Source organism: Amaranthus tricolor, chromosome 16, assembly GCF_026212465.1.
Source record: "Amaranthus tricolor cultivar Red isolate AtriRed21 chromosome 16, ASM2621246v1, whole genome shotgun sequence".
NCBI classification, from domain to species: domain Eukaryota; kingdom Viridiplantae; phylum Streptophyta; class Magnoliopsida; order Caryophyllales; family Amaranthaceae; genus Amaranthus; species Amaranthus tricolor.
In genome coordinates, this window is record NC_080062.1 from 20,054,423 (window position 1) to 20,122,974 (window position 68,552).

At 33.3% G+C, this 68,552-nt stretch overlaps 3 protein-coding genes across 8 annotated transcripts; 2 read left to right on the forward strand and 1 right to left on the reverse strand.

Annotated features, from left to right (window-relative positions):
* The first annotated feature begins 14,588 nt into the window (after nucleotides 1-14,588).
* On the forward strand, nucleotides 14,589-29,737 carry LOC130803258 (two-component response regulator-like PRR73). Of its 6 annotated transcripts, XM_057667456.1 has the most exons (11): nucleotides 14,592-14,742; nucleotides 14,909-14,959; nucleotides 15,533-15,623; nucleotides 15,719-16,047; nucleotides 21,852-22,013; nucleotides 22,164-22,297; nucleotides 22,853-23,014; nucleotides 27,280-27,454; nucleotides 27,524-27,971; nucleotides 28,036-28,741; nucleotides 29,203-29,737. In XM_057667456.1, the coding sequence occupies exons 3-11, from the start codon at nucleotides 15,595-15,597 to the stop codon at nucleotides 29,305-29,307; spliced, it is 2,250 nt and encodes a 749-aa protein (XP_057523439.1). In that variant the 5' UTR covers nucleotides 14,592-14,742; nucleotides 14,909-14,959; nucleotides 15,533-15,594; the 3' UTR covers nucleotides 29,308-29,737. The 6 variants fall into 6 exon arrangements, with proteins under 6 accessions (XP_057523437.1, XP_057523441.1, XP_057523438.1 ...); XM_057667454.1 differs by having other exon boundaries at nucleotides 14,589-14,742; nucleotides 15,533-16,047; XM_057667458.1 differs by having other exon boundaries at nucleotides 14,589-14,742; nucleotides 15,533-16,047; nucleotides 27,524-27,944.
* Nucleotides 29,738-33,661: 3,924 nt separating this feature from the next.
* On the reverse strand, nucleotides 33,662-46,715 carry LOC130802695 (probable adenylate kinase 6, chloroplastic). The gene is made up of 4 exons (XM_057666721.1): nucleotides 46,212-46,715; nucleotides 42,587-42,727; nucleotides 34,762-35,034; nucleotides 33,662-34,116 (listed from the first exon to the last, which is right to left on the reverse strand). Exons 1-4 carry the CDS (start codon nucleotides 46,548-46,550, stop codon nucleotides 33,973-33,975), a joined length of 897 nt encoding a protein of 298 aa, XP_057522704.1. The 5' UTR covers nucleotides 46,551-46,715; the 3' UTR covers nucleotides 33,662-33,972.
* Nucleotides 46,716-63,590: 16,875 nt separating this feature from the next.
* LOC130802925 (uncharacterized) lies at nucleotides 63,591-65,098 on the forward strand. The gene is made up of 2 exons (XM_057667044.1): nucleotides 63,591-64,126; nucleotides 64,925-65,098. Exons 1-2 carry the CDS (start codon nucleotides 63,674-63,676, stop codon nucleotides 65,096-65,098), a joined length of 627 nt encoding a protein of 208 aa, XP_057523027.1. The 5' UTR covers nucleotides 63,591-63,673.
* Nucleotides 65,099-68,552: the final 3,454 nt, after the last annotated feature.

Consider the following 68,552-nt stretch of genomic DNA (forward strand, 5'->3'; position numbering starts at 1 on the left):
AAAACTTAGGAGACAATGTAGATTACTCTGGTAGATTTGTTACGGATAAGGAATTTGATTCCGTAGATGAATTACATAGTTGGGCCGATGAGATAGCAATTACAATTGGTTTTCAATTTACACGTGCTTCTTATAAACAAAAAGAAGGACGTTCTAGAGTTAGTTTGTATTTAAGATGTCACCGCTATAGTAATATTAGGGGTGATTTGCATAACCTAGATAATGCTGCCCGACCTGGTTCTAAAAGTAGAACACGTCGGTATAAATTTATGATTGTAGCAAGTAGTCGTAAACCAAGAGAAAGACCTTGAACGGTGAGGGTGTGTCCTGGGGAAAAAAGTAGACATAACCACCGATTTTTAGTGTACAGAGATGGTCATGTAAGGGTAAATAGGTTGAATGTAAATATTCAGCAGCACATACGACAGCTTAGTGCAAACGGCATGCAACCTGCCTTTATCATGACTTCAATTAGAGCCAAAATTTCCTGGTTTTTTTACTAGTATGAATCAAATATACAATATTAGACAGTCAATTAGAAGAGAAGAGATGGAGGGTAGGACTCCCCTTCAACACTGTCTTTATATGGCCACAGAGCATAATTACGTAGTTTGGACAGACTTGGATAGTGAAGGGGATTTGAGCAGATTATTAGTTGCAAATCCTACCTCAATCCAAATGATATGTACGTGGTCGTATGTTGTGTTGATAGATACAACATACAAAACAAACAAACAAAAGTGGCCACTGTGTGAAGTAATCGGAATGACGCCAGCCAATCACAACTTCTTGGTTGCGTTCTGTTTGATGCGAGATGAGGCGGTTGTGTCATATTCGTTGGTGTTACAGGGATTGAGAGATATTTTTGGCACAGCTCAGACTTCTAGCGTCATTGTCACTTGATCGAGATGAGGGTTTATCTGCAGGTATTTGTGACGTCTTTCTAGGTAAAAAGGTTTTGTTGATTAATTATTTTCGTTCTCTTTATTGAATAATTCATAATTACGTTCAATCGTTGTGTTTAATGTAGATGTGCGGCATTTGTTATGCATATGGCATATTGCCAACGATGTTGAGAACATGGTGGACAAGTTGTGTGGCCGGAAAAGAAATCAACAAGGGAAGGTATTCAGGAAAAGTAGATGGAACCCCTTGGTTGAAAGTTCTACACTCGACGAATTTGAAGAGAGATGGCAATCGATTGTGACTACTTAGTTGGTTAGGAACAGAAAGGTCGTGAGATACTTGGCTGGAACATGGAATCCACTTAAAGAGAAGTTTTTGCGTGCATGGACGAATGACTGTTTACACATGGGTAACCAGACTACCAGTAGAGTTGAAAGCCAACACTCGTCTTTCAAGTATTATCTTAGTAGCGGTAATAACTCATTTGATACCTTGTTTAAAAGGTCACACATACAGATAACAAACCAGCGAGCCAGGATCCGACAAGCGCTACAAGAATCCATGAATTATGTTTCAAGATCGTTGCGACATCATTTCTTTAGACCTTTATATCGCCATGTATCTATTTTTTCCTTGGAGCAGTTGCGGCTTGAGCATAACCGTATGTTAGATTTGAGTGATTATGTACTTAACAAATGCGGTTGTGTACTTCAACGCACCCATGGATTGTCGTGTGCTTGTTATTTATATATGTCGATCGGTTCACAAGGTGCTTTGTATTTGGATGAAATTCATCCATTCTGGAGTACTTTAACGTACACAGAGGTAGGAGATGACACCAACAAAGAAGCACGACACATAAACGCCGATGACAAAGAGTACTTTCAATCGTTGGTCGATGAAGTCTTAAAAGCTGATCCGGCTGTTCTACGACGCTTGTCTCAGGTACTTGAACATGAATTACACCCTGATGGAGCCGATATACCTGAGCCTTACGCAAGTCCACCTAAAAAGGGAAGACCAACCACAAGAAAAACCCTTAGAAGAAATAAAAGCGCATTTGAATATGGTAGATCATCTTCTCGTGGTCGAGGGTCTAGATCTTCATTCCGCGGGAGATCCAGTGGTAGATCTAGTGGTTAGGAAACACAATCCTAAGTTGGAATTAAGTTTAGTTTCAACTTATCCGGTACATGACTCTCCTTGCCGTTATTTAAATTAGTTTGCTACAGCTTAATCTTACTAACCATATTTTCAATAATTGCAGATGATCCAGTAGGTCGTGATTTTTCACTGTTTCCATGACCCAATCACATCCCGCACATTCTCCCTCCTTACTTGTTTGATTGGATTGATGTTATAGGTGATGGTAATTGTAGTTTTAGAGCTATTACCGTCACAGAGTTGGGAGGCGAGGAGGCATGGCCTCTTTTAAGACGTGCAATGTGCATGGAAATGTAAATGAACAGAGACCAATACGTAAGTGTGTATCTATTGGAGGAGGCGTTAGACAATGCTATATTCAAAATTGGTTCACACAGCAATGGATCTGCTCCTTATATTCACTGGATGGAAGCACCGATGACATTGTACTGTGCAACAACATTTCTTAACATCGGCATTGCTTATTATGGTTTTGCTGACGGTAATCCGATGTACAATTGTTTGGTTCTTCCGTTAAGGAAAGCAGCGGGTGTGCATAGTGTAAATAAAGTTATACATAAGTTAGGTGAATAGAAATCATTTTGTTCAACTATTAATGAACGACGATTCATCTCCACTGTCGCCAGTCCAGCAATCATGGAGAGAAGCAGTTGACAATTCTTCGAGACATATAGAAACACATTTTAGTAACAGGATTTTGCTTTGGAATAGACTATAAGGGCCACAACCACCACAGTGTAATAACACCGCTGAAGATGCTGTAAATTTAGATAGTTTATAGTGTAACACATTGTGTACATCGTTATTTAGTTTAACTACACATGTAGATGGGATTCAATTTGTAGATAGTCCATAGTGATACTGTACAACATTATTTAGTTTAACTACATCTGTAGATGAGATTCAATACGTGGATGGAATTCAATATGTATAGAATTGATGTAAATTAATAAAAGCATTGATGTAAATTAATTTAACTATAATGTAAAAAGCATTGATGTAATAAATATGACCATTGATGTAAATTAATTTTCAATTACAAAGACCAACAGTCTATGAAGGGCCATGCCCCTTAAAAGCTTGCCAGTCGGCAAATAAATCTCTAATATCAGAAACGTATACATCTAAAGCATGTATTTCCCGATGGGTCATTTCCGCAACAGGAGGCAGTCTCACCATTGGAGCGACTCGACTCGGCCATTCATTTAGAAACTGTAAAAAAAAAAGGGTGTGAATAAGATATTAAACAGCATCTAAATAACACAAACACATAATAAAAAACAAATAAATTAAAAAAAAACTAACTTATTCCGCACTGTTTTAAACTGTACCAAAACCGGCACTCGGTCCTTCGCCGGGGAGGACGTATGAGTGAAAGGACACTTTGAACCAGTCAACGTAATTAGGATCAGCCTCTGATGGAACAGATGCCCGACGAAGTGCCAGATCACCAAGGCGGCCACATTAGGGGAACCTACTCCATGCCTCCGTGTAAATAGGCGGAGAAGCAAAGTTCACGGAATAGGTACTGTGTGCCGGTCGTACAACCTGGGTTGGTCTGATAGGAGGGGGGGAATAGCCTGCACAAAGCCGACTTGTCGCATTGTCCTCTCCGGTAAATACACCTCGACGATATCAAAGCAAGTGATACCCCCGATGTAGGTGGTGCGTGGGTGCTCATTTAGCAATGCCCTTGGAAAAGTCATTTACGGAGTCCGATGTTGGTTATCAGGCGCGTATCTATGGCCCCCCAGGCTGGGGCGATGTGACCAACCAGTCCGTTCTAGCAGACTGTGAGCGCCTGCTCCCCCGTGACGGCTCATCATCAACGTGACAACGTTTGGCATGCTCAGATGCACCTGCAGAATTACGGGCGGCACGTGTGAATTTACCGTCGACTCTGCGGACAACAGTCCAATCCACTGGGCGACTAATAGCGCCTTGGTAATCAACATCATCATCATCATCATCAGTAGAAACCCCCCAACTACTCTGGATGCTAGCCTGGTCATCAAACCGAGTGCTCACATGGTGCAGCGTACTCAACCGTTGGGCGTCACTGTGTCTGGCAACCTCTTCTTGCCTAGCCCTTCTAGCAGAACCCGTTACCCCCCTCTCATGAGGGTCCCCTCTGAGTAGGGTAGGCCTAAAAATATTCCCGCTTAACAAGTGTCTAAAAAAACCCTTTCCTTTCCCTTGACTACCAGTCATTTACTACAAATTTGATAATTTAATTAACTATTAATAATAAATAAAAATAATCAAACGTTACGTTATGTTGGACCTCTTGAGTTTTGATGATGACTACACTTTATTTAAACAAATATGTTTTTAGAGATTGTGTGCAGGTCAATATCCGATCTTGACAATGATCATTGATAGTACCTATGACTTAATCTATGGAAATGTACGTGTCAAAAGGATCCAAAGGATATTAGAAGAAGTATATCGCTTAGGATGTCAAATGTAGACAGGAGGTCTACTGTTCCTAAGTTTGATAATCTAACAAAACTGGAAATTAGAGACAGCACACTGTTCCTGGATTGAAGTCAGCTTAATAAACGTCCACTGAAATTCTGTTTTTAATTATATTTTCAATTTTTAGTTGATGTATTAATTAAAGTTAATTTGTTGCATTAATAAATTATTAATGTTTAATTGGCAAAGTATTTTCCAAAAATATCTAACGTTTTTATAATCCTTTATTTAGGGTCTATATTTAGTGAATAAATTGACTAAATATAGGAACAACAGTCGATATTAAGGAAGACTTAGCTATTGTTAGAATAACCGTCCCCAAATTTGGTAAATAAGTAACTATCCCTAATATTAGTAATTAGGCAACCGTCCCTATTATTGGCAAAGTATAACCGTGTCTATAATTAGTTTAAGTACCCGTGGTTATTATTGGAAAAAGGAAACTGCAATTAATTTTAGTATATGGGAGCTGCTATTATCAGTAAAAGGGAACAGTAGCTGATCTGCCTATTGTTAGTATAAGGGAACAGCGGTTATTATTAGGATGACCGTGGGCTTGAATTTGTCAAGATAAATACCTATTTTCAGATATCAACCGTAGGATGAACTTGGATCTTAAGATCCACATTATTCTACTTATTATTTTGGATAAGGAAATAGTGGTTGGTTTCTTCCTTTTTATTAGGGAATCTAGTTCTATAAATAGTGATCTAATTCGGCTGTTCCTAAGTGTATCCAACGTATGAGCTTTGTTATTTTCATGCGATTATTTTTAGAAATTTACAAGAAACATTTTGTTTTAAAAACGCCAATTAATTTTATAATATTTTCTTGTGCAATTTATTGATTTTATTTTAGAGAATTTTATCCTTTTTGTAAGGGTTTTTGAGAGAGAAATTGTAACTAGACATGGGTGAGTCTAGGGGGTATTAGATAGCTTTTAGTGAAGCTAGGGAAGTGTTTAGCTTTTAGTGAAGCTAAGAGCGTTGCTTTGAGTGAAGCAATTGGAGAGAGAAGTTTGGCCTTGTTGATGCGCTTCGAGTGAAGTAAGGTGTTTAATGTAATTGTAACGAGTTGCCTTAAACATAGTGAAGAGTTTAGAAATCCCGGGGGGTCGTGGTTTTTCCTTCTAATTAGGCCTAGAAGGTTTCCACGTAAAAAATCGTGTTGTCTCTTTCGCTACTTCGCTCTAAAACTTGTAACAGGGCAAAAACACTTAAACTTGTAACAACAACAATTCACCCCCCCTCTTGTTACTGTTCCCATCTCTAACTCAGTCTACACATTAAATTAACCACATGAACAAAAAACAATAATTAATTAATATATTAAACTACTCATTATCAACAAATATAATTTAACAAAATATTAATTATTATTATTGTAATTAATTTTCTAAATTAACAATAATCATGATAATAATAAAAATAGCAATAATAATAATCATAACAATAATAACAAAAACAATAATAATAATAATAATCATAACACTAATACAAAAACAATATTTAAAAATAACATTAAAGAAAAATTTATTAACAATAACAATAATAACAACAACATCACCAACAAAAATAATAAAAATAATATTTAAAGAAAAATAAATAGTTAATAATAATAATAATAATAATAATAATAATAATAATAATAATAATAATAATAATAATAATAATAATAATAATCACAATAATAAATAAAATAAAATAATAATAATAATAATAATAATAATAATAATAATAATAATAATAATAATAATAATAATAATAATAATATCAATATTTAAAAAAAATTAAAAACAATAATAATAATAACATCAACAACAACAACAACAACAACAATAATAATAATAATAATAATAATAATAATAATAATAATAATAATAATAATAATATCAATATTTAAAAAAAAATTAAAAACAATAATAATAATAACATCAACAACAACAACAACAACAACAACAACAATAATAATAATAATAATAATAATAATAATAATAATAATAATAATAATAATAATAATAATAATAATAATAATAAGTATATTAGTTTTTAAAAAAAAGGAAAAAAAATAAAAATTTGGTGAGTCGCATTAAATGCGCGACTCAATCGCACGTTTTGTGCGACTGAGCCGCGGCCGAGTCGCGTGCGACTCAATTTTTTTTTCCTTTTTTTTAAAAAAGAAAACTACGATTTGAATAAAAAATTACCTTGATTATTTGTTTGCGGATTGAATTTCTTAGCTTTTGCTCCAAAAATTTTATGTTGTAATTTTGTTTTTTAAGTGTGATAAAGGTGTTATTTAGTAAGGTTAGAGTATATGTAAGAAATTTTAAGTCCACGAGTAAAATCGTAATTTTATTAGGAGGATAGAGATAAAATGAAAATAGTGGAGATATTTATAAATTGTGAAACATAACTTACACTAGTGAGGTTTTAAAAATTTCCATGCATGGAAAAAAAATTTCCACTCAACATGAGGAAATTTTGTATTGATGTAGAGCTGTCTCTAAAATTTTTAAGGCCCTGAAGAAAATTTTAAAATAGGCCTTTAAAAAATTAAATATTATTTATAATAATTATTAATTAAAAAAATTATAATGAAATTTACAATAATAAAGGATTTTGAACTATTAACAAAAAATACTTGATTATCAACCACAATAAATTTTGGGTGAATAATCAAATATTAGAGCAACATAATTTCAACCAAAATTTCAAATTTCTCAAGATTGATAAGTGGTGACTACTAAAATCTATTCTTCTTGATAACAAAAGAGAATAGAAAGTAAAAATAAAAAAAAATAAAAAAAAAAAAAGAGAGAAAGAGAGAAACAAAGGAAGAATAAAAATGTTGGAGTAAAAGGTAGAAGATGAAGAACGCTACAATAGTTAATCAATTCACCAAATTACTAAGATAAAAAAACGATTAATTTGTTATTTCTGAAACCGAAAAGTAATGGAGAATGGAAGTTCAAGAATTTTTGGGATGAAGAGTTGAACTTTGAGACTTTGGGGAAAATAATGGGAAAGAAATCAGAGAAAGAATTTAAGTCTTTGACCCTAAAAGTCTAGACTCGACCCTAATTTTAAGGGTTTGGATCTATTTATTTTTAGACCCTATAATTTTAGATTAGATCTGGGTCCATGATCTTAGGGTTCGGGTTCGGGTCCACACGTTTGAGACCCACATTTGATCCAGATTTGACCCATCGACCCATTTACATCTTTTATTTTTAAATTATATATTTGGTATCATGTCTATTTACTTGTTTGATTTGGAATTTCGTTATATTTTTTAACATTAAGTGATTTTAAACTTTATCGGTTTATTTAATTTGAAATATGGTTGTTGTATTTATAATTGTAAAATTAAAAGACTTAATAAAATATTTTGGTATAAGAACTTCTATGTTGCAAAGTTTTATATATTTATTTGCTCAATTAGTATAAAGTATTACAAGATCCTTATTATTCAAAAGAATTTAAATAATTTCATGCGAATGGTCGAAAATTGTATAAAATATAATTTTAAAAGAAATTTAGGAAAAAAAATTATTTTGGACCCAGATCTAGATCCTAGACCCGTCAGACCTTAAGAGTCTGGGTCCGGGTCCATAAGTCTAAGACCCTATGGATCTGGATCCGAGTCTGAGTCCATGAAAAATATTAGCTTCTGAATTTGGGTTTAGCTCGATCCGACCCAAATCCAACCCATGCCCATTCCTATTAATGGAAGATGAAAATTCAAGAATTTTTGAGCCTCTCAAAAATGGGGGCCGAGCTTCTACTCATGAGGCTCCGATGATTGGGTCGGGCTTGTATTAATGAAGAAGTTGTGAAAATCAATTACATTTTGACAAGTGTCCTAAAAATATATACATTATTAAATAGTTTTTTTTTTATTTATACATATATTAAAAATTAAAATATAAATACACTAATAGTCCTAAAATTTTATGCTCTATAATTAAACACCCATTTTTTCATACTTATGCTTTAAATTTTTTTAGTATTTTCTAATTTTTCATAAATTAGCATTTTAAAAGTAGTGAGAAAACTTTTTTATTTTCTCATTGATAGAATAGAATTAACCACAAAAAGGTGATATAGATAAGAGGAATAATAACAAAAGCTACTACTTTTCTATCCTCTTTCATCATCTACTTGTATATATACTAACCATTTCCAACATATCTTAAAGTGAAGTTCATGAAGTTGGTTGATATCCACAAATTCACACAACATATTCCTCAACTCAACTCTAGTAAGTGTTTCTTTTAGCTTTTCTATTTTTAAATTACTTGCTTGCATTCTAAATAATACATCACTTCTGATTTCTGACATTCCAAACATATGACCACAATGACAGACTAATATTATTTATTAATACATTCCACTGTTTTGCCACATAAAACATTGTGTTCAAATACATTTTATTGTACTGCTTGTTTATGACATTATATATATATATATATTGATCATTTTGTTTTTTAATCTGTAATTTGTCCTTTTAACTTATTCATCATTTTGTTTTTCTCATTTATCACTAGTAAAGACTTTTTTATCATTTTGTTTTTAAGATTAAGTTTCTTAATTGCAAATTATCTCTCCAACTATGGAACAAGATTACTCTTCTTAGATGAACTAACAAACAAGTCACCACTTGATAGGGAAAAAGTATAAGTAATATCAAAATGGAGGCCTTTTCAATGGCTTGGATAGAAGTACATACTATCAAAAACTTGTGCTTCAAGATATGAAACTATTTATGTTTTATTTCATACCACCACATTAACTTTCATATACTTCAAGAAAACTAAGTTAAGTTTAAAATGCCATATACATAATTAGCCTCACAACATTCACATACATCATTTTGAGCAATTATTTGAAAAAACAGTGGAACAACTCTATGGGCTCAACTCTATGGGCTTATCATGAGAGATCAAAAGTAGTACAAGGAAAACCAATTTACATCACTATCAAAGAAAGGTGTTCTTAAATGGGTTCTATAATCAACTTCTCTTATGCAGATTGGCTTCAACAAATTTACATTCACTTCCTTAACTATTCCTCATCTGCTGTAATCATCTGAATCTATATCAAAAGTTTTTGGTATATTCCCACATTACCAAAAATAGTGCAATCTTCCATAAAGTTGGTGGAAATCTCTCTTTTTCTATAAAGGACATTAATTATATGTGATGTTATATTGTTATAGTAAGGGTAAAATGGTAAAAAAAAATGACAAAAATAAAAATGGGACATAATCGATGAATTGACCCAATAAGAAAATGTCCCTAATCAATGCATAGGAGGGAGTATTAAAAGAAAGTTAGTGGAAAAAAAATAGAAAAACCACAACTAATAAAAACGTGGAAAACATGTAAAGACCATAAATAATATAAAAATTAGAGCTGTTCAAAACAAACCCGACCCGAAAATCCGACACGGAATCGAAAATTATCCGACCCGAAAAATGTACATTTTTTAGGTTTACCGAACCGCAATTACCCGAACCGAAACTTCACTCGAACCGTTTGATAACCGAAAAGGGCAAAATCGAACTCGAATTGCAACCGAATTTTATAACCGACATATAAACCTTAACCGATGTTACGCGAACTGAACAGTTATCGACCCGAGTCAAATCCAACCCGAATTATGCACGTGACCGAATGCAACCTGACTAAAACCGATTAAGATCGAACTGTTTTTAACCCGAACTGATACAAACCCGAATCGATTATTAATCGAAGTGTTTTTAACTCGAACTGATACAAACCCGAATCGATTATTAATCGAACTGTTTTTAACCCGAACTGATACAAACCCGAATCGATTATTAATCGAACTGTTTTTAACCCGAACTGATACCAACCCGAACCGATTGTTAATCGAACTGTTACAAATCCGAATCAATTTTTCACCTAATTTTAGCAAATTAGGTCCAATTTCAGTTTTCTAATTATGATTTTTTGAATATTTGAAAACTAATTTCTAATATTGAAAGATTGTAAACAAGATTATATATAAATATTTTAGCAAATCAATTATAAACCAATAAGATTCCACCAATTCTTCAAGCTTTAAGCCCCAAAAATTTACATTCATCACTTATACATCCACCAAATATAAATATACAAATATTAAGTTTTTAACCCCAAAAATTTACATCCATCACTTATACATCCACCAAATTAACATATACAAATATCAAGTTTTTTACTCCAAAAATTTACATCCATCACTTATACATCCATCTAATGTAAATATACAAATATCAAGTTTTTAACCCCAAAAATTAACATTCAATCAGCAACTATATATAGTTATATATCCACCATAAAATCTCTCACGTACTGCTACTTTGCTTGTGGTACCATATTTCAATCTTGAACAAAAACAAACAAAAAAAGTATTGAAAGAAAGTAATTCATTCTTATAAGAAAGATACAAAAAAGAAATGCCAATATGTATCACATGTCGGGTGAGATCATTGTAATGCCTCTCAAGGTCAACAAACACCGCATGTTCAGCAAGCTACCAACATGAATCATAGCTAAGGAAACATTTCTAATTGCCTAATCTCAAGTAAACAAGGCTATTAAAAAGTTGCCCATAAGACTAAGACTCATGGATAACATTCACCCAACCTAACGATTATCAAGTTTCCATGTGACATGTAAGGTTAAATTACTTGTGTCCAGATTTCGTGTTTCAATTTGAGCCACAATCAGATCCATAAGAACCAACATCTTTTGCATGGCAACAATCAAGTGAATCAACCATAACTGAGTACATAAAGTACACGAAACACGAGTTATAATAGAATGATAATTAACTAACATTTATTTAAAAAGTAAAATACGTACTAGATTCTGAAGACGAGGATCCACTTGGACCCTGATCTCCCTTAGCATGCGATTCTGCATCGGGAACTAAGTCACTGCCAACAACTAATCCTACTTCATCAGATTCTTCTTCATATCCAAACAACCAATTACGAGTTAAAATCAAGGCTTCAACATGTCTTGATAAAAGGGATGCTCTCCATCTATTCAAAATTCTTCCTCCCATAGAAAAAGTTGATTCGGATGCAACTGTGGTTATTGGAATAGCCAATATGTCTTTAGCTATTTTAGACATAATTGGGTATGTAGTTTGTTGGTCTTTCCAATACAACAAAATATCAAATTTCGAATCACCATGCATGTGCAAAGGTGATTCAAGGTATTTTTCCACTTCCGATAAAATATTTGAAGAAAAAAGTAGTTCTTGAGAATTTTCAAAACTCTGTAAACAAACAATAAAACATATGAAACTTATTAATAGTAATAATAATAAATATATTGTTAAAAGGAGTTTAAAATTAAATAATACATACCTCATAGCCATCAGAATCACGAGAGCATGAACCAACTGATGCGACATTTTCAGAAGTAGAAGCTTGATGAGTTTTAGTCGATAAAGTAATTGTAGACTTGTAATCATTGAAAGATTGACAAGTCCATAGCGAACCCTCACAATTTGTTAATAAACCTCATCCTCAGATTGATAAACCTTTCTAAAATGATGTTTTAGAAATGGAATCTTATGCCTAGGGTCAAACACCGCAGCAATAGACAAAATTAAAGAGGACTCGCCCCAATATTTATCTAACTTCTCAAACATCTCATTTCCCATCCCTCTAATGCAGGTATCCTCACTTTCACAAGCACGTCGTAGGTGGTATTTTGCCTTACAAACTTGTTCAAAATACAGATTTGCAGTGGGATAATCTGACCCAGAAAAAAGATTGGTCATTTCATAGAAAGGTTGAAGAATAGAAGCCATGTTTTCAACAGATTCCCACTCACGATCAGTGAGCTTTAAGGTGTAGTCAGGCTCAGTACTACCAAAGCGATTCACCGCAACTCTATAGTCAAGAGCTCGCTTCAACATTAAGTATGTAGAGTTCCATCTTGTTACAACATCCAACCACAATTTCAGCGAAGAAGGTTTTTTCAACTGAGATACAAAATCTCTAAACCTAATCATCCTTGCCTCGGATGAATCAATGTACTTGACATTATCACGCACAAGTTTGACAGCAGGACCAATTGCTTTTAATCCATCTTTAACAATCAAATTTAAAATGTGGGCCGCACAACGAATATGAAAATGTGCACCATCACATGGAAAAGACGAATGGCCATTTAAACATTCTTGTAACAAGGGGATCAATTGTTACGATCGATTATTAATAGGCTAATAGCCTATAAATTACTTTAGAGTATTCAATATCAGTATTCAGTAATACTAATAACTAATAAGTAATAGCATTGAGTTAACTCTAAATAATAATTTGTAACTGTAACTATAACTCTATAAGATAGTTTGTATTAGTTTCATTCACTCCAATAGGTCTAGTTCCGAACATTATTAAGTTTTAAATTAAATACGATGAATTATTAGCGTAATAGATTTATTATTTTAAAGTATTCAAGGTCACTAATAAGTATAAATACATAATATCATATAAAATGGTTATGATTACTTGATTAATCTAATTGACTTTATTATATATAATAAGTTTCAATTATCAAACTTAGAAATACAATCGATTATTAGTGTAATAGAGTAATGTATATTCTAATAGCCTATGAGATAGTTTAGATTATTCTTATTATTCATTCAAACAAATCGAGTTTCGATTATCGAGTTTTAATACTTAATCAATTATCAAAAGTAGCAACATGATGCATTATTAAATAATAGTCATATATATATATATATATATATATATATATATAAATATAAATATATATATATATATATATATATATATATATATATATATATATATATATATATATATATATATATATATATATATATTATAAACTAATTGAAATAAATTGATCTGCCATAAAATGAGCATACATCAATTAAAAACCCGACTATTAACTTATTTCGATATTGACCCGATCGATAGTTGTTCGTAACCGATAACTACTCGAAAAATAAAGCTCGAACCCGATTTGTGCCCGAAAAACCGAACTAATGTAAGACCGATGATAACCCGAGCTCGATTGACACACGACTCGAATTTCAACCGATAACAAACCGGTTTGAACCCGATAATGCGAACAACCGTTGTTAAACCGACCCGTAACCAACCGATCTGACCCGAGTATGACCCGTTGTTGTATACAACCGAAAATTTACTGATTCGAAAACCAACCGAGCCGAATTACACCCGTCCGAAACCGACCCGATGACCCGAATGAACACCTCTAATAAAAATATTAAAATAAAATTAGTGAAAGATATATGGGGACTATAAATATTATAAAAATATTAAAGTGATATAAATAATATTATTTTTGTCCAAAACTTGTAATACAAATATAAAAATTCTTAATGGCACAACAAATAAAACACCTCAAATTGATAAATAAAAACTTTTTTGAGAAACAAAAGGAATAACATTTATAATATTAAAACATAATTTTTTATATTTTTTTACATTAATATTTATTTTTAATCCATATTAATAACAGTTAATTATATAATTTAGGGGTTCGGATGCGCACCACAACTAGTTTCCAACATGGCCTCACTCATCCATGTAGAAATCGCAATTGGCAAATGCAGATTTTTATTGAGGTGACGTGGGGGTGGGGCCCATGAAAGGCGGCAAGGGATAAATTAATCATAAATCGCAAGAAAGCATTTATAATTACTTTTGCTTTTCTTTTTATTTTATTATTACCAAAAAAAAAACCAAACCTTTAACTCTCCCCACAGCATCCAACGTGTCAACAAATTTGATTTACTGAGATCAATTTAGATCTCGTTTACTCTATTCTCCGTAGAGCTTTGGATCTCAATTTCCACTTCAGCAGAATCATCTTACGTGTTATCCTACCTGTCCTTCTCAGTTGCCCCTCTCTCCTCCACGTCATCATTTTTCTTTTTCTCTTCTAAATTTTAATGTAGTAATATTCTAACTAAATTCTTTACCTATATCTTCTGATCTGTTCCTTCACCCACATAGAACCAAATTCATTTTTAGATTTTATATCATAATAAAAAAAATAATAATAATAAAAAAACTTTTCATATCTATTGAAAGCTGAATTTGGGCCAAAAAATATTCAAGATTTAAGCTTTGGATAATTCTTGAGCTCCACTATAGTTCCAAAAACCAGTAAAAGCTCCATCTTTAAGTTTTATTTTAATTTATATTTATCTGAAACTGAAATAAAGTTGAACAACCCTAATTTGGTTTATGAATTTTCAACTAATCCGAGTTTGAATTGTTAGTTTGATTTTTGAATCTTTATTTTTGTTGTTGTTTTGATGTTTTTTCACAGCTTTAGGTATAAAAATTCATGCTGAGCTCTTCATCACTAAATTTTTAGATGGTAAGTTTGTTATTTCTTTGTTTCTTTTTCTTCCTTTTGTTTTAGATTGTGAAAATAGTATAATATGGGTAGTTTTCTTTTTAAAGGTTAGATCTTTTATATTTGAAATCAAAGGTTATATCTTTTAGTAATCTGAAACTTGCATAACATATTAACATGTAAATTTACTGATTTTTTTGGGTTTCTGTTTTGAATTGCTTTTTGTTGGTTTTCCCCTTGTTTGTCAATAATTTGCTTTTTATCATCCTCATTATACCCTGTATATCCTGCTCAAGCTACATACCACCCTCTTATCAAAGAAGATGACTTTATATAAGTGGGTGATTGGGAAACTAGTTAGGTTTTGATTTCGGTTTATTTTGATTCATTTACTAAATTTGGGGTTGATTCTTATTGATATGATAGCTTGGGGAAGCTAATTAGTGATCGTCTCCAGAGAGACAGTTTCTCTGAGAGACGTCTCTGAGGCCCAACCCATTAAAGCTAATGATTCATTTGTTAGTTTTAGTATGTTTTTTTTGTTGTTAAGTGTGTGTATGATGATATTAACTTTTCTTTTCCCTATCAAAATAGGGTTAATTGAAGGGTTTCATCTCTCCTGTATTTTGAAGGCATTTTCACTTCAAAGATGCAAGATGCAGAGATTGTTTAGTAGACATGATGGGTATAAGTTCCATGATAAATTCATTTTCTTTATAGTAATTGATTATTTTGAATCTGATTAATGAGGTTAGTTCAAAAAAGTGACAATGGGCCTAGTGTTACCAAGGGGACAGCAGAACTTAATAAACATATAGAGGCTGAGAAACGAGGAGGCAGGGGCGGTGTTGCAGGTGAAGGTCAGTGGCTTTCGGAGGAGGATGAATTGAGAATTATTGAAGATGGCGAGGATGCAAACAGCAGGCGTTCTCTGAGTTCTGTTCAGCTTCCGGTTGAGGCTCATGGGCCTCATCCACAAGTACAATCCCAAGCACGAGTATGTTGGGATAGGTTTCTTCCTGCTGGATCTCCTAAGGTTTTACTTGTCGAAAATGATGACTCAACATGTCATATTGTTACTGCTTTGCTACGGAACTGTAGCTATGAAGGTGAGTTTATTCCGACAAATTCATGGGCATTGGCTGAATCGGTACTTGATTTGTTTGATCCATTTTGAGATTCATTTGATTGACTTAGATGATATTCTTTGAAACTTCATGCTTGTTGCTTATTCTTTTTGTTATTCATTATTTTAATTGATGATTTGTGAGGAAGATTGGGAGTCCATGTGTAGCATACTCCCTAAAAGCGACTCATTTATGGAAAATATTTACTCTTGTGGTTTGCATTGCCTTCTTCTGTAAATTTCTGTCCAACAAATTTGAGGGAAATCCACTAATGGAGGTGGAGAGGGAAAAGAGAAGAGGGAAGAGATATCTGTCCAACAAATTCAGCAGAAGATGTATATTTCCTTTGTTTCATATTTTTAGCTTTTTAATTTAGGTTCATTCAATTCTTTTTTTTTTTAATTTTATTTTTATCCTTAAGAATGAAATTGAGGAGTATTTCAGAGATGCTTGTTAGATTCAACTCTTCAAGTATTGGTTCAAGTGTCCAACTCTAAAGTTCCCATGATTTTGGTCCAAAACAGTGTCGAAATATTCTAGGTTCTAACATGACTATTTAAGGGATTATGAAGATTTCAAGTAGCTCAAATGGGAACTATATGAATTGTTATTGAGAAAGGGGATGACTAGAGCGGACATGTATTTAGACCGAAGGAAAAGACCCAGTCTAAATATAGGAACAGGAATGCTTAGTTTGATTTATTATTATGGTTATTGTCAGATGCTACCAACCATCATAGATCACTTCTTTGATATTGTTAGTTCCATGCTTTGTAAGCTGAATCCTGCTACCTTTAGGATAAGGTAATATGGCCTTGTATTTGTAACATGGGAGTAGTAGTCACCTATTCTGTTTCTTCTATCATCCACTTTAAATGTGATACCACAACAACAATGCTAGAGCCTTAATCCCAAAAAAGAACCAATATATTAGTTCCAATAGTACTTCTCTTGGTACCTTGTCGTATGCTTTTTTCAAGTTAATAAAAACCATATGCAAGTATCTTTTTCTAGCCTTATAGTAATCCATCATTTGTCTTTTAAGATGGATTGCTTTCGTTATAGATATCCCTAGCATAAATCCGAATCGGTTCTCTGATATAGAGGTACATTTCTGCATACGTATTTGTGTCCACTCATTCCCATATCTTTATAGTATGGCTCATAATTTTTATTCTTCGACAGTTAGAGCAATCTTGGACATCTCCTTTGTTCTTGTAAATAGGCACTAGAGTACTTCTTCTCCAATCATTAGGCTTTTTGTTTTTCCCCTAATTTATTGTTGAATAGATTAGTATAAGCAGGTCACGCCAATCATCCCTAGGCATCTCCATACCTTAATATGTATACCATATGGCTTAAACGCTTTCTTTAGCTTTATTTCCTTCAAAGTCACATCCATCTCTAAGTTTTGTATTTTTCGCTTAAATTTATTTATTTTCATCTAAAGGAACGATTGTTGTGTCCCCCTACAGCATGTCCTTGTCCTCCATAAAATAGCTCATCAAAATACTCCCTCCATCGATCCTTAATGTTCTCGTCCATAACTAGAATATTCAGTCCTTATCCTTAATACATGTTACTAAACCTATGTCTTATATTATTTCTTGTCTCCTCTTTGCTATTCTATATATATATATATATATTATTCTCCTTTAAAATCTAGTTTGTCAAATAGCTCCTTTAAAGACTTTAATTTCGCCTCGCACCTTTTGTTTTGGTTTTGATTTTCTTATTCTTCGCTAAGCTTCGAATGATGCAAGTTTTCATCTTTGTCCATGTATCCTCTGCATTCGAAGTCATCTTTCTATCTGCTTCTTTGATAACTTTCTTGACAAAACTTTAGTACTATCCGCTTATAATCTCCACCATTTGATCCTATTCTAGTTTGAAAAGTAACCAGATGACTATCTCTTTTCTTAAACCATGTGTTAGCAACCCACAAATCATATAAGAGTGCAAAATCTAAAATACTAGTTCTATAGCTAAAATTTCCATAAACATTTTTGTAGCCACTACGACATACCCCTATGTGCCAATTCAAAGCACCTTCAATATAGAGCTTCTCATTCATTGGTATATTTTGCACCATATCATCGAGATCCTCCCATAATTTCCTTTTAATTGATTCTTCTATTTCCAATTGTGGTGCGTTGGCAATTATGTCATCCAAAATCTCTTTACCATATACAATTTCCACTCTTATAATCGTTTCGTTTTTCTTGCTCTACTACATCCTTAGATGTTCGTTCATCCATAAAGACATCAACTCCATTTTGATTTCTATCTTGTCCTGAACACCACAGCTTATATTTCTGCCTTCACCTACTATCATTTTGGCCCTATTTCAGACCCATTTTGTCTCCTGTAGACATATACTGTTAATTTTTCTAATTTTCATGATATCCATCAGTAAACTGGTTAAGCTAACAATATTCCAAAATCTCGTTTATAATCTAAGATCCTTGTTTTTCCTTAACCTCATATGATTAAACCTTATGTGCCCTTTCTCATTTGACACCACACTCGGGTCATGTGGCGCCTCGTTTCTGGACGACGTCCTAGTATAGGTAACCTGCCCTTTCTCATTTGACACCACACTCAAGCAATATGGCGCATCACTTCTGGATGACGACCTAGCAACCTTTGTATACTTTTCACTACACCAAGGCCTATTAAGTGCAGCGCGTCGTTGAGTAGGGGATGTACCCCATGGAATTGATTTTTGGTTCACGTTCATATGATGTGACTAAGATAGACTGATTTTATTGTCACTAACTTACTGCTCACTCTCCTTCATCTGGGCATGGGACCGATAATAAGCGACAAGCACTCACGGACGGAGTTCACTCTTTAATGTGATGGTGTTATAAAAAGAGACCAAAGTGTTTTTGTGTTTCTAGTGTAGTTGTTGGCAATAAGGTAAAAGGAAATAAGTATTATTTCAAGAGTGATATTGTAGTGGTGGGTATTTATATTAAAAATCATTTTTGTCCTTTTGTTTTGCCGTAAACTAAGCCTTGAAATATAATGGAGCCACAAATTTATAGCTAATTGGTTTTGGAGTATAATGAGCTATACTAAAATAGTTATTAAAATTAAATTATGTCCTTATTTATATGAAGTTGTACGTGATGTTTGGAATCAAGGGTCAACGGAAACTAACCACTTTGTAATTGTGAGGGCAAAATTGCGTACATGTAATCGTCTAAACATAGCAGGGAGCCACTTAGCAGCACTGGTCTAATGTCTTGCAATTGGCTCCCTCAAGTTGGTTGACTTCACCCCTAAACCAATAATATGTATTCTTTAAAGGGGTTTATATTGTAATGGCTTAAGTTTTGTAACAATCTAAACTTATCTCATCTTTTTCTAATGAGGTCTTTGACATTATTTATAAAATGTGAAATAGTCACAAAACATTCTAATTTTATCTCATGTTTTTCCAAAGAAGTCTTTTCATCTTTAGTGATGCAACTTACCAATTTGAATATTGCATATGTTGGTACTTCTGTTTACAAGATTATATATATTTTTTTAACTTCTAATTGATGTATTATCTGACTGAGCATGCCTTGATTTTCATTTATTTTGTAAACTATGCATGTAACACACATAATTCATCAATATTGATCATGAAAAGAATGTAAATGAGGGAAAAATATTGACCAAGGCTATGTCGATATGGGTTGTTCTTTTGTTGAATGTTATAATAAAGAGCATAAGAGTCTTGGTTAGGGCACGCTGTTTTTATCAAATGTTCCACGTTTTGATGTTTAAGGGAAGGCCATGGTTAGTGAGAGTTTTTAACATTTTCACAGGTGTTCTCTTATCGGTTATATGGGTTTCGTGTACTTAAATCAAATAAAATGCTTTTTTTTAGGTATCTTCTAGACACAAAGTGTAGGAAAATTATTGTCTTTTTCACATTCAAACATGGAACAAAATCTCGTCGTTATGTTATTTAACGGTTGCTATCTAACATGTTAGTGATTTGCCGCGACGTTAATCCCGGTAGCGCATTAACTTTTTGATATTTAACCGTTACAATGTTATTTGTCGAGAAAAGCTTAGAGAAAAATTTCTTCTGACATCAAATGTAGAAAATATTATTCTGACATTTCCCTTTTCGGGTTTTAGGGTAAGCTAAGGGAAGGGGATTCACTAGCAATAACCGAACCTAGGTTCCGCCTGGGGAAAGTGGCTCTAACTGAGACAAGACTCCATTTTCAACATCTCCCTATTAAAATATCATTACCCATTGACTTTGATTGTTATAGATCATTTAAAGTATGGGTATATATAATTTTGATCATGTATAAAATAATTAACTAATTAATTAATTAATTAATTAATTATCCACTAAAAGTACCTCATATACAATTTATCTATGGGTATACTATTGCATAATAATAGTAGTTCATCAAAAATACAACTATTAACTCAAAATTCTATTTATGTGATTTTCGTTTAAAACTTCACTAAGTGTCGAGCTCGACTCACTTTAATACAAATCACCAAGTTTTTTAGTTCATCATTCAGGCCAAGTGAGCGCTGACCAACCCAAATAACCTTCAACTAGCCTAAATGAGCGTTGACCATTATTAATCACCTTTGACTTTTGTTGACCATCCCCAATCACCTTTGACTTATTACCAATGTGTACCCTTGTTTTTTAGCACTATAATGTCGTTATTACGGGTAATAACGATATTTTTTTCAAAAAACGTCGCAATTAACCTTATGGGGTAACTTTTTCGGAAATCCAATCGAAACAAGTACTTCTTCACCTATTTTCCGGCATGTAGAATGAAAAAGATATCTAATGTCATATTTATTCCATTAGGTTAATCACAACGTCCTTTTTTCAAAAAATATCATTTTGCTATGTAAAAAGGACGTTAAGTATCTTTTTCGGTCTATGTGCCGGAAAATAGGCGAATAAGTACTTGTTTCAGCTAGATTCCCGAAAGAGTTACCCCATAAGATTAATCGCGACGTTTGTTTTTTGAAAAAATATCGTTATGATGGGTGAAAACGACATTAAAGTGCTTAAACACAAGGTTAGGCTCCGATAATTAGTAATGATCAATGGTCATTTAGGCTGGTCAAAGGTGATTAGGGTTGGTCAATGGTTACTTGGCCTGAATGGTATAGACTTTGATACTTTGGTTGCTGTAATTTGCAAAAGCCCTAAACTTGAGGGCTGTAATTCGCAAATTATTGTTATTATTATTATTTCTTATTATTATTATTATTATTATTATTATTATTATTGTTGTTGTTGTTGTTGTTGTTGTTGTTGTTGTTGTTGTTGTTGTTGTTGTTGTTGTTGTTGTTGTTGTTGTTGTTGTTGTTGTTGTTGTTGATATTGTTAATGCGGCCTTATTTTTGCACTATGATTCTTATTCTTATTCGTATGGTATTATTATTATTGTTATTGTTATTGTTATTGTTAGTGTTAGTGTTAGTGTTTTTGTTACCGCGATTGCTATTGCTATTGTTGTTGTTATTTAATGCTCTAGTTCTTGTTATTATGTGAAATTTGATAGATGTTACTCTAAATTGTTATGGCCTACTATTCTCTTCTGTTTACTTTGTTGCCCAAGTTTTAGCATGTCAGTGATCAAATACCATATCATCACTTTTTTTTATTATTTACAATCCACGGGGACAAACATAAAGGTCATTGTTTCATTATACAAGAGTTGAGTTTAAAATAAGTACTCCTGTTTTGTACTCCTTCATTTCATCAATTGGTGAACTCATGATTTTGCCATTTGTAGTTGTAGCGGTATCAAATGGTATTGAAGCATGGAAAATCTTGGAAGACTTGAACAATCAGATTGACCTAGTCTTGACTGAAGTAGTCATGCCTGGACTATCTGGTATTGGTCTTCTGTCCAAGATAATGAGTCACAAAAGCTGCCAAAATGTTCCTGTGATTAGTGAGTTCTCGTTTCTTTTGGTATTTAGAGCATGTTATGTATGTGATTTGTGTTTTTTCAGTGTTTGTTTGTGTATATGTCGTCCTTTGATTTTTTAGATTTTAATGTGTGAAGCTTTCACCTGCACACTTTTGTGAATTTTGCGTACAGTGATGTCATCGCATGATTCAATGGGTATAGTTCTAAAGTGCTTGTCCAAGGGTGCTGCTGACTTTCTGCTGAAGCCTATAAGAAAAAATGAACTTAAAAACCTTTGGCAGCATGTTTGGAGGAGGTGTCATAGTGTAAGTTCTTAGCTTTATTTTTTTTTTTGCTTTACTTAAATTGATTTTTAACAACCCGATCTCTCTTCTCGATGGAGGTATTATAAATTATGCTTCAAAACCAATAATTCTTAAAAGACTAAAACCACATTTAGTATCTTTTATATCCTGAAACTCCTCTTTATTTCGCATTCTTATTGGTTTAAACTCTATCATACTCAAACCCTCAACTCTCGAGTTGAACAAGTGTAAAGAAGCCAAACAAAAATAAAATTCCTCGGTTTTCTTTCATGATGAAGATATTCTAGTGATTGTACTACATCACTTTGATGTAATTTTCCGAATCAAACCTTCAAACACCCTGATGTACAAACCTTTCAACCTTTAACTCCTCCATCTTTTGTAGCCACTCTTTATCGCTTCCCTTCCAACTGGTGCACACTCTTTTTGTTAACTTTTAAAAAGCATTTTCTTTTGTTATTGAAAACTATTATGCAACTCATTCATTTGATCTTTAGGCGTACAATTACTGTCGCTTTCTTTGAATCTTTTTGTTTTTCCTTGTTATGTTCTTAGTCTAGTGGTAGTGCGAGTGAAAGCTGCATACGGAATGAAAAATCTGTTGGACCCAAGTATGCCGAAGAGTCAGACAATGACACTGACAGCAATGATGAAGACGAGAACATAAGTATTGGTTTACAAGCTCGGGATGGAAGTGACAATGGAAGTGGCACTCAGGTATCACTGAACTGTTATAACAAAATAGGTTGACATTGTAGATTACATTTTGACTAATGTGATAATTTTAAAGGTGGTTGCATATCAAGGGTCAAATAGAAAAAGGACTTTTTGCTGTTATAAGGGTAAGCTGTTAAAGTTGGCCTACCTTAACTTACCTACGCGGGAGCCAATTTAAGGGATTTTAGGCAATCCACAAGTAATATTCTTTGGTTCAGGATCTTATATTACATTTGCATAGGTGCAGATGAACCATGAAGATTCTCGTTTTAATACCGACCCAATAAAAATTTTGAAGTATTGCCTAGAATAATCCAACATTTTACTGATTTTTCTACAATAATTCCAACTTCTGATTAAAAGTGAATAATTCCAACTATAAGGGGAGCTTGCAAATAATGCATCAAGGTAACCTTTTACCTATACAATAAGTCATTTTGCATGAAAAAATAAAATGTAAATACATAATAAAATTATAAAAAATTTGAAAGTATAAAAAATTTAAAAGAGAAATAAGTAAGTTTACATTTTGATTTCAACTTTTAATTTTTAATATTTTTGATTTGATATTTTATTTTCTTTTTTTAGCAATTAACTTGCAAAAATCGGTCACCATTTAGCCAACAATATTTCTAGGTAAGTGGCCCTAAAATTGGGATTATTCATGGTTAATCAAAAATTCGGATTATTGTAGGAAAATCAATGAGAGGTTGGATTTTTCTGGGTAATTTTTCCTAAAAATTTCGCTCTTTTTGTAGTCTTGAAATATACCAAGATGAAGTTAAATTTCTCTTGGTATCTTGTCTTCCTTCATTTTAGCTACAGCTGTATTTGTTTCTTAGACATTCATTTACGACATTATGTTTGTCTACTTATATCAATCAAACATCAACACAGTAACCATTGCATTCTTTTTGATTTTGGGAGGATCATATGTGTATTAGGGTCTGGGTTAGGGTCGGGTCCAGACGCGACTGGGACCCTTAAATGTCCATCCGTACTGTAGGAAGAGGGAGGTATAGGAACAATAATGTTGATCATTATAATGCATGCATGTCATCAACCTATCGAACAACAAAAGGAACATTAGCATTAACTGATGATAGATAGGATCAATCAGCCATGATGAGTCGGTTTAATATAGAGAAGTGGATAGCTCATTTTTAATTTAATAAAGAAAAGGTGACACGTGAGAAAAAAATGACGTTTTACCTTTCCTCAAGAAGTAAACTATTGTCCGATCCTTCCTAGTGAATTCTATAATTTGTTTTGGCGTTAAGAATATCTTCTGTTTTGTTTCAGCGGTTGCACACTTGGTGGTCTGCTGCTAAATATCAGAATTTCCTACCTTTTAGTGTTGTGCTAATTGCTAAATATCAGTATCTCTTTCCCTGTCGATGCAAATAACTATTCAGAAGAATATTGAATAGCCTTGAACTAAATCATTTCAAATTCTGACTAAATAGAGAATATTTATGTGGGAAAACTTTTTTAGTTGTACAGAGAATCTAGTTTGACCAACATATTGGCTAAGAGAGAGTGTATGAAATCGTTCATAGAATAGGTTACTTACGTAACATAATGTGTCGCTGATTTATGCTTGTGTGGATGACGGGGTTATTGAGATAGTCTTGGTTCTATGAAGTGATTCAGATCTGTGTGATACCTCCTAATCCAATAGCATACACTAATTTTAAGGAAGTAATTTTTGCAAATGGTTTGGTGTACTGGAAAGTGCGAACCCATACATATGAATTATTTGTTGAAGAAGACAGGGTTCAACGACTTTTCTTTTTCATGTATGCTTGGGACCCCTTTTATATAAAGCTTTTTATGTTCCATACTAAATTAAACCATTCTTTTCATTTTATACGAAGAAGATGAAATTTACCGCTAACCTTGCGTGAAGAAGTGAGGTCTTCAGAGCAGGGCAAACCCAAAACGCTAAGAAAAATTTAATATATTAATCTCAAGTTCTCAATCATTGGTAATCTTCTAAAAAACAATGAACTATACTTTACCTCAAGTCTCGGAACAAGCCCAGGTATCGATTCCAGCCTCCTTCCTTAAAATGGTCTCAAATTGATGAATGATAGCAAGAGAGGAAGCATGAACTGGAGTGTTTTTGGAAGCTAGGCTAAAAGTTGAGATAACTCTTAGTTATTTGAGATTTTTTTGGGAAAATCATGAATAGTTGGGATCATGATTGTTAAGTTTATTACAAATAAAAATAAATCAAAAAAATAAAAAAAGGTCTTAACACTTAAGAATGCACAATATCAAGCTACTACTAATACATAAAAAAAATATGTGGGCTGCTGTGTCAATCATCCTCATTAGTGTCCTATTACCTATATCAAATCTAATGTGTGTTTTATCATTTGAGAGTTGAGACACTGAGTGACCATCGAATCACGTAGAGAAAAAGAAAGAAACAGAGTAACTAGAAGGACGGGAACGAGCTCCCCTAAAAATGCAACTATTTTGGTCAAGTGAATTGAATGGAATAAAACTTCCTTCGGTGACGTAGCTTTCTAACTACTAGTCCGTCTCTTTGAGTTTGCACTTTGCAATACTTCACTCAAAAGCTCTGAAATTTAAGGTTGAGTGTTTCAAACTAAGAAGGTCAAAGGGAGTAATTGGAAAAATGCTTTCTATCAGTAATAGCAACTGTAACATTACAATCGCTAATTTTATCCTCACCATCTCTATTCTCTACAAACAACAATAACCTTTGATTATAACATCATTCATACTTTTTCTTCATCTATTTTGGTGGACCTCCATCCAAGATTAAATACACAGTGCTACACTTGGGTAATTGGTTTTGACTGCATCTGGTTAACACCCTTTTAAGAGGACTTTGTTCGGGCTTCTTTGGCCTTGGTCATCATGCATTTGGGTAAACCAGACACATCTTAATTCAAATCTGTTGACAATCCTTAGTTCTTGAAGAGAACTGACCGAAAGCTTAATGTAAATTGTATGCACTTGGGTAAACATGATCAAATCGTGATTCCTTGTAGCTTGATCACCTTTCCCTTTCATGTTTACCTCTTTCCAACTTTTCTCTTTACGTTTGAGGATAGTTTGCTTTGTCCAAACTAGGGATGCCTATATAACTGTGTCATGTCACATACGGTAATATCAAATGGCTTTCATGTATTACCATAGTTAGAACCTACGATCATTTAACATCCAAATGATCCAAATCAGTCATAGAATTGAGGAAAGTATAAGATCGCTTAGGATTTGTAAGAATCGCTGAAGGATCGCTCATGATTTATCGATTCTACAAACAACTTGTTCTTGCTCTTTTTAATCTTTTTTCATTTGCACTTATATTATGCAAGAAAAATATGACGATGAATTCATTAACACATATAAATATTAATTGTTATCACTTTTTGTATGAAGTATTTATCATAATCATTGCATAAAATCGAAGGATAAAATAACTTAATTACTAATGCATTAATGTTACTGAATGTGTTATACCTATTATTATGTAATACGTTAACATCTGTATAACTTTTAGCAATTTAATTTCACTTCTAGGATTCTTAATCACACAATATGAATTATTTTAACATATATAAACTATATATTATCAAATTTTAGTTATTTAGTAGGATTGTACTATTCTAGATCTGACCCAACGACTTGATTCTATATGCCCTCACCGATCCAAAGTAGCGTCACAATCTTGATAACCTTGTGTATTACATTACAATCTGCTCACGAAATTCTCAATAGGCTATTGCAAGGGAGATTGTTTTATGGATCATTGTCTACGATATAGTAATGGTAAATGCCATGTCTCCTACCTATCAAATGGTTAATGAAATAAAGTTCCGGGAGAGTGCCTAGTAAGGACAAGTAGTTGTTCATTGGTTAGTAACTGCTGGTGACTGATTAAGTTACAAGTTAGGTGACATGATTTATGTTGTTTTTGTATCGTTTCATGTCTGGGATCAAATGCAAATAGCTCTAGGCTACGTTTACTACACCTTCAAATAGGATTTATAACAAGTCTCCAACATAGATAATGAAGCTGTCTCGGTTAATGATTCTCTATTTAGATCGGTATTAGATTGAGGCGAAGAAAGCATAATCTTTGTTAGTGATGATTTCCAGCGTTGATTTGTTTTAGGTCTTGTAGCCGACTATATATTTTAGGGACCAAGGATTTGACATTGTTGTTTCACATTAAATTGCACTTAGCTTGATCTTGGCTTCTACTTTTGTTTTTTTTCGTCACTCAGAGTTCATGGACAAAACGGGCTGCAGAAGTGGAGAGCCCCCAACGGCCATCTTCTTGGGACAATGACCCTCCGGATAGCACTTGTGCTCAAGTCATTTATCCGATGCCGGAGGCATTTGCCAGCAGCTGGATGCCTGTAGCCCCTGAAGAACATGACGGGCAGGATAATAAACTTGGTATGTGCTAGTGTATTCGATAAAAGTTTTAACAGCTCAACCATCCAATGACATAGTGTCCACCTATAGTAGACAATGTCTCGATGGGAAAGGACTTGAAGATTAGAGTACCTAAAAGTGCAGATTCACAGTTGAATGGACCAAACCGAAAGGTGAACTTAGTTGAGAAAAACAAATCATCACAGTTAGACCTCAACCTCAAAAATGATGGCCAAAATTTTGACGAGGAGATCCTGAAAATGAGCAGTGATAAACGGAAAGGCGAGTGGATCAAGCACGCTAAGAAGCCACCAGGAGAAGCTGTCAGCAATGATGAATATCGTAGAGAACGAATAGTATCCGATGCACCACCTCCTAGTTCCGAAATTTCTAATGGTAAAGATAAAGTCAAGCAACTTGTTGAAGATTTACCGTCCCTTGAGCTCAGCCTGAAGCGGCTAGGCGACGTTGCTTACACAAGTACTAATTTGTCGGAGCAGAATATCGTCAGGCAATCACAGCTTTCGGCCTTCACTAGGTATGATAGAGTTTTACTTGAAATTTTGATACCGGACAATGATTAATTCTCAAAATCATTGCAGGTATGACATGGGCTCAAATGGTAACCAGGGTCAAAATGGTAACATTGGGAGTTGCTCTCCGCCAAACAATAGTTCGGAAGCTGCAAAGCAATCCAATTCAGATCCTCCGAATCAAATTTTGAATAGCAGCAGTAACAACAATAATATGGACTCTACGACTAATATGTCTTCCACAAAGCCCATATTGGTTAATGACAAGGCACCAACAAAATCAACAGTGAATTTTTCTCATCATGCTGGCCTTCCGAAAGAGAATGACGTGAGCACGGAGCAGCACAAGATCCAGCACCACCATCATTATCATCATCATCATAATCTACATAGTGCTCGGAAACAACAGAAGGTACCTGCTCAAGAAGATATGTCGAAAAGCATGGACGGAACCACACCCCCACAAAGTGGGTCCTCAAACACTTGCAAAGCTCCAACTAAAGCAGATGTTGGCAACGGCAGTTTGAATGGCAGTGGCTGTGGAAGTAATCATGGGAGCAATTTCATTAATGGAAGTAGTGCTGTTGTAAATGCTGACATGACAAACACAGTCACTGATAGTGAGATCACTGCAAAAGACGGTGTCGATAATGGCAGCGGTAGTGGAAGTGGCAGTGGTAGTGGTGTTGGTGTAGACCAAAGTCGATTGGTGCAGCGAGAAGCTGCCTTGAATAAATTCCGTCAGAAGCGCAAAGAAAGATGTTTTGACAAAAAGGTAATACTATTTTTAATCATCAATCTAAGCATAATTTTTCTTTTTATTTTTAGTTATTAATATATCAAGCATAATTTTTCACAAGTCCTTATTACTTACCCTGATGACCCGTTTGGTTAGTGGTACTAAATGATGGTAATGGGCATGATTTATAGTGTAAAATTTCATCAAAAGTTTCATGTCATTCCCATGGTGATCAAACTTTGATCACAAAAGAAGTTTTGTTTATAAATTTCCATTACCACTTAATACCACATCTCCCAATGGTAATGCATTGGAATGAGTTTTATCAAGAAAATGAAATGATTGAAGTTGGACAAGCATGGCCATCAACTTAGCCATGAAATTTTTAACTAAAATTACACTAATTTTTCATTCTCATCACTGCCGTTTATTACCACCTACCAAACGAGCCGTGAAAGTGAGATGAGTTGGTAATTATTGGTGTATGATGTCATTAGGTGCGGTATCAGAGCAGAAAGAAGTTAGCGGATCAAAGACCTCGAGTTCGGGGGCAATTTGTGCGGCAAGTGCAAGAAAACAACGGAAAGAATGCAGATAGCTAACCCCAACTCTTTCCAAAAGTTGCTGCACAGATTATATATGCCAACTCTTGTCATATGTTATATTTCTTCATGTGTAAAAGCCTTCTATTTGCTTCTATGTTGATGTGTGCAGGAGGTGCTAAATACTGTCAAACCTCGGTGATTCTGTTTGGTTTAGACTGTAGGAATAACAGTCCTTTTATCCTTTTTTTTTTTATGGTTCTTAATTTGAACTGTATCAACTACTGTTTAACTTGGTAGCCTTAGGTCTATATTACATGGACTCGAGTCTGATGTTGGATACTGGTATGCGTCTAAATATTCAATTTTACCAAAGATCCGACACAGATCTTTAAAGCAAAACGAAGAGTCCGAGTGACATAGCCTTTGGAAATAAAATTTCTCCTTAAGGGTGTGCTGCATAAGTAACATACTTGTTTGGTGTCAACTATCCATCAGTTTCTCAGTCTGTTTCTTTAATCCTTCTTGAACTTGATGTCCAAAAATAATAGCTCTTCTGTTTTGCTATTATGAATTTCAAGGAGAGAAACATTTCATACATGCGTTAAAAAGTCCAATTTATCGGCTTGAGTTGTTTGTTTTGAACTTGTGTATATCTAAGAGACTGTTTCTAACAAAAGTATTTCTTGTTTTATCTTCACCGCCACCAAAGACACATAATTAGGATAAGTGCTACCAACCCTAATGTCTTGTGGCTTAGGAACAATAAACGTTTCTTATTAGATTTAAAACCATTCACCTTCTCAATTTGCTTGTTGTTTCCCTTTCATGGCGATGCTTATAAGTCCAAACCCCATCCATAATTAGTATTTTGCTTTCCTGCACCTCTTCACACATTCTTTACACACTAAAATTTAAACAACCATATCTTCCTGCTCAGTTATCGTTTTTGGCATGTATTATATTATATCAATCATAAGATCCTTAATTTAAACTTCAAATGAAATCTCAGAAAACATTCTTACTATCTGAGAGATATATCTGTTTTAGTGAGAGCCTTTGTTTTCTCTTCTTGAATTTCTTCTTCATTTTTTTATCATCTATTTTTGCTTCAAGTAAAAAATCTTTATGATTTTAGCCCAATTATCATTTAAATTCATATTAATGTAATTAGGGGTCTTAAATAAACTAAATATTACATTTTCTCGGAGAAATCTCTAATACAAAATATCTAATATTAAATTTCAATCCTTCATCATGAAAAAATAGACAAACAATATATCGACAATAAGGATTAAAGTCACTCCTATCACAATCATATTTGACTTCATGACCATAATGACAATGTTCTTCCATTGAATGAAGCTTTGACATATACTAATAAAATAACATAACAACATTAATTAAAATTACTAAGTAAATTCAATAAGAACATTAACAACAAACTAAGTCTCATAAGAGACTGTCTCTTTAAGAGACGCCTCTCAAAAGCCCGGCCCAATTCACAATGTTAATTGAAAATATTGATAATATCAAATTAAAATGAATTTTAGAAAAATTTAAGCGAAAAAATAAAAAAATGAAGCAAATAAGCTAAAATCTAAACTTTTCCCAAAAGTAAGCGTCCGAACCCCAAAGCTGTGCTTTGGAGCTGTTCGCAGTTAGTAACTGCGAACAGACCTGATATACAAATTCAGATCAGTTTCTGTTTTTCGCAAAATCCCATTTCTCATAGACTTGAGCTGCTGGCACAAGGTGCGCCGATCGATGTTGTCGGCGCACCTACTACAACTGACTATATGCCGTGGTTCCTCTCCATCACGCGCCGATGGATGACACCACGTGCCATCTTGGAAGCAGCACATTACGCACCTGTTGCGCCTACGATGACCCAATTTTGTAAGTCTTCATTTGCATTTATTTGATTAAGTTGCCAATTAAATAATAAAATGTTACATTATCTAAATATTAATTGCAGGCACAAGGTGCGGCAAACGTGATTCGGTACAGCCAGGAGGAGCCGGTGAGGGAGATTGCGCATGGCATGCTCGTCGGCTCGCAGTTCCAGCACTTCATACCGGAAGTCGCTGCACAACACTCACCGACTATCTCCCATACGCACATGGCATGCTCTCCTTCTTATGACTACCATTTGGAGGAGATTGATCATTCATATCCCGTTGACGCTGCGGGGACCTCGCAGGCTGGGCCATCACAGCCATCACAGTACCAATCCCCTCCACTGCCAGAGCGTCACGCGAACGCCTCTTTCTATCGTATGAGGCGAAGGAGACCAACTCAGTTGGATAAGGTAAATGAGGGTTCGTGAGCGTTAACGATTACCTTTTGTGTATTTGGTTCGACTATGTACATATATATATATATATATTTTAATTGACTTGTATATTTCAAACATTTGTGTATATTTTGTTGTATATACATGTTTAATTACTTTATCATAAGCCCCAAACTTTGACTTATGAATGATCGGAGTTTTGGCGATGAATCATGCCGCCTTAAAAATACATCGACTTGTAATTACCTATTCTAATGTCTCTAGTGCAATTACAACAAACAACAACTCAAAAATAAAGGAAAAAAAAATTAATTAGCTGTCCGCAGTTAGTAACTGCGAACAGATATAAAAGACAAAACAGACTGTTCGCAGTTACTAACTGCGAACAGTCTGTTTTGTCTTTTATAGCTGTTCGCAGTTAGTAACTGCGAACAGCTCTTTTGTCTTTTATAGCTGTTCGCAGTTACTAACTGCGAACAGCTCCAAAGCACAGCTTTGGGGTTCGGACGCTTACTTTTGGGAAAAGTTTAGATTTTAGCTTATTTGCTTTATTTTTTTTATTTTTTCGCTTAAATTTTTCTAAAATTCAATTAAAATGTGCTACACGCGTACAATGAAAAGAAAACTCATCGGTGGCCCATGACATTGAAAAAATAGATGACAAATCTTTCTTCAGAAGAACCCACAACAGGGTTTAATCAGAATTAAGAAAGGTCATTGATCTCCTCAGCTTGAGCAGCAGCACCTTCTTTACACCAATTTGTGACCGAAAAGCCTTGAGCAGCGAGAATCCCTTTCCCAAAACCTAAGGATGTCTCTAAATTGAATATGCTTTTGAGATGATCCTCAAATAGATTTTTAATTAATGGAAGAGTACTTGAATATGGCATCCCATGATGAGGAAACCGATAACAGTAGCAGACATAAAATTTCAATGCTAACCTTTAATAAAGATTATACAAGGTGGATGAACACCAGTCAAAACTTTTAATTGCCGACGCATCAACAATACAAGGGTAAATCAACCTTTTCAGCGTTAAATCAGGAAAAGGAGCCAGTAATATAGAAACAAAATAAAAAACAAACATCTTCTTGAAATCTCCCCTTCTTTCCGGGTATTTGGAAAAACATAGCCAGTAAATCTTGGGCTTAGAAAAGCTTAATTTACTTTGGAAATTTGAAATAGATAAGATTAATTTAAAAAAAAAACCTGAAATAAGAGCTAATTGAACCTATTTTCAAACGTAAGCGCCTCCAGCTCTAGAGTTCAAGTTCGGTACTGTTTGCATTGTTCGCAGTTAGTAACTGCGAACAGAGGTAAACTGGTCAAAAAAAAGTCAACCAAGCTGTTCCCACCTAGTAAGTGCGAATAAAGGAAAACCTAGTCAAACAAGGTCAACCCCTAGTAACTGCGAGCAGTTTCTTTGGCTTTTTTAAAATCAAACTAGTTGTTCGCAGTTAGCAAGTACAAACACACTCATACCTCAGGTTTGAGAATTAGACGCATACATTTGAAAATAAGTTCAATTAGCTCTCATTTCAAGTTTTTTTTATAATTAATTTTATCTATTTCAAATGTTCGTTTACCTAACCAGCAATCAACTTCGTTTTCACCTCTTTTGGACCTTGTCCTTATTTGTCTAGTTGGGTTGATTACAACCCAAGAATGTCATAACTATCATTAGCAGTGATGTTGTAGGATGGAAAATTGGGAACAGATTGGACCCCTGTTTAGAGGCAACCAACTCAACTGAATATTTAAGTTTCAACTGTCAACGTGGTTCTAGTTGTTACATCCAAAATCCAACCCAATTGCTAAATCTCTTCTCAGTTCATACTTTTGAGTGTTGACTACTGAATTGCACCGTCAATACAGTATTGGCGTGTTCGTTGTAATAGTTTTGTTGGTTATTAATGGTTTAATATTAAAAAAACTACTTTAAAAATCATATTTATTATTCTTTAGTAAAGTTCGTACTTAATATAGCATTCAATCATATTGATAGTTGTTTTTCAAACGTTACAACTTATAGTGTTTCAAAATCAAAATACATGATACCTACTACCGCACAAGATGGCACACATACACGTGAAATCGAGTCATTTTCTAACAAGGGATGAGAAGAAACGAAAGGACTCATAAATAATTTGAGTTATGCTATTATGACAATACAATAATACAGGAAACAGAATCTTCGAGCTCGAGTCTTAGCCATGCCGTAAAAGAATAAACCTAAGATACACACTGTTTCCTGCACTTCATCTTTCTTAAACCAGGACAATCAATCTAATGATAGTCTACTAACAAGTTTCCAGGTTATTATTTCGTTTAATATCTGAATCGTATTTTCTATTAGAGTCGACTATACACTTTGAAAAAATGATTACTAACCTAAACAACATAATGGCACAGAATCTTGTTGGGTAATTCAAGCTGCAGCAGATTGACCATCTTCATGATCATCGAGATTCAGAGCCTGCAGCAATTTCGGCCAGGATTCTGGAATTCCTCCAGGAAGTTCAAACTGCAACAGTTTGCCCCGCTTACGATAAAACTCCTCAACAGGTTGAGTCTGTAAATGAAATATAACATCTTTGAAAAATTTACATCACCAAAGACTGACCAAAAAATTAAGACTTCCGAAAATTCATTCAAGCACTTTGAGGATTTTTTTTTCTCTTCGTATATGAACTTATATACTCTCTCCATCCTTCTCAATTTGCTATATTTTTCAATTAGGATGTTTCAATGAGTATCTTACATCTCCTTTATGTAAAATTCAACGCTTCTTTCTTTGATCCCATCCATGCATCTCTTCCCTCATTTATTAACATCCACACAATTCAAATCTTTTTGTCTTATTCTCTCAACTCATCCAACCCAAAATGAAATTGTAGGCTACAAAACAATGTTATATATTCACATGAAAGAAGTCCTATACTAAATCCTCCATTCCCTGAATTTTTCCCCATGTACTATTTTAGACCGTCCCATCTCATTACTATTTTTGAACATTGACCTCACTAAAACCTACAATTTGTTTATCTTTCCTAAATTAAAACCTGTAATTATCCCACTAAAGGACAGCCACACCTACACTACCCCACTAAAATACCCATTTTTTTAATCTTTGTTCATCCCATAAGGAATAGTATTTTATAGCATGAAACAATTAGTTCAAATTAATTTTAAGGTTACATGGGACAAAAAGAAGTACCAATTCATTGTAAATACGGAGTCTTTCCCTCACAACGTCTTCTTTATCATCAGGACGAGTGATAAGCTTTGATGAACATTCAGGGGGTGGAAGAAGGGGAGCCATGTATAGTGCAGGAGTTTCAGTGTCACCTTTGATGTCAATGCATGCAATATTGTAATTTCCTCCACATTGACTACAGATCCTTCTACCAAGACATTTAGCAAGTAAAGCCTCCTCACGGAGCTTAAGATTGATCACCAAGTCAATATCAATAACTCCCTCCAAAATTTCCTATTACAACGGAAAATATGATGAAATAACCATAAATAGAGTAGATCACATGATATAAAGACATTAAGAAATAGATTTTTGATCAAACAAAACATTTAACTTCAGAAAGAATTTGGAGAAAAAAAAACTAGCATATTTCACGTCTTGCGAGACAAAAACATACAATTCAGTCTACAGAGCCAAAGTGTGCAGAGCTGCCATATTCAGATCAAACTTACCTCTTACAAAAGCCTGAATGTTTTCAGGGGCTGCAATCATAAATCTGGATGTGGGTGGCTGAACAGAAGATGTGTGCAGTAACAATGAGATCACAGGTTTAAGCCCAGTTAGCCCAACATAAACATCGTGTATACTTCTCAAAGCAGTTGCATACTTGCATGCCACTTGACGATTTATTTCCTTGTAAATGGCTTCAATAAGCAAGGAAGCCACTTAAAAAAAAGTGCTTCATGAATTGCAAGACTGACAACATGAGACACCAGAACTGGAGAGTGGAAACAGTAGCATAGTATCATGTTCTTCATCTCCTCACATGAACACAAAATTAAGCACAAAGTATCGGTCCTCAGTGGAAAAGATACGTAATTAGAGGATACTTATTCCTCTATCCAATTGCAGTGAAGTTGGATGTTGGGATTAAATAGTTAGTTCAAGAGGCAAGTCATGCAACACCTAGCCATACGAGGGAGGAGTTCAGTCATTCACTCACACCTTTTAAGAGGGGTGCATTCCCTTGTATACCAGTCCAATCAAGCTAAACAAATTTAGTTGGTTTTACAGAGCTCTGTTTCTTCCAATTATTCTCAAAGGCTGGATAAATCCTTAAACAGAAATGTTTTTCATGTTATTGAAAACCTCCATATAGATACAAACATGCAGACCACACTTTATAATACCATGTAAATGTTACTAATGTAGAAATAAGACCAAGCTCCTTGGCCCACTTAGCAGACAACATATCTCATCTGTATTTTTAAATGCATCATTCTTCCCAAAAGATAAGAGAACTTTTTAGGGGAAAATGATGCACATATGAAGAAACAGAGTTATTTACTTGAAACAAAGTGTAAACTTCTTAAACATGATTTTTCACCACATATCAAAACAACAAAACCTAAAGGATGGACAAGAAAGGACTGAGAAGAGACATAAAGCAGCAAACAATTGGCTCTCAGTTCATCTCCCACTAAGGCAATAATGAACACAAGATCTAGGATGGAAATCTAACGCCAAACAGGCCATTAATAGTCATGTTCAACAACAATAATGTCAGAGTCTTCATCCCAAAAGATTGAGATTTGTTGATGTGCTTATATGCTATATCCACCATCTTCTGAGTGTAAACGTTTTACAGTTTCTGCACAGCTTACTTACGGATACCTTAGTTTTCTGTATTCAATCTTCACACTCCTTGAACACCACTTTGAGAATACTTGATATCATCCTGGCCATTTTGGTACATATCGTGGAATGGTGAAAGAATGATTTAAACTTTTTTTTCAGTGTGTTCAGAAGAGTGAGGAAATATGAAATCCAACATTGCTTGTGTGAAGAAGTCTCTTGCAGGTTTACACCATGCAAGCCCAAAAGTTATGGAGAACAGATAACAACGGAAAAGATATGAGATAATGACAGGTACCAACAGATGGGCTGTGAGGAGATTAAAGACCTGCTTAGGTATCAGAAGTTAATGATTCACCAGCAGGCATCCCAAAAAGGTTTTTAGATGGGCTCCAACAACAAGGCATTGGCAGCTGGCAGCTTAAGCATAAGCTTTCCTTTTTGTAGCAAGCATTCAAGTGGTTATATACCTGTGAGGTTATATTAATAGAATATTTTATTCTATCTTGTAACCCTTGCAATATACTAGACAATACAAATGTGTCTAAAGCACTCAAATTTCGACTAAAAAGAAAACAGCAAACCCCTGTACACATACATAAACACAGAAAATAAACCTTGTCATTATGACCATACTGTCATTTGCATCCTAAAGTTAAGAATCATGTATAACTTTCACAAGTATGATATAGATAGACTTTCACAATGTTCCTACAAAAATAAGATAATTATGCTTAAGTTAATTTAAACAATCAATTTTCACTACAAAAGCAATCTAGAAGAAAAAAAGAAAAAAAGAAAAAAATGAAAAAAAAAAAAAAAAAAACTACATAGTTTTAATAACTTCATCGACCGTAAACTTATAACAAAAATACTCTTAATGATAAAAATCAAAAAAAAAATCAGGAAGCAATAAAGATGTAAGAACTATTTCAGTTTGAAAGTGGATTTCATTAGTGCTTAATGATTACTGTCCAAATGCTTCAATTGATTGTTTTCTATTTTCATTACTATCTAAAGGGAGCAATGTTTCCTATAAGTGAGTACAGGACGTGAAGCAAGACGGAAATGCAAAACAATACTTAAAGTGACACCGGAAAGATGGTTATTGATAACTCTTTTTTTCTTTATATTTTATGAAACAAGTTAGAAAAAATCTGAAAATTTTCAACACTATGAGAAAGAAATAAGTGCATATAAATATAATAACTTTTGTTGAAGACTTACAATTTGCGCAAAACAAAACAAAAGGGCTGTAACCTCAATTATTTTAAAAAAAAAGAGAACAAGGCTGACTCCTATAACCTAACAAATAGTTGTGTAGTGTATAGCTTGTGAAAGAAGAAAGAAATAAAATGGCAAAATAAAGTGGAGAGAGAAAAAGAAAGAAAACAAGATTTTCTCAACCAATAGTCTCCCTCCACCATCCCTTTTCCCACCTCTCCATGCTCTCCATCACTTTTTCACTAATGGTGTCGAACACATTTTGTTGTTTCTAGGTAACATACAAGTTCCCCATTTCTCTCTCTCGCGTGTTGTATACCAAAAAAAGAAAACTTAGGCTTGAGTAGCGTTATTCTTCGATCCAAGTTGAACATTCCAGGTCGGAGATGACATAAAACAATCAATGATACAAAAGAAATTTAATTTATATTATAGCGTTAATTGTTTAAAAAGGTTCAACATAGTTCATCTCCCAGCCATAGTCATGAAACCCCTTGAATCCATTTTGTTACTTAACACTTATTTTTGTAGTCTTTAATGCACATGTGTTCATTACTATCTATAATTGTCTATCAATAAAAATTCAATAATTTTAAAGCAAAAAAAAATTTAAAAAGATCTTATTGATCTTTATAACTCAAATAAACAACTCGCGGAAGATTTTCGCACATGCTAAAGCATAACATTAAGAGCATGTTCTCTTTGAGTCAACCGAACTTATTATATCGTAATAGCTAGAAAATTACTTCAAATACTTATTAGTAGCCAAAGAGGATTAGTGTGGACTCAACTAGTGTAGACTCAACTGAACTTTTGGTACCAATCTAAACTAGACTTGATTGAACTGAAAATAAACCAAAAAACCAAAACTAACCCGGAAAAATCAGTCGTAGAAAATTTCTTTGCCAATACTATAAAATTCAACATCTTGTAGTCACCCATTTATTCATACATTAGTGGAAAAAAATATATAATACCTAGTGGTGTCCAAATGGGTATTCTATTGGGTTTCAAGTGGGTGAAAATTAGTGTGGGTGAAATTTGAGTTGGCTCCAAATTGGTTAAATTCTCACTCGGTTCAATTTCAGTTCAATTTGAATCATGTTTGGTTCGAATATTATAACATTACAAATCAAGTAATCTTGATATTGGTTTAGGGCCGATTAAGTAGACATTGTCATGAAACGGGTTTGATTAAGATTCAATATGGTTGATGTTGGATTGAATCGGGTATATGGCGGGTTAGATGTGTTTTGGATCAGTTCATCTTCAGTATCGGGTTAATTTAAATTCGATAAAATTCGATTGCGAGTTAACTTCAATTTGGATAAAATTTGTTATGATTGATAATAAAAATATTCATTCAGTCAATTTCAATACAATTGAATCTCGAATTCAGGTTAAGTATTAGATCTATTTTAGTTTGTAATACTATGAAATAGTAGTATTAGCTAGTGTCACTCTCCTTATTATAGATTCGTGAAACACGAATATAGATTATAGGCAATGGTGAATTTATTCTATGTGTTAAACATTAGTTTCAACCGAAATTGGATTTAAGTGAAAATTTGTTGCAATTTAAAACAATTGCTAACAATTAGTGTTTGTCCAATGTTGATTCAAATATTGTCGTTGAACTTTTCGTTATCTATAGATTGATCAACATACAAGGTTGAGTTTCATCTCGGACAGTTGATGATCAGGTTCAACATGGTTTTCAAAACCCACCTTGCTTGAGGTGCACCAAGGCGACCAAAAACACGCCTCAGAGACTCAAGGTGTGGAGCGGTACAAGAGGCGAGGGAGAGGCGCACACGTTTAAGCCTCGTGGTTGTTACCATTTGTTTTTTCTCTATTGAAGTTTTAGGTACTAAATACTTAACTTTTGCTTGATTTCTAGTTACCCTTAAAAAATATTTGAAGTTAGAAGAGAAAAAAGTCCCTTTCTTGCCCTAACAAAGTAGCCAAAGTAGATGAAGACTTCTCTTTCACAAGTGTGTCACCATTCTTGACCTTTTTCTTCTTCCCTTTTATTCTTTGTTCTTTTCTCTCTATTCTTCTTTTTTCTTTCTTTCAGTTTTCATTCTTTTCTCTCGTTTATCGTGTGTGAGATTTTAGTTTATAATGCTTGGATTTTCTTTTTACATTTTTTACTTTTGATAGTTCTACTCCTATCTTTTTTTTACAATAATTCATTTAATTTCTAATTTGTTTACAAATCGATCATTAGAACAATGATAAAAATATGGTGTATTTGATGTGTGATTTGATTTAATTACTTCATTTTTCTATCATTTTCTTTTAGCGATCGAGTCTTAGCATATAACTTTTTTGTTTGTGCTATCAATTAATTTTGTTTGTGCTCGTCTTAACATCAATGTATAATGATTCACAGCTTGAAAAATGATTTCCTTAGCTCTTGCTGCATCTTCATACCCTTTAGATCCTTCAAGAGAATATGGTCAACTCAGAATTGTTATCTTAGGATTTTATGTGCTAAAGTGGCGTTTATCTAACTTCTATGTTGTAATAATATGAATTTTCATGTTTTTTTAAGTATTGAATATTTTTTAAAGTTGACTTTGGATCCTTTAAGTGGAATTGTGCGCCTCGCATATGAAAAGCATGCACCTTGAAAAAAAAACCTTTTGTGCCTCAATGTGTCTCGCGTCTCTTAAAACTAATGGGGCTCTTTGACCCAAATATCGAATCTTAATTGGTTATTTTTGGGTAATTGATTGGCTCATTCATATTCGGTTCGGGTCACTGTAAGCGGGTACATTTTGATTGTGGGATTGATGTCGATAAATTCGAATATTTTGAAAATAACTTGGTTAGTTTTTATTTCAGTTAGCCTCTGATTCGAGACGCATATGATTTTCAAAGATTTTTTTCTTGGTTCAAATACGGGTTGAACACAATTTGATTTGGGCGGGCCCATCGAGTCGGGTCGGGTTTGAGCACCTTTAATGATATCATCAAAGAACAAGTGAAAAGTAATAAAATAATAGATTTATTAAAAACTAAAAAAGTATAAAGATAACACATACACGAAATCGAAACAACTAAAAAGAGACGTAGCATCATCGTTAACTCAAGAATAAAATGCAATAAGGAAAGACAAGGAAGGGTAGATGAAACAATAGAAGACACACTTTGAGAGACCCAGAATGATAGTCACACGACGATAGGCCATAACAAAAGTTAAGTAACATCTAATCGAAGCCTTAAAAGAGAGGCCAATGGGCTTATATTACGGATTTTTTATATAGTTATATACTAACATTATTACAAACAGATTTTAGAACAAAACCTCAAATCTAAATTTTGTAGTGATTTTCCTAAAAATATAACCACAATCCACTAACACCATTGATCATCCAAATGTTAACCAAATTGAAGGAATTTTTATGCAACAAGTTAGCAATCTAAAAAGAAATTAAAGATCATAGATTTGGTGCAACCGAAGCAGACCACTTCAACGGAAGAATAATTTCTCAAATAATATTCATATCAAGATTAAGCCCTCTTCTAGTCATATCTAAATAAAAAATCATAGATTTGGTGCAACCTAAGAAGACCACTTCAACGGAAGAATAATTTCTCAAATAATATTCATATCATGAGGCACATAGACAACAACGAATTGAGAAAATGTTGCTAAAAGAATCAAGGAAGAGCCATAAGTATTGGTCAATGTTGTCGGCCCAAATTCAAGGCTGAACCTAAGTACTAGCATTAGTTTGGTGCCATATAAGAACCGAATGAAATCATAAACAAGACTGACAAAGATTCAAAGTCAGTTGACCCATATCCAAGTGCAAATCCTTTAAGACTCCGAATTACCTAGTCAAAGAATCATAAATTTGAGTATATTAATGATGCCAAAAATTTACCCATCCATTTCTATAAAAACCTCATTAAACGCCATGCAATTTCAAAAGCGACCGTATGGCACGAAGAAAATGATAACTCAACAAAAACTGTTGCAAGTGAAAAAGACGATGAAAACAAGACAAATGAAGTACATAACAAGGATCAGAGAACTCCCTCATCATCATGCTCGTTATTCCATTATATACATTAATGAAAATCAAGGGACATTTGACAATAAGACTATAGCCCATGCAAAATAAGTAAGAAAGGTTGAATGTTGTTGCGTCTCTCCATGGGCAATACACCCCTAAAGGAATTCTTCAGAAGCCTAAAGCACTTGCCCACCATATAGTAAAATTTTGGTATTGATAGTTAAAGCAACTACGTTGGTCTACATTAAAAATACAAAACATAACTATGTTGAAAACAAAAAACTACAATAGGAAAACACACCAACCATATACATCATGATGCTCGGGTTCATTTCTGAAATGTTGAAAGTTGTTTTAATTATACTCATTAAATTGTGCAAGAGACTCATAGCAACAAATAGACACTTGTCAAAGCTAAAGAAAATAAGAGTGTCGGAAAAAACGAGGGGAAAATGCATCATGAATGTTGTCTTTGATGTTTATATCATTAAAAAATGGCCACGCCTAAAAGTCTAACCCTTGGTTACAACTCATGTTTCTCCACTAAGTAATACGTATACAGATATCTACACATATTGTTCCTCCCGGTAGATAGTAGAAGCAAGACATTATAACATAATATTGGGGTTTGGGGGTTGACCTCAGTACTTAACACAAATTTGGGTTAACAAATGTGTAATTGTAAAACCATATTTGCATCACTATGCTGAAACCTCTTTTCATCCTCTCTACATCTAAAACAAGCATATTCAATTTGTACAAGCACATTCGATGTGCAGGTACACACAAGGTTCATTTAGAATATGCAGTCAGTTTCTATTTACAAAAAAGTTTTCAATAGGCAGGTACTCACAAGGTTAATTTAGAATATGCAGGCAGTTTCTATTTACAAAAAACTCTTCATACTTCATTTCACGTGTAAGCATTTACATCTAAAAATTTTCAAATTAAGAACTCACCGCTTGTCGTACTGTACGTGGAAACCCATCAAGGATAAACCCGGATTCACCCTTAGCTTCTCCAGCTTCAAGACGCTTGGACAACAAATCCACAATGATCTCATCTGAAACCAACTTGCCATGATTAACGATATCTGCAATCTACAAAAATTACAATGTTTAATTCAGAATCCTAAACAAAGCAGACATTAAAACTAATCACAACAAGCAAAGTGAACATAATATGGAGGATAAAAAGAGCACGTTGATTGAGCAGATAAGAGGAAAGCAACACCTCAAAATCACATGACATTTAAGCACTTGAAGTGAAATCACCTTTTTAGATTGACTTTTAAAATTTTTGCAAATAATGAAACGTTTTAGTTAGTCATGGAACATCTACCAACAAATTTTTAACGGGGAATATATGAGAGAAGAATCTACAATCAGCATTTATTGTATGACACCGACAGTTCACCTAAAGATATCCGTGTTAAAGAAGCTAAATCTGAAAAGTTCACATAATACTAATTTACAAATTAACATTTAGATAATAAAAATCGAAGTAGTCAAGAAAATATGTAAAGTCATATGCAAGAAATATTCTTATGTTGTTCAAAAAAGCAATTGTTTAATTGAATAAAAAATGATTAAGCTAACAGAAGCGTAGTCACCTTACCATAAACTCCTTTTTCAGAAAATAATATACTACTAATGGGAAAGAGGAAACTTAAGTGAAAGACCCAAACACATGTTCAACATGTAAGGTTTGTAAGGTTTGTAAGACCCAAATATGTAAGGTTTGTAAGAAGGGAAAAGGGAGATGAGTTTGTAGTTTAAATTGGTATGAGGCATTTGATGTCCTTTGTTTTAGTTTAGGCGTAAGGAAGGTTAAATGAACCATATTGGGATGGTTCAAAGAGGATTCATACAGGAAGCATGAATGAAGAACAAAGCAATGAGTCATATGCAAGCTATGACACAGATTCAGCAACAAAAGAGGAAGAATAGAAGCTCAAAGCAACAGTACAACAGCCTCTGATCAAAGCTGAGCTGACCTTGCAAGACTTGCCTAGTTCAACCAAGAGGGATTTAGAAGCCATGCAAGATGAAATTGGAATCTTGATACTGGGAACTTTGCACCTTGGCCCAAGGACATTATTATACATCATTAACAACCCAAGGAAATCAATGGTGAAGGTCAGCCAGTCAACAGCTAGCCCAGAACAGAACAGAGCACAACTGATGACTTCCACTGACCAGCTGACCTTGAGGACTTATGCTAGGACGAGCCTAGACTCCTTGGGGAACTGTAAGGGTAGAATTGGAATCTTTACACTTGGATCTACCTACCACGATGCAAGGTTACAATTAACAACCATTGGAAGAACCGTAGACAAGTGGATGAAGGTCACCCACTCAACAGCTGGTTCAAACAAAACAGCATTGATCTTCTGACCAGCATACCTTGTGAGTCATGTCCAGATCGTATCTCTTGACCTATGGGACCACCAAGGGTAGAAATGGAATCTCTACACTAGAATATTGCTACCAGGACTCTTAGTGACCATTATCAACCTTGGGAAGAGCACAAGAAAGTAGCGGAAAGTTTGCCTGGTCATAAGCTATCTGTCAGAATTCAGAATGTTTAGTTAGTGTGTTTTTCATTCTTTTAATTGTGCACATGTTTTGCATGTGGCTTTAAATGACCGTTATGATTAGTTGTCTGAGTCATTAGCATCCTTATTGTATTTCCCCACCCCTCACGTCTATAAATAAAGGGTCTTAGCCTTGTAAACTCTCAAGTTATGAATGATAATGTTCTGAAATTTCATTAAGTGAAATTTTTTTCAATTGCTTTGCAATTGGGTTACCTTGGGCCAGTTTTTCCCATCCTTGGTGTACGTGTTCTTGAGCGTCTTCAAGAACCTACATCACCCCATCCATAGAAACTGATAATCCCCTTGGAGTGCAAAGGGAGAAGCGTAGGATTGAGTGAATAGGAAGCCTGATAGTCCAGTTCTCAACATTCATTCCTAAGTGTCGGTTTCTTGGAATATCCCCTTGTGTTTTGTGAATCAAATCCAATTTTGTGCGTAATTTCTTCAACCACCACGCGTAATTGGATCATTAAAGATCAAACCTATAGGAATATTTGATGTAGAAGAGGCGTAGGGGTAAAGGGATTTTGTTTTTATGATTAGAATAGGCGAAGGGTCTAAAAAAAGCAAAGGAAGATGATGTGTCCTTCAAGGGTTTAAGTTAGACGAAGGGAAAGGGACTTTTGTGTTTATTGTATTGAGTTGGCATAAGATAGGGCTGAAGAAAGGGAGGGGATGAGTTTTGTGTTAAAGCGTTTGGGAATGAGAGAGAGATAGAAAGGATAGATAGCTCTTAGAGTTAATTCCGATACACAAAACCTTAACCTTGGAATAATGTCTAAGGTTCCAAGAACACAAAATGATCTTAGCCAAGAGTCACAAGCATGGACAGCTTACATTTACTCCTGAAAAAGAGTATACGAAAAACAGAGCAAAGACATAAACGTCTCAAAGGCTTTGAAATTCAACTTGATTGCTCATTCATACGTCCAAAGAATATTTTTTGTAATACAATCTCATCAAAGTTCAAATTTTGAAACAAAATTTGAATCTGCCTCGATTTGGCGCCTAACTAGTTCAAAATTGAAACAAAATAGACGAGAGAAAAGAAAAATAAAAAGATATAACTACTTGTAACTAATCCACACAGCTTTGAGAGAAAAGAAAAATAAAAAGAAATAAAAAGATATAACTACTTGTAACTAATCCACACAGCTTTGTATTTTCAAGCTCAGTCACACGCTTTCAACTTCGATTCACACATATTCCTATCTTTGTTCCTCTTTTTTTCTTCTATACATTCAAAAGATATTGATTTAACGTGTGCTAAATTTCACAAGGTTTTCAATTCCTATTTCCTACTAGATTCAACTTAAGAAGAAAGGGTAAATAGATAAAAATGCAAGTTAGAACTTCCATTCTGGCATCAAATGCGTTATCTCAAATGGTGAACTCAAATGAGAAAGTGACCAAGAAAGATGGATGTTTAATATAATACAGCAATGCCAAAGCATTAATCCCAAAAGACCACTCACCCAAAAAACGGGAAACTTCACAAATAGTGTACGTAATTTTTGCCATCTTTAAGAAGATAAAAGGTTAAGTAGCTTAATGGTCATGCAATTTCCTAGTCTAATAGGGTTAATGCTGGCTATCACCATTATTATAGAGGGTTTTCACTTTATAGTCTGTTCAGAATTTCCAACTTCACCAAGTATCTTTCCTGTTAAATTCTTTGCATAACACCATTGTAACAAGGCAAGATCATCCAAGAGGTCAAATGTATGTCACTTCATCAGTATAAATTATAATAGAACACCCACTTCTTACACTTAACAGTATAAATCATCTATCAAACCCTGATACAAACTTAATACAGAATCCCAAAGGAATATATGAACATTAGTCGCAGCTCATAAAATCAAAATCAAATTAAAAATCAACAAAAGTTACACACAAAACTAATAAAAGAAAAAATCCAGTTTCATATAACTTTATATCAAATGATCCAAATTAAAAAATCAAATTGTAAACAAAAAAAAAACCTGACGAGAAAGAGAGCCAGAAGACGAAAGCTCATCGCGAACTAAATCACCAGTAGAAATATGCGGAACACCAATAAGCTTGGACAGACGAGTTGCATAAGTTCCTTTACCAACACCAGGACAACCCAGAAACACCCAATGGACATTTCTACCCTTTGGTTGAGTCCGAATAACCAGTGGCTCATCATTTTTGCTAGAAGAAGCATCATTCCAAGGGGAAGGAGAAAGGAGGGTAGTTTCGGAAGTCAAAGATGAAAATCGACGAGATAATATGTGAATGGCGGTTGGAATTGAAGGTGAATTAGATGTGGATCTAATAAGGCGGCTAATTACCGCCATGGATGCACTGTAAAGAGGACAAAGAATAAAGGAGGAAGATGAAACAAGAAGAATTCTGAGTGAAGCACAAGGACTAAGGATGCATTAGAATTAGATGGTGGAGCAACAATTAGCAGAAGTTGAAAAGAGAAGAGAGCTATCGGTTACTTTTTGCTGAAAATAGTTGTTTGGTTTGTCCTCTTTTTATTTTGACTTATAAACTTTTTTAAAAGTTAAAAAACGTGCTACGTGGTACAAACGATATTATTGAAGATAGGTGAATCTATAAACTCGTAATTATAACTTTTTCGCCAATTTTCTGAGAGGCGGTCGTATCCGTACCATTATTTATAGGTTTAACTTATAATTTTGAAGTTGTCATTTTAAAATTTAAATTGGAAACTTTAGACCTTGAAACAAGTATTTTAAATCTTAAATTTGACGTATTTTAAATCATTAGAATAGACATTTTAAGTTTTAAAATGAATATTTTGCTATTGAGGTAGATAACTAAAATATAAAATTAAAAGGTTAGAGTAGATATTTTAAAAGTTAAAATTGACATTTTAAATGGTGGAATGAGTGTTTTAAGAGTTGAATCAATAATTAAAAATTACAATTTCTATCAACTACATCAAATTCAATTCTATCTCAAGACTACAACTGTTCGAAATACCCCCTCGTAGAAGACTGTATCAAATAGCGATGTGGGAGAAGATAATCAGAATTGTCAAATCTCATACATAACGATAGTAGTTTTGTTAATTTTAAATTGGTTTTCTTAAAATTGTCATGTATTTACTAATTTTTATCTTTGATGTAGATATCATATGACTCTTTATTAATGAATCAGGTATTATTAAAACAAAATTTAAAGTCAATTCAAGGTACTCCAGTTTGATAAACTAGCAATTGGATAGCAAACTTTATTAAAATTAATTAACATAGTACTTAATACTAATAATTAGTGAATCAGATAACAAATAAAAAATAGTTATTAATCATACTAAATTTGTTGAGCAATAAAATCAATTTTTTATTACAAATATAAATATATACTTAATTATTTATCTGATGCGTATACGGGGTGGAATGATCCAAGAACCCACTTAATGCCTTCAAGAATATGGCCAAGATCACTCTTGACACAAAGAACAAACCAACCTTTCTATTTTGTCTGAAACAGAATGTGACAAGAACAATCCTTGGGGATGGTTCTATGTCGTGGATAGAAACAAATTGGTCTTCACTTAACCAATTGGCCTCTTCCTCACACTAAGATTAAGATTCACTCTCCTAACCCTCGTGGAATTGATTGAATATCTCCCTTGCTTCAGACACAAAGGTAATACTCAAGTTTGTAATAATCTAAAAACTGAGTTTTTGTTACAATGGGCATGCTCTTTATATAGAGCTTTTCTTAACGGCTAGTTGGGGAGTTTTAACAACCTTAACTATCCCGCCTATTATTACAAACACGTGCATAAAACAAATCAAAACAGAAACATGAAAATAGCCTAAGTATTCTGACTTCAGCCCATGTCCAGAAACTGACGAGTGTGGGACCTTGCAGCTGTTCCCATGGGCTTTGTGAGGACTCTCTGTGTGCTCCTTGAGTCTTGGCCTCTTCTTCCATGTCCAAAGATGCCATTCTTCGAAATCCCACGCTCATACACACACCAAGCTAAACGTCCAATGCTCGCAAGGTGGGCTGGTCGTCAGGTTGGTGTTCTGTTTGTTCTGTTACTTGTTTGTGTTGGGCCAGCTTTCTGTTTAGCCTAATGTATGCTGAGAGGCTTCCTTGTGTTCTTATTTGTCTTTGTATTGATCCCATGTTCATGCTTAGCCTAAGTTGAGGATGATCTCCCTTATGCAAGCAAGGACCAGCAAGTTTAGTGCATGAAGATTTGATGGACTTGGTTAGTGCTTTGATGCAATTATGCCCTAGTTTGATATTGGATTGTGGGCTCTTCATAATTGCATCATTCCCTCCTTCTTTAAACAGAATTGTCCTCAATTCTGCGTTGCCTTCATGCCTTCTTATGTTATTCAAGCTGAAAATCTTCGAAATTTTATAGCTGATCAGGAGGTGCAACAGTATCTCGGTCAAAGTTCCTTCCTGCATTATCCTTTGTTTGTTTTATTTTGCTTTGGAGGGGCAGTGATAGGCTTACATGGGTTTAGGGGTATAAGGTCCTTTAGCTTCCCTTCATGACGGATAGTATAGATGTTAGTATACCCATCATGTATAGAGTGCTTAGCGTGCTGCCAGGGCCTGCCCAACAGTATGTGACACACATCCATATTTAATACATCACACAATACTTCATCCTTATAAGAACCTATTGCAAAACTAACTAAGCATTGTTTCTTTACAAAGCCTTCAGCCCTATGGTCTAACCAGCGTAGCTTGTATGGATTTGGGTGGCTTTTAGTGCTTAATTTCAAATCATGCACCAGCTGATTGCTCACACAATTAACCTCGCTTCCTCCATCAATCATAAGGTTGCATACTTGGTCTTGTACTCTACATTTGGTCTTGAACACACTCTCCCTTTGGTCCATCAGTTTTCCTTTTGGTGTAGCATGAAAGTTTCTTCGTATGAGCAGGTGGTAATTATCTTCCTCAGGGTATATTTGTTCATTATGTTCTCCCTCTAACTCACTGTTCTCAGGGTCTTCAGGATTTGTTCTTTGAAGTGTTCCTAAGTTAGTTAATATGTATGAACCCTCTGGTTCATCAGCAGGTGTGGGTGGTAGTATCACCTTCTCCTCTCCATCCTTAGCCACTAACATAGCCCTAGGTCCCCTCTCCCTGCTGTTAATTTCAGTCCATTCCATGTTGGTGAAAGCCCTCGCATTAGGACATTCATTCCTATAGTGCCCATGACCATGGCATTTAAAACACACAACATCTTTCATAGGTTCACTGTTCTTGGTTCTGTTTGATGCTACTGTGTGTGGGGTTCTGTTGTGTAGCCCAGTACCTGGTCCCTCTCGCGCTGCACTACCTACTGTGTTGGGTTTAGGTGGTGCTGATTCGAATGGCTGTGCACAGGTAGTCTTCTTTTTAGAATATTTTTCATAGGTTATGGCACTATTACATGCTATGTCAAAGGTCAAATGTTGCATGACCTCAAGTTTTTCCCTCAAGTCTTCTCTTAGGCCTCCTATGAACTTGCCTATCTTCATTTCCTCGGGTTCATTAATGTCACACAGCACAGCAAGCTTTTCCCACTCTTGAATATAGTCTGCTACAGACTTGCTGCCTTGCCTAAGTGTGCTCCACTGCACATAAAGTTGTTGTTTATAAGATGAAGGAACATATTTTCTCCTAAAGTGTTTCTTCAATTTACCCCAAGTATTGATCCTCTCTCTGTTTTCCCTCCCCCTCTGTTTCTGCACCCCATCAAGCCAAATGGCTGCCAGCTTGTTCATTTTTATCTTAGCCAACTTATACTTCTGTTCTTCAGGTGTGTCCTTGAACTCAAAATACCTCTCTAATTCAGCTTCCCATTCTAGGTAATCCTCAGGATTATGGGTTGTTCCTCCAAATTCAGTCACATCAATTCTCATGGTCCTGTCCTCAGTGTTCCTTCCATGGTTCTGTACAGGCATATTTCCTTCTTGTTGGTTCATGGCTAATCTAGCTACTGTTTGTGAGAGTTGTTGGATGGCCAAGGCCATTTCAGCAAATCTTTCATCATTACTCATGTTGTTCTTGTTACCACAAACAAAAAGATCACTACAGCAAGTTTTCAAGGCTAATAATTTGAGACACAAACAGAAACAAGAGCACAATAGGAACGTAGCCAAAATTCTTCTGTTCAGCAATGAGATTTCAGATTACTTGATGCAATGATTATACCAGAATGTGATATGATGTAAGACAATGTAAAAATTAAAGTCTACATAATAATCAAAGAATCTAATTTGTTCAATTGTTTACAGAGAATCAAATGCAGCAACCAACAATGGAAGAAATTCAGATGTTCAATAACAAACCCTAATTTTCCAGAAAAATTTTCGCAATCAGATTGTTATGATCTATTCTCCTCAAAGTAATTGTAATATCCAGTGTTTACAAACAAATTCTATCTAATTCCTATCAGATTTCACTATCAAAACAATCAAAGAATCGAATTACAAGAATCAAAATCGCATATACCAATTTTCTCAGCGAAGACTTTGGTTCGAATGTTTAAATCGCAATTGCCATCAAATTTCGATGAGTATGCATTCAGGACATTCAAGAATTGAATTCAATTGATTTATTCGACCAAAATTTGATATATATAATGACTCAGAACAAATTTTCAGAAATCAATTGATGCACATTCAATCATGCGATATTCAGATTTTCAGAATTTTTCATTCCACATTCAAATTCGTATAATGATCAAATTTATTTCGTAATCCTTGATTTCAATTGAATGATTAACAAAGAAATATTGAATTTAAGAGACTATGAGATTGAATTCGTACCTGTATTCGTGAAAATTGAAAAAAATGGCACAATACCTGATCCTTCTGATTGTTCTTACCAGCACGTATGAATGATGTTTATTACCTGAATTCCTTTGTTCCTTTTGATCGTATCCCTCCTCGAAACGCGGCTCTGATACCAAGTTGATGCATATACGGGGTGGAATGATCCAAGAACCCACTTAATGCCTTCAAGAATATGGCCAAGATTACTCTTGACACACAAAGAACAAACCAACCTTTCTATTTTGTCTGAAACAGAATGTGACAAGAACAATCCTTGGGGATGGTTCTATGTCGTGGATAGAAACAAATTGGTCTTCACTTAACCAATTGGCCTCTTCCTCACACTAAGATTAATATTCACTCTCCTAACCCTCGTGGAATTGATTGAATATCTCCCTTGCTTCACTCACAAAGGTAATACTCAAGTTTGTAATTGCACCAATTACTTGAATGAAAATTTCATTAAACAAATCTAAAAACTGAGTTTTTGTTACAATGGGCATGCCCTTTATATAGAGCTTTTCTTAACGGCTAGTTGGGGAGTTTTAACAACCTTAACTATCCCGCCTATTATTACAAACACGTGCATAAAACAAATCAAAACAGAAACATGAAAATAGCCTAAGTATTCTGACTTCAGCCCATGTCCAGAAACTGACGAGTGTGGGACCTTGCAGCTGTTCCCATGGGCTTTGTGAGGACTCTCTGTGTGCTCCTTGAGTCTTGGCCTCTTCTTCCATGTCCAAAGATGCCATTCTTCGAAATCCCACGCTCATACACACACCAAGCTAGACGTTCCAATGCTCGCAAGGTGGGCTGGTCGTCAGGTTGGTGTTCTGTTTGTTCTGTTACTTGTTTGTGTTGGGCCAGCTTTCTCTTTAGCCTAATGTATGCTGAGAGGCTTCCTTATGTTCTTATTTGTCTTTGTATTGATCAGATGTTCATGCTTAGCCCAAGATGAGGATGATCTCCCTTATGCAAGCAAGGACCAGCATGTTTAGTGCATGAAGATTTGATGGACTTGGTTAGTGCTTTGATGCAATTATGCCCTAGTTTGATATTGGATTGTGGGCTCTTCATAATTGCATCATTATCTATTCATAAAATTAAACTCATTTATTTTTTTCTTTTATATATATATATATATATATATATATATATATATATATATATATATATATATATATATATATATATATATATATATATATATATATATATATATATATATGTATATATATATATATATATATATATATATATATATATATATATATATATATATATATCTATATATATATATATATATATATATATATATATATATATATATATATATACATATATATATATATATATATATATATATATATATATATATATATATATATATATATATATATAGATATATACATATATATATATATATATATATATATATATATATATATATATATATATATATATATATATACATATATATATATATATATATATATATATATATATATATATATATATATATATATTATATAAATATATGTATATATATATATATATATATATATATATATATATATATATATATATATATATATATATGTATATATATATATATATATATATATATATATGTATATATATATATATATATATATATATATGTATATATATATATATATATATATATATATATATATATATATATATATATATATATATATATATATATTCATATATATATATACATATATATATATATATATATACATATATATATATATATATATATATATATATATATATATATATATATATATACACATATATACATATATATATATATATATATATATATATACATATATATATATATATATATATATATATACATATATATATATATATATATATACATATATATATATATATATACATATATATATATATATATATATATATATATATATATATATATATATATATATATATATATATATATATATATATATATATATATATACATATATATATATATACATATATATATATATATATATATATATATATATATATATACATATATATATATATATATATATATATATATATATATATATATATATATATACATATATATATATATATATATATATATATATATATATATTATATAAATATATGTATATATATATATATATATATATATATATATATATGTATATATATATATATATATATATGTATATATATATATATATATATGTATATATATATATATATATATATATATATATATATATATATATATATATATATATATTCATATATATATATACATATATATATATATATATATATATACATATATATATATATATATATATATATATATATATATATATATATATATATATATATATATATATATATACATATATACATATATATATATATATATATATATATATATATATACATATATATATATATATATATATACATATATATATATATATATATATACATATATATATATATATATACATATATATATATATATATACATATATATATATATATATATATATATATATATATATATATATATATATATATATATATATATATATATATATATATATATATATATGTATTTCATATTTGAATTTATTTGAGCTACCTGTTGTAGGACTATTTTCTAAAATTAATGTGATGCACCAAGCCAATAATGTATATAGATTAAGGAAACAAAATAGTTAATTGACTGAATTTTGAAAAGATGGTTTTTCATTTTATTTCATTTTTAGCTTCTGTTGATTGATTAGACAAACAATAATTAAGGAATATTTGCGTATGAATCAAAGGATATTATTATTATTTTTGAAGAGATAAACATTAAAACTTTGAGTTGCATTACTTTTTGGAAAAATCATTTAAAACAATTAACTTTTTTACTGATTTTTCTATATTAATCTCAATTTTTGATTAATTATTAATACTACCAACTTTAATTTGTATTTGCCGAAATTGCTTCTGTGTGACCATTGAACTGTTTAACAGGTTATTTTACGAAAAAAAGAAAATAAATAGAATCTAAACGAAAAATTCACCACCACCCTCACTATCCCACCTCCACCAACTGCACTCCTTGGCGACGCAACCCTCTCCCCTTCACCACTACTACCACCTACACCTCTCTTTAAATGTCATAGCTAATTGTGAAACATAATTGATACATTACTAAAACAAGAAACATGAATGTTATCTTAATTTTAACAACACAAATTCTTGTAAGAAACCATTTCAAATTGAGTCGGCTTATTATATACTTTTTAAAATATTATAAGTAGACATTAAGTATTATGTAAGTAAACATTTAAGATATTGAAAGTAGGCATTAATGATACGGTAAATAAATATTAAGGATAATGTAAGTAAACATTAATAATATGGTAAGTACGCATTAATTTTCAATGGACTGGACTTGAGATACGTCTCTCAAAGAGACGATCTCTCAAGAGACTAGTTGTTTTAACAATTCAAACTTATTCTTATACTTTCTCCTATGTTTCAATCACACCTTCTCTAGAAGTGAGAGTGTTATTTGCTGGAAAGGTAAGGGGTTTAGGGAGTTTGGGTAATGGTGGCGAGGGTGGCCAAAGGGGGGGAAGAGGATGGTGGTAATTTGTAAAGATAGTGGTTGTGGAGAGAAGTTTTGAATTTTATGGTTATGGCAATGATAGATGAGAGAGGAGAGGTAGGTGGCACTGGTAAGAAAGAGAATGAGCCATTTGTCATCGCAGGGTCTAGGGAAGGGGTAGTAATGGTGGAGGAGAGAAAGAGCGATTGGTGTAGAGGGATTCAAGATTTATTTTCTGAAATTTTATATTTTTTCTTTTTCTTTTCGCTAATTACCTAGAATAGGAGGTTACCAATTGGACAACAATATTCTGGGCAAATAACCTAATAGTTAAGAATACTCATGATTAATTAAAAATTTGGATTATTGTAGGGAATTCAATAAAAGATAGGATTATTGTGGGTAATTTTTCCTTACTTTTTTGGTTTTTGAAAATAACTTGAAATGAATTTCTATAATTGTTATCCGTTAATTAGGCTACAGATTTAGTATTTTATTTACTTTTAAGTGAAAAAATAACAAAAATCAAAAAATTAAAATTTTTTAAGTAAACATCTTTTTCAAATTCAGTCAATTGAGTATTTTGTTTCTTATAAACTGTTAGACATTTAGAGTATAAAAGTTTAAAAGATACTAATCATACTAAAGTATAAGTATAATAAGAAAAAGTTAAACTGTAAAAAATAAATCAATCTTTGCTTGATCCGCTGAAAATAAATCAAACTATTGTTTATTTATAAATAAACCCATATATTCGTTATGATTGTTGAAAATAAACTCAACTATTATTTAGTCATAATTCTTGACTTACAAAAAGCTTTGAAGATTGTCATAAATGATAGGTCAATTTATTTTTAGCAAATATATCTAATAGGTGGATTTATATTAGAAAAAAATAATAAGTGGGTAGATTTTCAGCAGATCAAACAAAGGTTGGTCTATTATTAATAATTTACCATAAGAAAAAGCCCATGGCAAAGTACTACGAAAATAGTTGGGATAAAAGGGTAAAAACTTAAGTCCGAAACAATGTCAAAACAAAGTGAAAAACAAAACAAAAATAGAACCAAAATTTGAGTTGACTTTTCACTCTAAACAATTGGGCTCGTAGGGATTTAATAGTTAGGGCTTTAATTAACCCTAATTACACCCACTAATCAGTAACTAAGTGACATGGGGTACTAAGGATCATGGGATAATGGAGTGTGTATTCCCACTCCTATATAAGCAGATCAAATTCAAGGGTTTATATATGAAATTCAGCTATCATTTTTCTCCTTGCTCCCCATTTTTGTTCTCTACAAGTTATTAAAAGTGACGTAAAATAGGTACTTCGTTTCATTTTATTTCTAAGTTTGCTCTATATAATCTCTTATTCTTCACACTGCTCAAATATATGGTGCTTATATTAGAATGCATACATTTGTATCTCAAAAGTGTATTCTAAGTTCTTAAGCCTAAGAACCATGTAGGCGGAATAACGCTTTTAGGAAAACTAGCCTCGATTTGGTATGAAGTTTCCAAAGACAGTATTCCCTGAAAAGATTTTCTGGTTACGCTTATTCATTTCAAGTTATTTATTTTATTGTAAGTTTCAATTTCTAGAATTTTGTAGTAGGTTGTTAAGACTTGTAATCTTATTACGATGCTTGTAATGTCTTTAAATTTTCCTATCAATACATTAATCTATATATGTACTTTAGATATAACAATCTAAAAGCTTTAAGAATCTTAAGAGATGTCAAGTCTTAAGGAGACAAATATCGTCAAGCTAGAGAATTTCGTAAGGGTTGATTATCGAACATGGAAAGAGAAGATGTTATTCTTTTTGACTACTCTCAACATGGCGTGTGTGATCTCAACTCCAAGGCCGGGAGAAAAGGAGGACGATACGGTTGAAGCGATATTATTCTTGTTGTTTCTAACATAATATTTTCATACTCATGGAGAGATGTTAAGAAAACACTTAAACATAAAGAAGAAGAAATGGATATAAACCAACTATGTACTCATCACCTTCAAATTGAAGTGAGTATAAGGGCTCACGAGAGCGGGGGAAATAAAAATTCCAATATCTCATTCATTAATATGGTTGAGAAAAGTCCTACCTATGAATAAAAAAGCAGAAAGGCAATCAAGCAAGTTCTTCCCAGAAAGGAAAAGCCGTAAAGATCACTAACCCATCAAGAATGCTTGTTGGATATGTTGGAAGTTGGAACATCAAAAAAAAGGATTGTTACGCCAACAAGCAAAAGATGAAATCCTTTGAGGAAAAGAAAGAAAATGGATCATCTAACAATGATCCTAACATGAAAGGTATACCTTACAAATTGATTTAATTTTCGATTTGGATTTAAATCATATTGATTCAAGTTTGAATGTTGTGTGGGATGAAGTTTCATCGTAGATGGATTTGAATGCCTCACGACACGTATGCAAGGAAAGGCACTTATATGGAAAATTACTCCTCCATCAAAGCTCCTAGGAAAAGGACAAGTAGAAGTAGTGTTTACATGGGGAAATGTATTAATCCTACGGGATGTGTATTATGCTCCTGATATAAGTAGAAATCTTGTATACGTGCCAACTTTAAATCGTCTAGTTTATAAGCTTATTTTTGAATATGATAGATGTATTATTTCCAAAAACTTGGTTTATGTTGGTAGATACTATTTAGTTATGAATCTTTTTAAGTTATGTATCAGATAATCTTATGAAAGTTTGATTTTGAATGTTATTGATGAACCAAGTTTTTGTTTATGGCATAATCCTTTATGTCATGTTAATTTTACTAAGAGGTTTCATATGTTATAACATGAAATTATTTTCACTTTTTGAGATGCTTGAAGAAAAGTGTCATACATCCATATTAAAAAATAGCAATGACACCCTTCAAAAGTGTAAAAAAGAATACCCAATTAATTGAGTTGATTCATAGTGATTAATGTGATTTCCACTCTACTCCTTCTTTAGAAAATAAGAATATAAGATAAATTTTATAGATGCTCATTCTAGATTCATGCCAAAGATGAAGCTTTAGACAAGTTTAAAATCTATAAAAGTGAAGTTGAATTAAAAACAAAAATTGCATGTAAAAAGACTAAGAACGGATAAGGGTGGTGAATACAACTATTTTGTTATTTTCAATCTAATACTATCATTCATTAAACGACCGGGGATATGTACCACAATCAAATGGTATTGCAAAAAGGAAAAATAGGACTCTCCTAGAGATGATTAACTCCATGTTATCCTACTTGGGTTTGACTGCTGGATTTTAGGGGGAAGCAATGTTGACGGCTTGTCACATCTTAAATAGAGTTCCTACAAAGGCTACCAATAAATCTCCTAGATGAGTTTTGGTTTAAGAAAAAATCGAACCTAACTTACCTTAGAGTTTGGGGTTATAGGGCAATAGTAGATTGTCTGGCAACAAATGAAAGAAATTAGGTGAAAAAGGCCTAGAAAGCATATTCGTAAGTTATGCTGACTATAGCAAAACCTACAGGTTCTATATTATGGAACCTAATGACTTTAAACCGGTTCATACCATTATTATAGAGTCAAGAGATACTATTTTTGATGAAAATCGATTTTCATCTATAACTAGACTTTAAGAGTTACACCATAATGCTTCTAAAGATAATGATTTCTCAAATTAATCAAGTCATCATGGTGATCAAATTATCATTAAAGATGAAGAGGAATACACTTCTACTTTGCGTAAGAGTAAAAGGCAAAGAAGAAAACTCTTTTAGACTCGAGTTTTAGGTTTATCTAATCGAAGGTACAGGTGATGATCTTTGCACAAGTATTCTATATTTATATGGAGTAGAAGGAGATCCGGTAATATAGTGAAGTAATGTCTTCACAAGACTCAGATTTTCGGGAGGAAGACATCAATGATAAGATGGATTCCAATATGGAAAGCAACACTAGGGTGTTGGAAAACTTACCTCCGGGGTACAAGCCCATTCGTTGTAAGTGGATTTCCGAAAGAAGATGAACGTTGATTGTATAGTCGATAAGTTCAAAGTTCGGTTAGTGGCTTAAGGCTTCAGAAAACAGTATGGTGTTGATAGCTTTGAAACCTATGCTCTAGTTGCAAGGATAACCACAATTAGGTTACTAGTAGCGATAGCCTCATCATTTAATCTAGTTATCCATCAAATAAATGTCAAAATAACATTCTTGTATGTAGATCTAAAGGAAGAAATATACATCAAATAACCCAAAGGGTTTATCATGAAAGGACAAGAACAAAAGGTATGCAAGTTAGTTAAGTCTCTTTATGGACTAAAGCAAGCACCAAAGTAGTGGCAAAAAATTTGATAATACTATCTTGTCATATGGATTTGAGTTGAATCGTTCGCATAAGTGTGTATATAGCAAGTTTGACAACAATGGCAGCAGTGTTATCATTTGACTATATGTGGATGACATGCTTATTTTCAAGACAAGTTTGTTTCAAGTAAATGAGGTAAAGACTTATTTATCTTCGGTCTTCAAAATGAGGGATATGGGGGAGGTGAATGTCATTTTGGGCATAAATATTATGAGATTTAATGATCGAATAATTCTAAGTCAATCTTACTATGTTGAGAAAATACGTAAGCGTTTTGTTATGCTTGAGTGTAGCCTAGTGTCGACTCTAAAGGATGGAAGTTTGAAATTGTTACCTCATGAAGGTAGTCCAATTTGAAAACTTTCTTATTAATAAAGAATTGGATCTTTGATGTATGTTATGAATTCAACAAGGCTCGATATAGTGTATTCGGTTGAAAAGCTACTTAGGTATACTAGCAATACGGGACCAATGGATTGGATAACTATACGAAGATTACTTAAGTAAAAGGAACAATGAGTCATGGGTTATGTTATAATGGAGAACTGTAACAACCCGACTTACCGTTGATTAAGTAAACAGGGTCATCATGGGGTTTATTTCCCAAGAAACTTAAATCTCAATTCCAAACGTTGTGCAAAGGGATCACCAGTTCTATGACATAGCTGTATCAACTAATTCTCTGTAACAACCCGACTTACTGTTGACTGAGTAAATAGGGTCATCACGGGGTTATTTCCCAAGAAACTTAATTCTCAATTCCAAAACTTGTGCAAAGGGGTCACCAGTTCTATTACATAGCTGTATCAGCTAATTCTCAATCCAAACATCTAACTAAAACACAAAGTAATCATAAAAGTCACTATAAAAGTCCAGCATAACCAATGCAATCTAGTCCAATATATATTTACCAAAACCTAATACAAAGCTACAACTTCTCTCGTACTCATCTCAATTTAACATCCATGTAACTCTAATCATAGCCACTAACCCATTGTTCCCGACCGGTTCTAATCTGTAGACAGTCTAAAAGATGGAAACAACAAGGGGTTAGGTTAAACTGAATGTAAAGTAACAATCCAAAACAACAAAACATAGTAATTCAAATCATAAGTTTATAAGCAACATCAATTTCCTAGATCTATGTGCGCACAGGGAGTCTAGTTGAGAGGAACACCCATAGCTCTGAGGCTATGTCACTCTCGAGTGAGGCTATTCAATATTTGAATGACAATTCACCTCACAATAGGGAGTACGGGAGATTTTCCCTCTACTTCGTCAATGAACAGCTCGTGAGTCCGATCCATTGACCATATCAATATCAGCATAATCATTCATAAATTTGTCTCAATAATATAAATTTCACAACAACTTTTGTAAAACAATTTTCAAAACTGTAGTCTGGCCAGGCCCTTTAAGGGACCGCTACTACTCACCGTCACTGTCACTTCAAGGAGTTAAGTTTGATACGCAACTATCAGCTAGAATGGTTCGACAGAGAAATCATCTCGTTAAGCATAACAATAAACATAATATCACTAAGGTGCGTTCATCATCATCATCATCTTCCTACCCAGTGTATCTCACGCATAGAAAAACTATGGACAGGGTCTGGGGAGGGAAGGACGGCGACAACTCATACCCATAAAGGAGAGCGTGACCAAAGGAGTCCCCCAGCACGAGAAAGATAATAAGACGTAGCTACCCGGAAAAGATAAATTAAATGCATATAATTAAAATAAAAAGTAGAACCAACTACAATAGAAAACAAAACAGAATACGTAACTAATAATAAAAGAAACGAGAGAAGCAAGATTGCAAGAACACCCAAAGGTAACCTAAGAGGACATTAGTAGTCTAAAACATGGATATGACGCCTCCAACTACCCCTATCCCTAGTCATGCCCTCAAAGAGGTTTAATTCATGTAAGTCAACTCTTATTTGCTCAACCCAAGTTCTCCTGGGTCTTCGTCAACCCCTCTTACCCTCTACTATAATGCTTTCTACCCTCCTCACCGGGGCGGTGAAAGTCTTTCTCTACACATGTACAAACCACCTTAATCTATTTTGGCGCATTTTTCGAGAAATAAGAGCTATCCCTATCACTAAGGTGCGTTCGATACAACTAATCTAACATATAACTTATTACATCTCCTCCTAAGACTGTGACTTAATCAAGGATTATATTCTAACATTTCTAAGCATTAAAGGACTGTGCACTTCTAACATAAACACTCCATATATCATCAAAATATTATAACCACAATCTAGACTTGTTTAGCTTCTTTTAAAGATTACTCGCTTCTCTAATTGATCTCTTTACATTTTCCAAATAAACACTATATGTACATTCATACCAAAAATCAAGAATACTCCTAATTCATTCTAAGGATTCCAATTATTCAATACTTCTCCTAACATTAACCTTTTTCCAACAAAATTCATACTCTCAATAATTTCATCATTTTCTATTAATGATCAATATCAAACAATTTTAACCCAATATGAAATCTTCACAAATAATATCAACAAAGTCTATAATATCAATATTTCTTTAATTCAATACAAATATCCCAAGATTCATCTAAATAACATCAATCAAGAAAAGTTCACTACTCTAATTTAAACAACCACATATAATTAGTCTTGAAATCGGTTACTTAAGATTGGGGAGATTTATATTTGAAAATTGAAACAAGTAATTCATAGAAAGAAAAAATTAAAAGAAAAGAAAACTTTTGAACCTGGATCATAGAGAAGAAAAGAATTAACATGTCTTCTTTCGTAAATCAAGGACATAAGTACGGTTTTTCTTAGATTAAAGATAAGAAGAAATAAGAGACTTGATATTGTTTCAATGGAGTTCAACCGCAATAATGGCGTGAAGGTGGTGCTGTCTATTCAACTAATCTGAACCGGCACCATTGTTGTTCAATTCGAAAAGTTTTCAGGCAAAAATGGCAAGGAATGAAAAGCAGTAAAGCTATTGTTCTATACTCGAATTTCTCAGAGTAATTTGAGGGAGAAGGCTACGAAATTCAGAGGAAAAGGATGAACAAAATACAGATTGAGGGTTTCAAAAATTCACAAAGAATTGAAGGTGATTTTTGCAATTGTTCAAAGGAAGAAGAAGGCCATGAACATGGTGTTGGTTTTAGTTTTTTTTTTTTTGTGAAATAAAATTGGGTTTAGGAAAAAAAAAAACTGGAAGTGGGAAAATAAGGGTGGTAATGCAGTAGAAGAGAAAAAAAAAGGAGGCAACAAATTATTAATTTTTTTTTTTTTTAGTTTTTCGATTTCCAAATTAGAAGTAGGAAGAATAAAAAAAAATTGATAATCAAATAAGAAATGAAAGAAGGAAAATAAATTAATAAAATTAAAAGACATATTTTATAATATCCGCCATATACTTAGACCCAATTTGTTTCCTCGTTATCTTAGCCCAAAATAAATTATCCGACTCAATCCATAATAATTCTTGTTCTAATATTAATTTTAAATTTTCCAATTCTAAAACTATTAATTTCTCAAATGTTACAAGAACCTCCGGTACTTAAAGGGTTATCGGATGCAAGTTGGATCATTAATAAGGAAGATTCGTCTTTTACTAGTGATTAGGTATTTATATAGAGGGGAGGCGTCGTTTCATGGTCTTACAAGAAACAAAAATGTATTTCGGATTCTAGTAAGGCGGTCTACGTGCTAATCTAATAACACAAATTCTTGTATGAGACGGTCTCACCGTGACATGCCTCATACTTGAGTTAAATAGCCCAATAATAGAAACTTTTAGCTTAGGGCTTTTTGTTTTGAGATTGTCTCACCGCGAGACGGTCTCATACAAGACGGACTGATCTAACAGTTGGTCTTGATCGAGACGGCCTCATAATGAGACCGTCAATTTGGGCCGGCCCAATTCACGCGTGTAACAACGTAGGTATTTTTTTTTCATTTTCTGGGAATTTTTCAATTTTGATCTAAAGGTATCAATTTTGACCTTACAGGTATCAATTTTCAAAATTAATACTTTTAAGGTCAAAATTAATAAATGCCCAAAAAGTGAAAAAAATGCCCAGATCAAAATTGATAAATGCACCGAAACCCTAATAAACTTTCTTCTTCTCATCTTTATTGGATGGAATAATTAGGGTGTTGTTCGGTAATAGGTATGAATAGAGAACTGTATTGGATGGAATAATTAGGGTGTTTTCAAAATAAAACTTATGCTTGTTGTTTCAAGAGCTGTTGGTTTTATGGTTTCTACATGTGTTTTGTTCAAATTCTCTTTTTTTTAATTAAATATGTCTAATTCCGATCGTAAGCTGGGCAATGTCTTTGTGGGTGCAATTTGGTTTGTTAAAATTGCTGAAATTCAAATCTCTTTTTATTTTTTTTAACGAAATTCAAATCTCTTCATATTGCATATTGCATATGATTGAATATTTAGAGGAAGATACAAGACGTAGTAAAATGATGAATGAATGATGATTTGTTAATTTATTTTGTGGTCAGGAGTCAGGACGAAGGCCGCCTGACATCTGGTCTGCATTTTAGGGTACCTGCACTTCAGGCTACCCGAAAGTCAAAGTATTCTGTTATGAACACCCTTAGTTTGTACACTTTTGATTTGATTACTTTGTTGTTCTTGATTGTTATCAGGGAGCATGGCTATGGAGGTTCTGAAGAAGGTAACATTTGACCCCATTAAGCCTCAAGATGTGTTGGATATTGCTGAAATTCAATTCCGTTTTGTGCAAACACCACAACACCGTTATGCATCACTTCTGAAAGCATGGAAAACGGAAATTTATGACCCAATTCGCAATGAGATGAAAATTGACATTCGGATGAATCTCAAGGCAAAGCGCGTTGAACTTAAGACCATGCTCAACACCCCTGACATAAGCAACCTTGACAAGTGTGCTAGTTTTGTTGAAGCTTTCATGTTGGGTTTTGATCCTGATCAAGTCAGGGATGTTTTTCTCAAGTATGATAGTTTTTATATGGATACTGTTGATATGGAGGAGGAAAAGCGTACACTCAAAGGGGATCACTTGAATCATGCCATAGGAAGGATTTGTGGGAAAGGTGGAAAAACTAAATTTATGATTGAGAATGTGCACCAAGACCACCCTCATCATGTGAGCAAAACAAGGATGATACTAAGAACACAAACACTGAAGACACAAACAATGAAGACACAAACACTAAAGACAAAAACAATGAAGACACAAACATTGAAGTTCAATCCAGCCCAGCCCGAGCACATATGACAACTGAAGCTGACGAACAAGGAGCTGAGGAACAATTACTCAATGCTATGAACATACATGACACAACCATAAGGAAAGCATATATAGTCCTGTATTTAGAAAAGGAAGAATAAGACTCAGTTCTTGTTTAACAAGCTCAAACAGAAGACCCAGCACAGAAGGCCCAGCAGACCCTCAACCTTTCTGTTTCTGTTTTAAGCCTTATGTTTTCTGTTATAGCCGTTAAGAATTAGGCGCCTTTTTTTTATATCCGTTAAGGATTGAAGCCAATTCTATAAATAAGGCTTTCCTCCAAATTGTAATTCATTCATGAACATTAATAATAATTCAATCATTCTTTCAGAGAACAAAGTGTTTGTTTCTGTTTCTGTTTTCTGTCTTGCAAGGTTGAGAGTATTCAAGCCTTAATAGATTCATACTTCTCCAAGATCACGTTTGATCATTGAGAGAATTGTGAGGATTAGGGCCTGTATTCCTTAGGGAAGTCAGTGTCTTCTTCCGGGGATAAGCAGTTGTTCAAGATTCTTAGAATTCCATCCAAACAGACAATCTGATGAAGAAAGATTTTGTTCTTGGTTGTCTGATTTGGTGTGTGTGTGAATAAGGTAAAAATCGTGATTCTCCTCTTCATAATTGGTGCAGAATGCTACTAAAACTAGGATTGTGTTTGCTAGTAAAAAAATTCACATTGTAGAATCATGTGATGCCATTAAAATTGCAAGGGACTCGGTGCGTAGGCTTATTTTGGGTTCACCCGCTGGGAAGATACAATCAATGCTTAAAACGATAACTGCTCGTGCATCAGAACGATTTTAAAATGAGTATGATTAGGTTATATAGTGTTGTTGATAATAAAAAGTTACTAGTATTTGAGTAGGAGATTATAAGGTACTAAATTATTAGTAATCAAGTAAGATAGCATTTACTAGATTCTATTTGTACTTAGTGCTCTAAGTAAAACATTAACCTGTTTTTGTTGATAAGTATGATACCATTAGGGCTGCACACGGTCCGGTATGATCTGGTTTGACAGAAAAATCAGACCGGACCAGAAATTTCGGTCTGGAAATTTTTCAGACCAGACCAGACCAGTCAAGACACCAGACCGGACCAGACCAGACCGTTCTAGAACGGTCTGGTCTGGTCTGGTCTACGTTTTTTTTATTTTTTTGTATTTTTTGTAATTGAGAATCTAAGATAAACGATAATCTGTAAACAAAATACATCACCAAATCCGAAACATTACAAATTTTCAATAGTTAAGTACATCACTAATTTTATAATATAGAACATAAAGTAAATTCATAGTAGTCACTAGTCAGCACTCAGCAATAGCGACTTCATCCATGAATAAGCATCATTGCATCAAGGAACGTCAATAACTGAAGGAGCCAAATTGATTTTCAATAACACTATACAATAAAAACAAACATCAAAAAATATGATTTTATAAAATAAGCATAATACTAATCATGATATGAAAGATCAAATACCATTCTCTAGTTGTGCTATGTCCTCCAAGCACTCCTCAACTTTTGGAGAAGAAGCACGAAGCCAATCTTGACAAGAAATAAGAGCTTCTGCCATCTTTGGACTTAATAAACTTCGAAATGAATCTAGAACTCGACCTCCAGTGCTAAAGGCACTTTCCGATGCAACTGTGGATACAGGAATGACTAGCACATCACGAGTTACAAGAGAAAGAATGGGAAACCTTGAACTATTGTTTTTCCACCATGTCAAAATATCAAAGCCATCTCCGTCTTTTTCTGTAACCTCATCTAAATACTTGTCCACCTCTGTTTTAGTCAATTCCCCATCCTCACGAGATTCTTTGAGTTTTTTAAACTTAGATCTTATAAGTCCTTTTTTTGGAAGACTAGATTCTACATCTTTGCTAGAACTTGAAGCACCATCACTTTGGTTCGTTGTTGCGGATGTGGAATGAAAGCCTTTGTATTCATCATATAAATCATAAAGGGCATTCTTTACCCTCATACAAACAATAGAAGCATCATTATCTTTTGTGTAAATTTGTCTTATCCCAAATTCCACAGTTTCCCATTTATATCTAGGATCAAGTACAGCAGCAACATATAGCATAACATTTAGTTTTTTAGGATTCCCCCAATACTTATCACACTTCTCTTTCATTCTCTTTGCCATTTCCTTAAACTCATAATCAGGACTTTCACACCATTCTTTTAGCAAACAATCAACATCAGTTATATCATCAAAACAATCATTACAAGTAACATATTGTGAACCAGACACACGCAAAGTTAAATTATAAAACACTTCTAATAGTTGAACTAAGTTCTTCACTTGGTCGCAATCATCAGTAGTAGGCTTTCCTAAACCATTCCTATAACCATGGGGATCTAGAAGACGCTCATGAAAATTTGGATCTTCCCCATCATACCTCTCAAGTGCTAATATAAACTTCAAAGCAATGCTTAACATCAAATAAGTTGAGTTCCATCGTGTGACCACATCAAGAGACAACATGTTTTTTGATGGAATCTTCTTATCCGAAACACACTTATAAAACTTTTGAATTCTAGATGAAGAAGATAAAATAAATTTAACAGCACCTCGAACTCGACAAACAGCATCAGTAACTAATTTAAGACCATCATTAACCACTAAGTTCATGATATGAGCAATACATCTTACATGCAAATATTCTCCATTCAACACACTAGTTCCCCACGTTTTGACTCTTGTTTTTAAATAAGCAATTGCTGTGTCATTAGAACTAGCATTGTCAATAGTAATGGTAATCACATTTTCAAGACCCCAAGCAAGCAAACATTTCTCAATTGCCTTTCCAATGGCCTGACCTTTATGACTTGATATTGGACAAAAGTTTAAGATTCTTTTATTTAACTTCCAATCATTATCAATAAAATGAGCAGTTAAACACATATAATTAATTTTTTGAATTGAAGTCCATGTGTCAGTAGTAAGACATAGTCTCCTACAATTAGTTTTTAAAACAGATTTTAGTTTCAACCTTTCATCCAAAAACATCTCGTAACATTCTCTAGTAACAGTCATTCTAGAAGGAACCACAAACTTGTTTTGCATTTGTGAGCAAAAGTACCTAAAACCTTGGGCTTCAAAAAATCTAAAGGGAAGTTCATCAACAATTATCATGAACGCTAAGCCTTTCCTACAAGCCTCATAGTTAAACATCCAACTCTTTATGTGAGCTTCTTGTTCCCCTTGTTCATTAACACTTGATTGAAAACTCAATTGTGTTTGAGTAGCATTTGATTTGTTATTGAGTGAAAATCTAGGACACTTACTTAAATGTGCTCTATAAGTACTAGTCCCATTTACACTAGGATTGCACTTATATCACGACCACAATAGTTGCACTTACATTTCTTTTCCATATTTTTGTTTGTAAATTTGGTGAAGTGATCCCATATGTCGAATCTTGGTTTCACAAGCTTCCTCCTTTGTTTGCTCATAGCTTCGTCCTTTTTGATTTCATTACCATCCTGATCATCCACTTCATTTTCATCGCAAACTATAAAAGGTTCATCCATCGACATCTACAATTGAACCACCAATACTTGCAAGTTACAACTTGTCATTTCAAAGAATATTTCACATATATTCCAAATATTCTGTTTTCACCAGACTGGAATTTATTACGGTTTCCCGGTCCGGTCTGATCTGAAAATTTTAAAACCGGGACTGGATCGGAAACCGTTTTTTTAATAAAAAAAAAACCAGACCAGACCATTTAGACCGTAGACCAGACCAAATATTTAAATTACAGTTTGGTCCGGTTTGATTTACGATTTAGTCCAAACTCTTTTCAACCCTAGATACCATATTACATGAATTTTATATAAATCATGATTATTTATGAAATACAACATAAAAGAAGTTAAACGTCAAGTGCATTTAGTTTGTTTTTTGATGTTATGATTCTGAAATATGAGGTATATATCTATTATTATTATTATTATTATTATTATTATGTATCACTAATTTTCCATTGAGGAACGACTTTAATTAGGCCAGCCCAATTAATTAATTAAAAAAAATAAAATAATTAATTAAAGATAATTAAACGGCTATACATTACTCAACTTTCATTAACCGTCCTATCTTCTACCTACACAAATTCCATTTACTCTTCCCTGTTCTAACTTGATCCCCATGATAATATCAATATTTTCAATACCTCTCATATTCTCTGATACTCATCATCTTCCTCATCACCCATCAAAGTTCAAGCTTTCTTCTTCCT

Bases quoted from the DNA above. Each gene is read 5' to 3' on its own strand.
- LOC130803258 (XM_057667454.1), top strand. From the start codon at position 15,684: ATGAGGTTAGTTCAAAAAAGTGACAATGGGCCTAGTGTTACCAAGGGG. The intron at 22,014-22,163 runs GTGAGTTCTCGT...TTTTGCGTACAG, and splicing joins CCAAAATGTTCCTGTGATTA to TGATGTCATCGCATGATTCA. The intron at 27,455-27,523 runs GTATGTGCTAGT...GTCCACCTATAG, and splicing joins CGGGCAGGATAATAAACTTG to TAGACAATGTCTCGATGGGA.
- LOC130802925 (XM_057667044.1), top strand. From the start codon at position 63,674: ATGGCTATGGAGGTTCTGAAGAAGGTAACATTTGACCCCATTAAGCCT. The intron at 64,127-64,924 runs GTGCACCAAGAC...TAATTGGTGCAG, and splicing joins CTAAATTTATGATTGAGAAT to AATGCTACTAAAACTAGGAT.
- LOC130802695 (XM_057666721.1), bottom strand. From the start codon at position 46,550: ATGGCGGTAATTAGCCGCCTTATTAGATCCACATCTAATTCACCTTCA. The intron at 35,035-42,586 runs GTGAGTTCTTAA...CCGTTGTAATAG, and splicing joins CACGTACAGTACGACAAGCG to GAAATTTTGGAGGGAGTTAT. The intron at 34,117-34,761 runs GTACTTCTTTTT...TTTCATTTACAG, and splicing joins TCCGTATTTACAATGAATTG to ACTCAACCTGTTGAGGAGTT.